Source organism: Apium graveolens, chromosome 3 (assembly GCF_009905375.1).
Source record: "Apium graveolens cultivar Ventura chromosome 3, ASM990537v1, whole genome shotgun sequence".
Lineage (NCBI taxonomy): Eukaryota > Viridiplantae > Streptophyta > Magnoliopsida > Apiales > Apiaceae > Apium > Apium graveolens.
Window position 1 is genome coordinate 2,353,965 of NC_133649.1, and position 72,089 is coordinate 2,426,053.

A 72,089-nucleotide genomic window follows, 5' to 3' on the forward strand; every position below is an offset into this window, starting at 1 on the left:
TACTAAATATTATATGATATTAACAAATCTTAGATTGCAATCGCCATACCATTTAAACACGTGCAATATAATGTGTTTTATTACAATTATTTATTAAATTAAAATTTTATGTATTATATAAATGTAATCATTCGTGTTTGCATGTATCATTGGTATTAAATTTAATCATATTATTAGTAATTTCGGATATTCAAAAAAATATTCAATATAATCCAAAATCCAATAGATTTAAATTTGGATAACTCAAAAACGTTTGAATTTAAATTTAAATATTATAATACCTGGTATGAACCCATCCCTTCCTAACCCTGAGAAAGGGCTTAATATAATAGATATTTAAGTAATTGAGGTTAAAATGAAAGGGTAATATAGTCAAAAAATTAAAAACGATCTTGGCGGCAAAGTTTGTTATGAAGGTACCAGCGCAGAATCACAATCAATTATTTAGCAAAAAAAAAAAGAATTATACAGTAGTGGCTTATTTCATATATCTCTCTCTCCTCTCTTCACAATCAATCAATCAACACCTGTTTCATCTTTGTTTCTTGAAGGTATTGAAGATATTATCAATTTATCATCGTTGCAAATTCTTGTTTACATCTCTCTCTCCATCTCTCTCCCTCCCTCCCTCTCTGTCTGTCTGTCTGTCTGTCTCTCTCTCTCTCTCCATCTCTCTCCCTCCCTCCCTCGCTCTCTCTCTCTCTCTCCCCCTCTCTCTCCCCCCTCTCTCTCCCTCTCTGATATACACACACTGTATGTGAACACACACTTCTTTAGTACACACACATCTCTGCACTCCCCTCTCTCCTCTTTCTTACACATATGTGCACACTTATTTTAGGGTTTTTTCAATTGATTCAATCTTTCTCTCTTTCTCAGGGCTGATTTCGAAATTAGGGCCTGTTTCAAGTTTGGGGCTTCATTCGAGTTCAATTTGCGCCTTTAGGGTTTGAATCGAGTTTAAGGTAATTCTATCTCTTGTGTTACATATGTTAATTTCTATATGTTATTGAATGTGCAATTTGATATTTGTGTTGAATTGTCTTTTTTGCCTCATATGTATGGATGTTTGTGTTATCTATATTATTGATCTGAAGTTCTTCGTATTATTCCGATTGATTGATTTTTCGTCTAAACGTTGTTGATTTAGTTGAAAACTTCAAGTTTATCGAACTATTGTTGATCTGAAAGCGTAGATCTTGAGATACTTCTACTTAATTGATATTGCACAACAACTGTTTGTGAAAATTACTGAGAATTTTCTTATCAAAATGTCGTCTACTTCTGCTGATGTTAACGATCAAGCTGATGTTGTTAATAATCATGATCGTCTAGTGTGTACTATATACATCCGCCAGATGCTTCTTCAATTCATTTAGTTTCGGTTAAATTTGATAGTAGTGGATTCAATAACTGGAAGAGGTCATTGCTGTTGGTGTTATCGGCTAAGAATAAGGTCGGTTTTGTTGATGGAACAATAGTGGCTCCTGATAGTGACCTAAACTGTATTCGCTAAATAATTTTCTGACATTTTGCATTTATTTTGTGTGTACCTGCTTCTGGACTGCAATCCTACCTGTCGCGGTATTTCTTTTATTTTCTTTTTTTCCTGAAAGACATGTGTTACTTGTTACAACATGGTTGAACCATGTAATTTTAGTTAATATAAAGATTCAGCTTATCGAACAATAATTGGGATAATGGAAGTAGTGGCTTGTTCATTTATTCTGATATCATTCCCATGTCAAGTTGTGGACCTCTTTTTAGTTTTAAAGTACTTAGATAAATAGTCGAAAAATAAGCGAATATTGTGATGTCCTGAACTTATATTTGGTTAGACCATACTCATTTGTTCGGAAGCAGCATTTTACTTCAAGAAGCTTAAGTCTATGCGGTCTTGATTTGATTTAATGGCAGTATGGTAAAAAGTTGTTAATTGTATGTGATAGTTATTCGTATTATTTAGCAAAAAAAAAAGAATTACAGTAGTGGCTTGTTTCATATATCCCTCTCTCTCCCCTCTTCACAATAAAACAATCAACACTTGTTTCATCTTTGTTTCTTGAAGGTATTATCAATTTATCATCGGTGCAAATTCTTGTTTACATCTCTCTCTCTCTCCCCCCCCCCCTCTCTGCTACACACACATTGTATGTGAACACACACTTACTTCTTTATTACACACACATCTCTGCACTCCCTTCTCTCCTCTTTCTTACACATATGTACACACTTACTTTATTTTCAATTGATTCAATCTTTCTCAGGGCCGATTTCGAAATTAGGGCCTGTTTCAAGTTTGGGGCTTCATTCGAGTTCAATTGGGCCTTTAGGGTTTGAATCGAGTTTAAGGTAATTCAATCTCTTCTGTTACATATGTCAATTTCTCTATGTTACTGAATGTACAATTTGATATGTTGGCTGATTTGAATTGTCTTTTTTGCCTCATATGTATGGATGTTTGTGTTATATTTATTATTGATCAACCAAATTGATGATCCAGCTCAACTGAGTATTTTCTAGCTCATGGTAATAGTCCGTGTAAACCAAATCTAAGGTTAAACCTTGTATCATTATTAAATTTAGCAGACTGAGATTGTGGAACGGATCTTGATTTAATAGTGGAACTGCGTTGTTCTTTTCTTCTTCTATCTTTCCCATGTCAAGTTGCAAACCTCTTTTTTGATTTTAAATCACTTATGATAAAATACAAAAAAGAAAAGGTAAATTGTGATGTCCTAAACTGAAATTTGGTTAGAACTTAGACCATAAGACATACGTACTCATTTGTCAGGTAGCAGCTGTTTACTCTATCGGAATGAGCTGAGTCTATGTGGTCTTGATACTTTGGTCTATTACTAGATCTTATACATTTATAATTTTGTCTATTGTTTCCATTTGTTATAACAAGTCCCTAACATGTTATTTCATATCTGTATATCTTGTGTACATATTAGTGCAAATCCTTCTTTTTACTCAATCTTATTGATATTCTGAAGTTTTGTATCCTGCAATTTTCTGCAAAAACGATCTAAAGTTCTTCGTATCGTTCCGATTGATTGATTTTTCGTCTAAACGTTGTTGATTTAGTTGAATACTGCAAGTTTATCGAACTATGGTTGATCTGAAAGCGTCGATCTTGAGATACTTCTACTTAATTGATCTTGCACAACTGTTTGTGAAAATTACTAAGAATTTTCTTATCAAAATGTCGTCTACTTCTGCTGATGTTAACGATCAAGCTTATGTTGTTAATAATCATGATCCTCTAGTGTGTACTATATACATCCGTCAGATGCTTCTACATGTCTCCATGTACTTATTTCTGAGTGTATACATTTTTGAGATTGTGGAACGGATCTTGATTTAATAGTTGAACTACTGCGTTGTTCTTTTCTTCTTCCATCATTCCCATGTCAACTTGCAGACCTCTTTTTGGTTTTAAATCCTTATGGTGAAATACAAAACAGAAAAGGTAAATTGTGCTGTGTTTCTTTGCTGGAACTAATTTCAAACAAGTTATTTCACTTGTAGATCTTGTATATGCACTAGTGCAAATTTTTTTTACACAAACTACCCCCTGGTGTGAATTTGTGATCAAAGCTGTATTTGCCAAATACCAACTTTTTTGCTTATGGTTACATGTCGAAACTTTTTTTTTGCTAAATAATGTCCAACTTTATTGACATTTTGCATTTATATTGTGTGTACCTCCTTGTGGACTGCAAATCCTACTCCTACCTAATAAATTAGTGCTGTAAATGAGACTTTTAATTCCTGATCTGTACTTACAAAGTATATGAAGTTGGTAATTGCATTGTTTATTTGCATAGGCTAGAATCTGCAAGAGATGAGTTCTGGTATAGTGCCTATAAATCCAAATTCCCGTTTTTAATGCATATTAGTATTTACCATTATATAGGTTAGCATATCTTAATTTGGATATAGTTTTAATGTTTTTTGTTTTGACCTAGGTATGGCCTCGATCTTTGCGACCACTTTTGCTTCGGCTACTATTGGCACCGATCTAGAAGAAGCACGCCAATCACTGAAACAAGGAAAAGATGACCCCTTGGAATGATTTGAAATCGTTTGACAGAGAATTTGATCGTCTGGAGAGCTTTGTGAATGAAGCATTGGAGAGATGACGTGATGATTACCGAGTCCTATATCTTCATTTGGAATATCAAGAAATTGGAGGCATGTACACTGCCCTAGTCACGCGTCTTAACTCAGAAAAGACGGATGACTTTAAGAATCAGAGCTGGTTCAAGAAAAGATTTACCATGTTCAAGAATAAGAGGCTGAATGCGAAAGCATTGAAAGAATTGAAGATGAGAATTCACGAGATAATTAGATCAATCGCAACATTCGGCCCTAAGCTCGCTTTCTCTGTTTAGAATATAAATTTTATTTTAGTGGGCTCAAAACATCAAAATTACGTGTAAATTTTGACCAATTTATGACTGATATAATTAAAATTTATATATGATTTCAAGTTGAGTGCGGTCAACTGACCCCACTGCCAATAGGCTGGCTACGCCCCAGATTCTTTACTTTGGCTCCCTTTCCTTGTTTGGCCTTCTTTTGTGGAACTAGTATCCCACAAATGAGCTTCAAATCTACCGGTACATATTTGCCTAAGCATAACATAATTTGTACTAGATTAATCATCAGCTTATAAAAAATTCTAAATATAAAAATAAAATGTACACAAATGAACAATCTGAATTCTGAACTAACCTTGTGACACCTCTATACTGAGATATTCTTTGCCCAAAAGTATCGATAGATTATCGATGAGAAGGTTGTTTTGTGCTCAATTTAGCTGACCCTCTCTTCTTGGCTTGTATGGCTAAACAATGAGTCTCAGAGTCTCAGTGGGTGAGATTTGCCTAGAAGGTGTGATACTGCTGGACTGGGAGCCAAGCACAAGCTTAAGCACTGTAAATCTCCATAGCCCTTTGACTCAACAAAGCCCGAAACAGGTGCATTAGAACCTTGATTATGAATCATGGTGCTGTTGTCTAGTTCTTGGGCATTGCAATTCCCAGAAAAAGGATCATCAGTTTGGGAATCCGCATTCTCAGAGAAATATTGCAACTGAACTTCTTCTTAATTCTCGAGTTTCTTGATCATCAACATTTTGTTGGTAATAAGTATTGTCTCAGCTAAAAGCCATTTGCTTCACTTTCATAATTATCATAATGGACTACAAGAGAAGAAATATTTAAGCACATTCATTTTATACTAATATTACCTTGTGAATATTAGCATTAGCATTACAAGTAATTACCATCATTTCTATTCATATTCATAGTATCATCATTGTTTTTCATGTTTCTCTCTATTTGCTAAGCTTTTTTACTGTAAAATGTAGCTCAAGCTTCACTTGTGTCTGAAGTATAGTGTTGAAGGTAGAAGAGAACTTAAACATAACTGAAGAAGCCTAATATAGTACTAGTAGTTTAATATAAATAACCACATGCTTAGACTGAGATAACCCCCTCAAACAAACAATCAAAAACTATAAAGCATGGTCTTTTTAAACTATTCAAGAAAAACAAACATATTGGTTATTAAAAACAAGTCGTATTGCAGGATATGCTTGGTTATCGATAAAGAGGACACAGCTCCATGGTTGGATACTTGCATCTGGATCATCTAAACCAGCTAACTTTGTCTTCCTGGTGGGGGGGTTTTTGGTTTTAGTAGAAGCGTCGAGAGCAGTGAGCTAGATAGCCTACCTAAGGTCTGCGTTCAGCGCCTCTCTTCTATCAGGCAAGTACTGCAGCAATTGTTTTAGGCCTCTAAATGATGCTAAACTGAAAAAGATCTACTAGCAGAAGATAACAGATAATGTAACCTCATTGCAAACCTCCTTGCTTCAAGTTTATAACAAATATTACCAACATTCTTTTTCTTTATTCTGAAATCATACAAATGCAATATATATATTGCACACCAATAGGACAATGTTATGAAATAAAAACCAAGCTTTTATTCTGAAATCAAACTATGCATAATACATTCCACAATTATAAAAACTGAGGTAAAAAGCAAAGAACAACAATGATTCATTAATTTAGCCAACAGAATCAAACATTCAACTGTTGTGTTATTGTAGCATAAAGCAGAAAGTGATACTCAGATCATCGTCGTGGAAGCGACATTTTATCCAAGTAAGCCTGTGCTTTCATACTTGAAAAATGCAGCATTATACTCATGAGCGAACAAAACTTTGATCTTATAAGCTTTACATTCCTTTTAATAATCTTGAGTTGGCTTCGAAGATCACCTGGTATGCAACCACAAGAAAGTAGGTATAAAATCTTCCAGATATTAGACAGTTGGCGGAACGTAGATTGTTGGTTATCAACCATCTCTGCTGTATCATATGCAAGCTGTCTTATTTCAGACAACAATTGTTTTACGTCTGGATCATCACCATGTTCCTTCTCAGCTCTGATTAACCTATCATGAATCCAGGTCGTTTCAGATCTGGGCAATTCGTCTTTATACAATTTTGTTTCTAGAAAACGGAGAGCTTCTGATGTCTGCATTGATAAGCCACTAATTACCTTCTCATCTGCAGATTAGTGTTTGTTTGTTATGTAGGCTCTGGGACTGGGTCTCATAGAATTGGAATAACATAATCTAATAATCTCGATGAAATAATATTTTATTCCGGTGCTGACATAATGGACACAATGTATTTTTACTACCGATAAAGTAATATTTTTTCTCGGTCCTAACCGTATTACCTTAAAAAGGTTTAACGGTAAAAACACAAATATTAAATTAAATGAGATTTTTTTTAATGTTAAATAACACAATACATAAAAGTTTTGAATTTAATTTTAAATATTACTTAATACAATTTTTTTTTCAAATAAATCACAAAATACAAAACGTGAAATTACAATATATATATATGAATTTATGTAACAATATTTAGTGGACCGAAATAGTTACAAACAATTCACCAAATAAAAATTACTGGACACCCAATAAAAGTGAATGTAAATCATAAATATTAAAATTGGTAAAATATAAAAATATAGAACATAAATATTAAAATATTTAAAAGCAATACATTCAACAAAACTAATTGCTTAAAAAAATAACAAATATAAAAAGTAAATTATAAATAAATATATTTTGTTTATAAAATGGCAAGTAGAAAAACTAAATAAACTAGAACATATACATCACACATTTCAAAAAGAGTTTTCGTGTTCACGTGTTCTATACATATAAAGACCGATTAGCAATATATATTGCATTTGTATGATTTGTATGATTTAAAATATTTATATAAATATATAAAAAAATAGGATAACGTGTAATCATATTTTAGTAGAATAAATATACTACTGAACTATTGGAGAATGTGTAGAATGTGGAGTAAGAACAATGGAGGAGATACAGGTCTATTCTTCAATTAGTATGTTTTTCTTATATCAAGTCCTGTAAAGCTTGAAGATCGTACTTGTTACATCTTTGCCTGATTATTAGGCCTGCATTAGATAAAGAAAAGAAATTGTTCTTATAAACTTGATCTTGAAGCAAAGTAAGGTTTGCAATGAGGTTACATTATCTGTTATTCTCGAGTTTCTTATAACAAGGCATTTCAGAGAAATATTTCAACTGTACTTCCTCTTCTCGAGTTTCTTGATCATCAACATTTTGTTGGTAATAAGTACTGTCTAAGCTAAGAGCCATTGCTTCACTTTCATAATTATCATAATGGACTCCCATTGCTGCATTTCCTAACAAATTTTCGAGTTTCTGGGAAGAATCTATAAATAGCCCTTCAAACATTAAGGCTTTAAGAAATCTGTAAACATCCTCCTCCTTTTATAAAATAGAATAAAATTGTTGATTTCTATAACAAATAACTTGAAAAACAAAAATGCCACATGCAAGTACTAAACTGCAATCTCACCATACAAATATAGGAAACTGTTGCAAATTCATATGAGCATTTCTACTAGGTTATTTAACTCCTCATGTATAATTGATTGATCATATAACAAAATGCACATTCATATCTCATCAAAGAAGACCAAGAATAAAGAATCTTGTGATATGGATCCATGCCACAAGGTCATAAGTGGAAATTTATACATAAGAAGTCAATCAAACCATGGCCAAAACAAAAGGCTACTAAGACCTTTACTCAGTTTTCATCACTTGCTCTTATTATTTTGTGATCCCAAGTCGGCAACAACCAATACATTGGCTTATAAATCTTCACAACCATATTGCTTCCCTGTACCAAACAGCCCCTTGGTTTCAGAAATTTATTAATCAATATAGCTTGTTTAAGGAGACTTGCTAGGTGCTAGTAAGGTAGCTAGAAGCAAGCTGTCAAGAATGAAAAAAATTGAAAAAAGAAACATGACAAGTTTGCTCAGTTGGTTAAAGAAGGGATAACTATTATTTTGATTTGGTCACAGGTTCGAATCCCACGGAAAGAGAATTTATGGTTATGCCTCCTGAGCCAGAGCATGTCGCTTAAATGCGGTTTATTTTGTTTCACGTGATTTACAGTTACCCAGTGCGCACCCGTAAAAAATGACTCTGGCTATCAAATGGGGTTCCCTACGATAAAAAAAACTAAGAGCACATGACAGAAATCAATATTTTTGGAAAATTTGTCTATAAGAAGGAAGCTAGGAAGCCTTTGACAACCCTATAAAGTGGTTAAGTTAAGAAGGTCAAGAAATGTGTTGTTTTCTTTATACTAGAAATGTATGTGGTGTTTTATTTCTTTTGAATGCCAATGTTTGTTATGAGATAGGCAGGGTGCATGATGCCTCATTATTAGTATCAGTATTCTGTTGTAACCAGCATGTACAGGTAGAATTCGGGAGAGGATCAAGTAAGGGGCACGAGGGACCGTGTTTCCCCTAAAATAAAATTTTATATTATTAATTTTTGAAGATATATAAACTGTCCCCGAAAGTTCAAAAATATAAATTTGTATTCACAAGTTATAGTCAGTGTCCACCGGAGTTTAAATCCCGGATCCGCCCCTACCGGATATGGATGGATTTTCCAATTGTGAATACCATAACTAAATTGTTTTATCATGTAGTACCAAATTACAATTTCACCAACAATGAGGAGTTGAATTTTTTGGCAAAATATAAAGCCAAAATTCTTAAATATTATCTCCACATGGTCAATCTCGACAATTATCCATATTAAATAACCAGTTAATCTAAAATTAGGAACCAAGACCCTTCCTGTTTCGAGTCATGATAACATGTCAAGTAACTCGTTCATACAAAAATTAACCCCAACAAGTACGTTTGAGGACCAGACAGGCTACATGATTTGTTATCAAGTTGTCCCTAATCTTTGGACTTAAAACTTTATTTTATAAAAACAACAAGACAGTCTGTCCAGAGCAGAATCCTATTTTCAGAGTCAGCAATAGATGAAGAATTTACGGATAAGTGTTGATTGCTGAATCATCGTACTCTCTGTGGGTTTTTTTATTTGTCGCTTTGATTTTTACACGTATTTTAATGTGATTTGATCGGTTAGTTAAAAATATAATTTTAATTTTTTTCTTTTTTGTGAATTAAAATATAAGTTGTCTACTTTTATTTACAAAAAGAAAATTTTATAAATGATAATTTTAACTATGCGGTCAAAACACATTGAAATGTGTGCAAAAGTCAAAGCAACAAATAAAAAAAAACAGAGGGAGTACGAAGCAGCAGCAGCAGGATATTTGATAACCTAGTGTCACAGAATCTTGTTAGTTTAGATTTTAATTTTTAATTTTTTGTGGAGTACCATTATTACAAATATCTTCTTTTATTAGGTATCATCTTCAACAATAATGTTCCCCTTCATTGTTTGGCTTGGATTACATGTTCAGAATGATGGATATTTTGCACACAAGGGGTCCAACTGAATCAACTAGCACCTATAATGCTTGGGGTTGGGTTGCAAATCTACTATCCCATTGATAGATATCTCTAACCATATAATGCATTTTACCATACACATATTTCGTAGGGGATTGTTCACCGGTCATCGTTGGATGGGATACAGCTGGCGCAGCCGCAATGAAATATTGCGGCAGTCCACAATGAAACGGCTGGTATATCCCAGTCAAGTTGGCTGAAAGTAATTTGTTAGCCCGCAAGCGTTGACTCAATTTGTTAAAGAGTTGATAACTATACTCTTAGTCAAAGGTTCGAATCCTACGGGAGGAGAATTTATGATTGTGGCTCCTGAGTCAGAATTTGTCGCTTAAATACGGTTTATCTTGGTTCACGTAGTTTGCAGACTATTATGTGAGCCCGTGGGATTTACCCAGTGCAAATCTGAAGGGTAGCAGGGTAGCGTCTATACGATAATGATCAAATCAAACATTTTGAGTATATCCTTTAGACGGACCACAACCAAGAAAGTTGAGATGCACATGTTAAATGACGTCCTAGATTATTAGGTAACTAAACGCAGGTCGATTCAAAGTTATGAAGTGGGTTAGCACTTAGCATCAACACTCGTAGGGTCCAATTATACACACATTTGGAGCTCATAACACTTGGAGCTTTCCTCTTTCTCTTTTTGTGATTTACCTATCAGATGAAGTAGCTAACCTGGTAATATATGCAACTGTAGTGTTAAGTTACCGGATTAGGAATTGAACTTAACGGAATCATATTACGGTACTCCCTCCGTCCTGCTTGACACGTATTTTAAGGGTATTATAATATATAGCTCTATAATTTATTTTTAGAAATTTCTTTTTTTTTTGTATTAAAGTTTAAATATTATAATTTTATTTTTTAAAAATATATATATATATATATAGTGAATTATGTTTTACGGGAGTTTTAAAATGTGTGCCGATCTCCCGTACCTCAATATAAAAAATCCGGTAGGATGGAGGGAGTATATCCTAACCGGTGAGCGATCATAACTAATAGTATAAGGGGTCATTTGTTAAATCTGAACCATCTTTTCTGAATAAATAAAATTGATGGATGATTGATTATCTGAATACTGGATGAGTAATGTCGTTTAATAAAAAAAATAAAATTCTAAATAATGTATTTTTTTAAGTTATTAATAAAATGTCATGTCAAATTTTTTCATATTTTCTAGAAGAAGCATAAAATATTTTTATCAACTTTATACGTAATCATAACATTTTAAAGAAAGGTACAATCTTATAAAATCAATAGTTTTCTTTACCCCCTCCGTCTCTATTTACATGTCCATTTTATTTTTCTATAAGTCTAATTGACCAATTTTTGAATTAATATAAAAAATTATTGATTAATTATTTTTCAAATATGCAAGTTACATTTTAAAATAGACTAAATGTACTTTTCAATGATATTATTTTAATTATTTTTGTCAGTTATATAATATATGTAAATTCAGTCAAAAATTGATCAAGTTGACCAGTCAAAAATCAAAATGGACATATATTTAGGGACGGATGGAGTATTTATTTAATTACAATAAATTATTTTTCATATGATATTTATAAAATATGATTATGTCAAATGAATATAAAAGGATAATGATAATAAAATATAAAATTAATATAAAAGACATATTAGTCATTTTTTTTCCCAACAAACATGGACACAGTAAACCACAATACAGGTGTAATGTAATTCAGAATAAAATTTAAGTCTCTGTCATCCAGAGGAAAATTTGCCTCGTCCAGAAAAATAAATAAATATACAAACAATCTTAATCAGTCAATAATCACTCGTCCGGTACTTTTAGTTTGGTTCAGGAATTAACAAATGACCCCTAAGTTAATCAACATAGCTCATAACATTGCGTAAATTCAAATAATCATGCATAAAACTTTACTCAAATTTATAATTTTTACCGAACATATCTAACCAAAGTGACAAGCGATATCGAACAATTTAACCCGATAAAATGATATTTACGCATCGTTATTGTCGTTATTATTCTATTGTTGGAATATCGCATCAATACACATCGTTGCAAGTTACACAATTTATCAACAGTACATTTGTAAGATAAACGAGTACGCTAATCCATAATATGCAATGATTGACAAATCATGTGCCGGTAGAAATATTTCTCGAATAGATGAAATACTCGAAAAAAATCGCAAATAGTGTGACAACCATTTTATTCAGGTTAATTTTCAGAATTACACCTATTTGCAAAAAATTATAACGGTTAGACGGTAACGATCATCGGAACCGTACACAATAAAATTTACAACAATAATGATGAGGAGGTTGGAGAAGTAATAACCTAAATTTATGATTATGCCTCCTGAGTCAGAACCTGTAACTTAAATGTGTATTGGCTTGGTTCACGTGGTTTGCGTGAGCCCGTAGGGTTTACCCAGTACGCATCCGAATGGTAGCTGCTGCGGGTTATCTACTGTTAAAAAAAATCGCAGAAAATGTACTTAGTTACTTAATATGGATCTACAGTGAGATTCAAAATTAGAATGATATATTCACGGGACTCTTATCAAGAAACGGCATTGGGTGTATGAAGATAACAGTAGGACCGTTACGCCGTACCCCATTAAAGCTGTGTAAGTTGTCATTGAGCTGGCTTCTGTACAAATGTAAATGATTTTTAAATAAAATAAAAACTATTTTTACAATTTACACTCCTGCACTCTGATTTGTCAATGGCCAATTATTCAGAGTCTGCCAACTGGCAATTCTTAATTCCATTGACAAGAGAGTTAAAACAATGAAGAGAGTGATAGATTTTACTTAGGACAAGCTAACTAAAATCTCATTATTTTACTGCAGCTACTATAGGTCCCAATCCCAAAACATGTACATGTAACATGGCCACTGTTAAGTAGAAGTAGTACTAGTATTCGATACATCATTTGTAAATGTTTCGGGACCTCCTAGAATTTTTCGGTTTCAATCATACCGCATACGTGAAAATATGAGCCCTATACATTCACAACATGTACATGTACCATGACCACTGTCAAGTAGTACTAGTATTCGATACATCATTTGATAAATGTTTCGGGACCTCCTAGAATTTTTCGGTTTGGTGGATAGTACTGTATTACAGCATATCATACCGCATACGTGAAAATATGAGCCCTATACATTCACAACATGTACATGTACCATGGCCACTGTCAAGTAGTACTAGTATTTGATACATCATTTGATAAATGTTTCGATATCTCTAGAATTTTTCGGTTTGGTGGATAGTCTAAGACAAACGAGTATTAAAGCATATCATACCGCATATGTGAAAATATGAGCCATATGCATTCACAACATGTACATGTACCATGGCCCCGGTCAAGTAGTACTATATTTTGATACTACATCATTTGATAAATGTTTAGGGACCTCTAGAATTTTTCGGTTTATGGGATAGTTTAGGACAAATGTGTATTACAGTATATCATACCGCATAGGTGAAAACATGAGTCTTATATATTAAGAGCAAAAATCATAGTTTACACTTACCGGGGTATGGTATGCTATAACAAACGCTTGCAACCAGCCTCCCTACTTATATGCTTGCATAAAACACAAACTTTATTCAGTATTCAGTTCATGTACCTACATTTCACTCTCTCAAACAATTGTTCTGTTTCCTCGTTCTGTAAAATTACACAAGAACATGTCGACTACTGAATGCAGTAGCGGATGCGAATCTGGATGGACAGCGTATCTGGATCAATCATCGAATTCTACATATGACAAGTACAAAAGCGAAAGGACCAAGAGGGTTACTTTGCAAGATGAAGATGAAGATTTGTCAATGGTTTCTGATGCATCTTCATGGCCTAGACATGATAAACAAGGAAAAATAAAGAAGCGCAATACAAAAATCACAGAAAACAAAGGGAAGTTCATCGAGGATTGTTGTCTTGATGACACTGCTAGCTCCCCTGTTCTTAGTTTTTCTAAGGCAAGTTTATTACATAGCTTCCTTGTTCTGTTCCGAAACAAGATCAGAAAATTTGTTAGTAGTTCATATAATGTGTGCACATATACTGATATTCATGTGCTTGTTTATATGTTTTTCAGAAGAAGATGGCTCTTTCTACCAACCAAGCTTCTTATGAGCAAGAAACACAAGGTTTCTCAACAACACACTATAAGGTGACTGTCTCGGATATTCTGTCGTGTGTTCATGGGCACACAATAATCACAAACTTTTATAATTTTGACTTGTTTTGATTAGTCTTAATAGTGGTGAACCCCCTGCATTCATAACAACTACACCAATCAAAACACTTCAAATTTATAGATTTCAGTGCTTAGCATGTGCTCATGGCCACAAACCCTTACAATATTGTCTTGCAATGACTGTATTCTTACATTGTGCACATCTTTCTGCAGGGGAAATCTTCACTGAATCAGCATCTCGGGTTCCGTAAATCCTCGTTCACAGACCTAAATAAATCAGGTTGTTATTTGTTGAAACTACATTGCATCTAATTTATTTAGTTTTCTGATCTTGTCTTTGACAAAATCCGAACCCTCAACATCTTGTAAAGGGAGCGAGGGTGGTACCGGTACCACTAGACCAAGAGGTCACCGGTCTGTACTGCATTTTTGCATATGCAAGAGAAGAGTTGATTTATATTATGGTCCTTTCAGGTGATTTTCAGGCAAGAAATTACAAATGGCAATGATATTCTATGTTTTTTTGTCTCTGCTGCTGCTGCAGCTCAATCCCAAGAGAAAGAAAAAGAGAAGTGCATTATGTTTTAAGGATCCTTTTCAGTTAACATTGTTGTATATTTAATTGTTCCTGTCAATACATTGGGGAACAACCTGAGCTCATGAAATTTAATAAAATAATTAAAAAAAAACAAATCTTTTTCTATTGTCATTTACTAGAATTCCTTATTTTGTTTCTACAATAATGCTTCAACTGAAACAGTAGTTTGAAAACTCCCTACCGGGTACTTCACAAAACCAAATAACTCACTCCTGGGTGTGAAAAGTGTGGAATAAAGTCCATCTACAAGACGAAAACCTTAAGGTGTCGGAGGAAGACAGGTAACACAAATCGAGCAGACAAGAGCTAGCGGCGCACGTTGCTATTAACTTGACTTCCATCTCCATGTAAAAAACAAAAGGGCTGCAATTACCAACTTATTGCAGCTACCAAGAAGGAAGAATGTGACCCATGTGTAGGATGTACTATAAACATATATGATTGAAGTTTTGGTGGCTCTAGGATAATTAAATTCTTATTTATTATTTAATTAATGGGGATAATTATGAAAATATGCATTCAAGTTCTTATCCTCTCCTTAGAATCTGAACCCATGCTCTGGAAAGTGACAGAGAGCTAAGCTACAAGACAAGGCATCCGTGCTACCACCTTCTTTCGAATTATCATCAAATTTCCGCCAAGACATATAATATCTAAATGTGCACATGTGCACGATTCTGTACACCTAGCATTATAATTGACTCATTTAGTCGTTGAACTCGTAACTAACGATTTATACTTACAGTGAGTCTTATAGTTTATACAACGGGAAAAAAACGTAGCGAACATAAACATGTAGGAGTATGTAACTAGTAACATTTAAAAGATACTACCTCCGTCCCACAATAAACGTCCTGACGAAGAGTATGGGTAAGAATGAAAGTACAGACACCTCTACTAGTTCCCATAATGCAAACACGAAGATAATACATTTCTACTGAAAGATTTCTCAAATATTCAAATAGAACAAATATATGTTATAGTTTTGTGTTGGAATTTCAAAAACTTATAATCATATTGTTATAGTTTTGTGTTGGAATTGCTCCAAGTCAACATATATGTGAAAGAATAGGAGAGAATTAGTCAATTCCGAAGTATTCCAACGAAAATACTTTAGAAAGTAAATGAAGAATATTTAGAAAAATACTTTCACAAATAAATAAAATCATGGATTACATGGCACAAGCACAACATATGGGATAGCCTCTGAATGCACATTGACTTCTACATCTGAACTCTCTCTCGCCTGCTCTATCAAAATTTCTCCTTCAAAACATGGAGTTATGTACCATAGATATGTCTGTGCACAGGCGGGGCATCGAATGTTGCAACCACTTGACTCCATGGTTTTTCCATGACAAAGAGAGAATCTTTCGAAAGATGTCCGACAAACAATACAGGATTTTTAAAAAGGTGAAACTTAAAATTCTTCTTACCAGTTTGTTTAATTTTCAAGTCATAGTCCTTTAACTTTCTTTTCAATTCGTTATTCAAAGGTGAACCAGGTAATTTCTCCATTGCAGTATCTAGATCTATTACGATATCATGATCATCAACTTGAGACACCGGTGATCCAAAGTTTATCTCACACATCGCCCTGTAACACAGACAATACAAACATCAAAATCTATTTCAACGATAATATTCATTTCGTAGAACTTCAATCATAAAATATCTACTTGATAGCTATTGTCGAAGTGTGGCATACAAATCGTAATTAAGCTACTTTCTGGAAAGTACAAATTCATTTAATACTCCAGTTAGCTACATTTTTTACAGCACTGACATGCAAATATTGTCTCCTAATTCATTCAGGCCAAAGATTTAACATGATTCAATCAGCCTCATTCAAGTCTAACCACGTTTATGTGAAAACAAAAACACCTTGAAACAACCTAGACATTTTCACCTTTGGGAAGTCTAGGGTTACTCTTTTTTTTTTTTTTGCTAAATAAAATATTGTTGGAATGGAGAATTGAACCCATGACATAATTATATAACTAGGGTTACTCTTTAAGTCTTAAGAGATACTACTGGTACTTATAATGAATGCTGTAGATAAACCACCCGCATATGGTATCAGAAGAAAGGTAAAAGAACATGATTTTATACTTGATACACCCCACAAGTTCCCACAAGAACCAACAAATGTTTATATATACAAGGAGGGTTGGGTTCTTGTCTTGCATTCACACATTTTGAATAGAGAATCTGGTTATTTTATAGCAGAGCATAGTTTTTTCCCCACAAATCAATGCCACAATAAGAAAATTACAAACCTGTATCTACCCTTTTACCTTGATTTGACTGCAACAATTGTTCCAATCAAACAATACTACACCACTCAAATATGCAAGTCATACTACAAAATATGACAGATAAAGCCGGCGGAAAATAAAAAGCAAAAAACATATAACCACTCAAATTTCACCTCACTCTCTCTATCTCCACATACACAATAAAAAGAAACATGAGTCAACAGCATCAATAAAGTAGGGAGTAAAATGACAAACCAGGCACTGTAGACAATTACAGAAGAAGCCTTTGGGGACGTTGGAAATGTAAGTCCTATAACCTCTCCAGGAAATTCTATGTAACTCTTGGGAAGAGTAAATGTGTGCCGAATAGACCATTCACCCAACTGTTTAGCATCCACATCAAATACATATACCTGATTTGAGGAGGTGGATATTACAAGGATGTTACTATTTCGAGGCGTAAAACCACCAGCGGCAACAGAAGCGCCATCTAATCTGGAAATGAACCAGTGTTGTCTGTTCCAAGATATAGATGATGAACATCAGATACTACCTCATATATATGATAACTTAAACTGAAGATGATATTTCAAATACATCCAGATTCCTAGGCTCAAAACAATTTTAAAAATGTATATAAAAAATTTCATTTTTTTAATCAAATTTAAGTTGTAATGTAATGGAAGCTCAGCAATTTCTAAAGAGTTCATCAAGGATACTATATCAATCGGCCTAGGTAATTCTTCAAAGGCTAATGAAATACTTGTCTGGCATATTTACAAAGCAACTTATTGCACTCTTTGGATCAACAATTGCTAGTTGCTACAACAGTATCAGTACCTTTGTATTTCCAGATTAAAAATGTATATATCTCCAAAACAGTTGACAGCTGCCAACCACTGTCCATCAGGACTAGTGAACATCCTTGTTATAGGAGGCTCGCTGAGAATTTCATCATCGATGTCCTTGCAACGAGGGGTGTATGTGCAAATCAGTTTAAGGCTTTCCACATCTACAACCTGCATCGCAAAAAAATACACAGTATATGTGCTTGTGAGTATTCATCAAGGTACATTAGAAATCTACGGGCTTTTAAAGAGCATTAACTTGAATCTTTATTAAGGCAATCATACAAAAAATGCAAAAACATTTATGGCAGTAAAATTAGAAGTATGACTGGAAAGGGCAATATGCAAATGCAACACTACAGAAGGGCATAGTCAAGGACTTAAAGACACCGGTAATATGATCAGAGCAATATATATTGCAGTCTTTTGAATAACTTGACCAATATTTAACAGTGGGTCATATCGATGTTGAGATGTCAGGAAGACTCCGACTGTTATTTTGATTTTTGTATACTAGTATTCAAATGTAAAGATAATAAGTTCTTCAACCCTAAACATATACTTGATCTGAATCACTGGAGTTGCGTATGAAAGAGTAATACCATGGCTCAATTAGTAGAAGAAAAGGAATAACAATAACCCAAAAAACACTGTGAAAAGAGAATTACAGTGAAATGCATACTGAAAATTCAAAGAGAATTCTTACATATATCTTTCTGTCATTCCCTGCTATCATCAGCCGAGAAGAATCATGAGTGAAACACATGGAATGTGCAAATGGCAAATTCGGAAGTTTCCTTTTCTCGATAATCCATGCACTTTTTCGAGCTTCAGTTTTACTTAACTTTAAAAGACTTGGTTTCATTTGATCGGAGTATGAAAAGAACACTCCTGAATTAGACATGGAGCTACAAATGATCTTCTGAGAAGCCTTACTCTTGACTCTGACAACCAAGTCCGTCGTCGCAGTGCTGATAGGAGGGCCAAAAATTTTACCAGGATGACCACTAGTTTTTGCTCGGATGCAAAAAACATCTAACCACTTGGAGGCCTGAATCAGAAGCAAAGAAGTTTGACTGAAAACTGTATTGAGTACCAGTTGCATTGGTGGTTTCTGTGGCACTGGACATATGTCATGAGGAGACAATTTGGTAAACTCATTTGCAGCATACGCAAAAAGCTTTGTGTCATCACCAGCTGAAATAAGCATGGGAACACCTACATGAGCCCACTTGTGCAAAGTAAAATCATGGGGCCTCTTCTGACCACAGCCCTTTTTTAACTTTACCTTTACATCAGGGAACGTATCTGCAGAAGTCACTGATACATTTGAGACAAGTATTCAAAAGGATGACCAAAGGTCCAAAACCCAAAACAATTAATACAAACACTGGATTTTGGAACCAAAAGTCACCTTCTCTACTTATAGGTACTGCAACAGTCAAGGCCCTCACATCATGTGTATGTGCTCTCGAATAACCGACATAGACCCACTTCTTTATTAATCTGACAGAAGACTTTTCATCAGTTGATCGTGATACATCTCTTGAGAGCTTATAGAGTATCACCTACAAAGACACGGACAAAACCAACTTGATATATAATTGTTCATCCGTGATAAAAAGGAACAAAAATAGGCAAAGAATAGAATCATATATTCACAAATTCATACATCTTTTTAGCATATTAAAGAAGACAACTACGTTAGATCGATACTTAAAACCACATATAAGCTAAAAATCACTCTCTCTATAAAGACCATTTTAAGATTGCCCTATCAAAATCAACTCCTGTTGCACTACATGTAAAGCATGTTCTTTGTTAATCATAAGAATCAATTAATTGTATTACAGCAATATAGTACCTTTGAAGCGCAACCGAGAAAAGGTAAAAAAATCCACATTGTTGTCTCATTTAATAGTAACAAATTTAGCTATCTAGTGTTTTTTCTTTAGCTCAATATAATCATGGAGTTTAATGACTCAAATGTAGTAAAGCTTAATCCATCTTGGATGAATGGAGATTTAAAGTAAAAAGATTTGAAGGAGGGTAATTCTACTAACTGGATCCATTCTAGGCTTTTTCACTATACATTATATTCTAACTGCTGGGTTTTGTAACTATCTTAATTGTCCTTTGCTGGGTGTTGTAACTATCTTAATTGTCATTTTCCAAGCCTAAAGCACAGAAAAGATATATAATCCCTTTAAAATTAACCTCTAGAATTTATCACTCAAGTTTCCGCTCTCTGAAAGATGTCCACAATTATTACTGTGTGCTTGAAATAAAATGCACACTCGTAGAATCTACTATGGGTCTTGAACAAATATAGCAAGTCCAATAAAAGCAGAAAAGGCTCACACGCTCAATAGATGGACTTCATACTACATATTAGATGGATGAGGTGAAACTCTAATTAGGATAAGGTAATAAATAAAGATCCAGTACAAGTGTTAATCAATATTATTAGATGAAAGGGCTGCAATAGGTCAACTTGCCAAAGTAAATAATGTTATATAAAATTTAATCGCATAAAGTTTGTGTGCAGAAACCTAAATTCCACACCTGACCATCCGAGCCAGCAGAAAAGACCATATTATGACTAGGCGATGCAGAGAGCGCATTCACATCACCCTTGTGACGGGTATGAGCCTGCAAAAGAGTTCCCATTTGACTGTCCCAGAACTGAACGCTACCGCTACTATCAGCACTGACAAGGGTACCAGTCCTGAAACCAGATAATAATCATTTACGTCAAAAAACCAAGCAAAAAACCACATTATAAACCAATGCCACAAAGAGAGATCACTAAGACTCATATCTAACAATTGGCTAAAATAAAGAATGTCAAAGGTTACCTGAGGGAAAGCAATGACCATATGCAGAGTTCAGGTCCACTACCTGATCCTCCTAGTCCAACTGTTATCCTGTAAATCTCACGCGCTGTTTCGGGATCCCAGCATCTTATTAACCTGAAATTTCCATATTATTGTCAAGGACTGAAGATATACAACTTGGTGTCATCCAAAAAATCTAGAACTAGAAATTAGCAAAACTACTTCAGTTCAAATTTTAATATTTAACTGTTGCTCGAAAAATGACAGATTTCAGTATGTAAACTCTACAGCAACATTAGTAACAGGGCAGGTACATATGCCCTTTTTTTCAAATATTACATACCCATCACTACTTCCTGAGAAAATTTTATTTGCATCAGTACTCCAAGTCACACTCAAAGTGCGTCCTGAAAACCAGATACATACATAAGAGCTCTTAATATGGAAAATCAACAATTATTGACATAAGTCTTCAAATGACGGGTTTTACCGTTGTAGTGAACAAGTTATCTTACCACTAACTCTTGGCAATGACTTTCTATAAATTAACTCGTCAGAAACAGTGTAAATTCGCACACAACCATCATCACAGGCCATTGCGATATTTGCATCTTCAATAACAGATCCATCCGTTGTCACAACCGAATCATCGTCATTCTCACTCTCACTACAATCATCATCACTACTATCATTAATCGCTTTAATATGCTGAGAATACTTCTTTTCATGACTATATGAGCTTTTTTTGTATGGAGCTGCCGCCATTTGCCAAATTGACACACCAATAGATACCACACTCTGCGCATAACAAAACCAAAACTAATTAATTAAAATTTACATCGTCTAAAGCAAATATCGTGACATTACAAAGTAACTTGACATTCCTTTAGCCTAGAACCGACCATTTCCGAAACACAATTATCAAATAAAAAACACGAAAACATTTCAAACTACAAAAATGAATAATGTGCATTTAACACATACACCGCAATCCTAGAATTCTATGCACATTTAACACATACACCGCAGTCAAAACAAATTACTGAATCAGAAATACCTTCTGTCTCAACTCGAAAAGGTCCCACTCGGAAATCGAACCATCAATACTAGAAGAAAACAACCGTCCAAACGACTCGAAACCGCTCGAATTACACCAAACCAACGACGAAACTCTCGAATTAGGATCTCCGTGAATCGTCTACAAAAACACACATAATTAACCTAAAAACACAAAAAACCCCAAAATTAACCAAAAAATGAGGAAATTACCAGCTGGCAGTGCCAAGCGGCGGCGCCAGGAGCCACGAGCCAAATCTCGACGGCGCCGTCTTCGCGAGCGGCGGCGATTCTAGAATCATCAGGACTCGTAGCTAACGCTACAATAGGAGATGGCTTATACTCAACGCTACTGCTTTTAAACACTTGATATTGCATCTCTGTATGTAATTATAAGTATTTTTTAATTGAGGTGAGTTTTGAGTGACGAGTTGTGAATCAAGTGAGTTGAGGACAACGATTCACCGCCGCAGACGGCGTCGCGGCGACGGAGAGATCAGAGTGAGGAAAATGAGGGCTTTGATTTAACGATACGGAGGTTTGGTTGTGTTACGGCTATCGTCTACATACAAAACCCTAGTGCTTGGGCATCAAGTACATCAAAGTATTTAAATGTTTATTTTATTATATTGAAAATATTAAATAGAATTTATTTTTATTTGTTTAAGTCAATAAGAATAATTAACTAAATTATTAAAAAAAAATCTGGTTTTTGTTTCAATTAATTTTTCAAATTCTAATTAATTTTTCATAATAATTGATTAATCTCTGATCAATACTAATTTTTCCGATTCATAATTTTGAAAATCAATTTACACCGGCAATATCTGGATTTTAGATTGATTTATTATTTATATGATGAATAAAAAAATGTGATTTAATAATTAAAATAATTTCCCTCGTAAAAATAGTTGTCATAGTGAAAATTCAATCACTTTAAATAATAGAGAAAGTTTATATAAATGTAGTAAACTAGCGCTTGTCGTAATATCTTGTTGAATAACAAATTTTTTCATGAACAAATATATTTTGCCGAATTTACGATTATAATAATTTTTTATAAAGATTTTATGCACTACTCTAGAACTGAACAACCGAAATGTAACGGCTGCGGATTATTTTTATAAAAAAATAAAAAAAAACCAATTGTTTGTTTTCGTCTGTATGGGTTTGTCAATCACTCAACCATTCAGGAATCACGAGTGTTTGCTTGCGTTGATTTTTGAATGTTGGGCCGGTTTGGCAATTGCCCGGTTGGGTAAGTCTATCTATGGGCCTAACTCTGAAAGAGCATAAGGGCCCAACTCTGAAATAGCATATTAACTAGTGTGAACTCTGCTTTTGGGCCTAATCTTAAACAATCAGGGGCCTTAGCTTTTTTTTTATGGCAAATGCAGAAAGTTCTAGTTAAATTGAATATATTAAAGTCGGGACAAACCCCCAACCGTCGATACAACCAGGTGATAAAACAAATAACATACTAAAAACAATTAGATGATTTGTTTCATGATCGTTTAACACATATAATTTAAAAATTCTTGAAATCAAAAACGAAACCAAAGACATCCCAAGCGATCCAAATTGTAGCAGCATCTCTGAAAATAGCAACATCGCAATTGACCGTATCACATAAAAATTATGGTTAGCCCAGTGTTCAGAAACACCAATCACATAAAATGAGATTGGAGAAACGGCATCCCAACTATTAAGGGTGAGCAGAAAACCGCAAAAACCGCCCGCACCGCACCAATCCGCACCGCAAAACGCGGTTTTTAATTTTCGTGGTGCGGTTGCGGTTTGAATTTTTAATAAACCGCGCGGTACGGTGTGGATTGTGATTTTAAATTTTTGAAATGCGGTTCAAACCGCACCGCACAGCAATATTTAATATACATATATATATATATATTACTTATATTTCATGATTCCATTTATTAAGTCTGATTCCACTTAACATACTAGGAGTACTTGCTTAGTGATCATCTTATTTCTCTGCAAGACCAATTGTTGCGTGGTGATCATTATATTTGTGTTTTTTCAAAAATAATGAGACACATGGTACAAAACCACTTATTTAATAGTGAACTCATTTAATTGTTGAGCCAAGTTTCTACGTTAAACTTAGAGTGTGGAATTTCTAATTTGTATTATTGAAGAATATTGGTGACTTTGTTATATTATTCGGAAATTTAACTAATCTAAGTTTTTTATTTATTTAAAATTTTTGAACTTGTAATGTATAAACCGCAGTGAACCGCACCACACCGCACCGCATTTTTGTAGTGTGGTTTATGCGGTTTTTGAGAGTACGCGGTTGCGGTTTGAAAATTTGATCAAACCGCATGTGCGGTTTGGTTTGCGATTTGAGAAAAAACCGCATCGCGCTCACCCCTACCAACTATCTACATATCGGACACCAGATATAGATATGCCGAAGGCACCCCAACTATCTACATGCCGGATACCAGCTATAGACATGCCGGAAGTGTAAACCCGTGAAATATGAGCAATCTTTAGTTGTGAAAGTTGAGCTCTTGCAATAATCACCGCCATCCAGATCCGATGCAGGCTTTGTAGATCACCAAAAATATTAATAAATCTGTTCTCAACAGATCCATCACCAGATAAACCCAAGCATGACTAAATAAAAACATAACAAACACTCCAAAAGAAGAGACAAAACACACACTTCAAGAGAAGAGACACACAAACACCCAAAAAATTGAATTTTATTAAAAGAAAATAAACGAGAATAACAATGAATGAAGGGGTTGGGACTTTCCACCGGAAAAAACCCGTGGAAGCCCCTCGATTTACTTGAAAATAGACAAATCCTAATAGAAAGGATGAAAGAAAGAAGGCGGCTGAGAGACAAACCCTAACTTCATGGGCCTTAGCTTTAAAAAACAAGAAAAAAAATTGTCTCCGTAAAAGATACACATATAAGAGTACAGAACTGCCTCTTGTGATTAAAGAATGTCATTAGGACTGTTTATTTTTGAATGATTTTGGGATGCTTTGGTTTTTTTTCAGGAAAGAATCGAATTTATTGATCATTCAAATCACTGGACAAAATATCATGAGAATTGGAACGAACATCTCACACTTTCCAAACACGATCAGCTATGAAATAACTATATCGCGCTAAGTAATCCGCGATTTTGTTCGTAAACCGTTTTACAAACTTAAACTTAGACCTTTTTGTTATTCGAATCTGCTAAAAGGGCTACACACTCCTGCGTAACTCTTGCCAACTCTCCCAAGTACATTTACATTGTTATTTGTTACTGCTCCATTCATCCCAAATTAGTGGTCATATTTAATTTTTAAGTGTATATTAAGATAACTTGATCGCATATTTTCGTTAATTATTTTTTTAAAAAAATTATGAATAAAAATTTAAATCTTAAACTTTTATTCATAAAAAAATTGAAAAATTATTAACAAAATTAGAAAGTCAAAATGCCTTAAATTACGTGTAAAATTCAAACATGACCACTAATTTGGGACGTAGACAGAGACAAAATAAGAGACTTTTGAAAAGAAGCATGCACCCGGTCACCAACTTTCTTAATATTTCAGAGTAGTAGGTTGGTTTTGGACTTTTAGCGGAGCGCATTAATGATATAAAAATCAAAAAAAAGGCAAAGATATTAATTGTGCTCACAAATTTATTTGGATATATTTGATATTCAATGGGACCAGCAAAAGAAAGTAGCACTGACAAGCAGCGATGCAGTGGACCAGAGCCGTGAGGGACAAAGTTGTAGGCATGTTGTGGCCCAGGTGGCCCAGGTAGCCCAGGCCCACAATAATGTCTTCCCTGCCCATCTACTTGAAATCGATTATGCTCATTTCACACACAATTCCATAAACTTTGAGCTATTATCTCGGGGAGCTTTGCTGGTTGAGATCGAAATTGGTGAACTGTTAGCCAATGAATTTTATGTCCGGTTTGTGATCCTCAATTTCATATGAAATTCTAGATTTAATCAATAACATATTTAAAATTTTGAATTTAAATCCAAAACATTCAAATATTAATATAAATATGAGAATATTTAAAATCAATTATTTAAAATAAAATACAATTTTCCAAATACCCCGTTAAACGATTTTGAATACAAAGTTGTGGGCGCATCAACTAGCTCCATATAGATCTGATATAACAAGTGGAGCTCAAAACACAATAGGTGTGGTCCTGATTCGATGGATAGGACGAGAGTTCAAATCTTGAGAGTTCAAATCTTGTCAAACACGTAGTAACCGTCTGTTTAAGGGTTTAACTTTAGAAAAAGCACAAACATACACCTTTTCTTTACTAAAGCCAAAACACACTTGCACTTTTATACTGGCTCGATACCTGTGCGCATCAAGATATATGAAGCAAAGGGAATCCAAGTCAAAAATTTAATAATTAAAAAATAAATTTAACGTGCATAACATTGTGACAATGAGATATGTTAATCATTTATATTGGTTAACGTGATAGTACACTACTACTGTAATGCCATCCATCCTCATTCTTAATCTTATCCACAACCTACATTATTTCATTCTGCTAAACAATGTAGTACTGTACAAGTTTCTGCATTGTCATGATATGTGGGTACGAGTGTACTAACAGTTCTTCGAATTAATTGAGATGTGTGAAAGCTGTTCCGGATACCGAATTAATAAAAAAGAAGTTTCTGCAATTCGATACCAACCTTAAAATGACAAGAACAAGCTTCATAACAGTTGAATTTAACATATGTACTTGCAACATTATCAAACGTATACATTACCAGATCAACATGTGTGTGATTTGTGAATGATGTTATAAATAGCAAAGACTAGCTAATAGAGTGTTTAATAATTAACAAGAATCTGTCCGTTAAGTAACCGGTTCTTACAACATGTTATATATGAGCTGATTACTTGACGGAAAGAACATAATCAAAACATACTAGTACTTGTTTGTGTAACTGACCAACTGTCACTTCTACTTCGTGAAAATTTCAGGGTTCTAGATGAGTTGATTACTTGACCAGAAACGGATAGAACATAAATCAAAACACACTACTTGATTGTGCAACAGCATGACTTCTACTTCTTGGAAACTTCACTTCATTCTTCTTCACATCAACACTACCCTCTTCTTCTTCTTCTTCAAAGGGTGTTTCTTCATCAATCTTCCCCATCCCAATACTACAACTTCTAGGAACCACTTCATTCGACGACGAAATCTTACTATTCTTACTCACTAACGACTCCTTAAGCTTCTGCAGTTGTTGCTCTTTAATGAGTTGTTGTATGTACAACTCCATGTCCATTCTCATCTTATTAGTTGGATCATTATTGTAAGCTGTTGAGTTGGCTCTAATGAGCTCTCTTAAGTCATCACCTTCGAGATTTGATGCCCAAGTAGGTGTGAAACTTGTACTGAAACTTTTCGGCAAGGCTGAGCTAGCTTTGGAGGTGTTGTTATAACTTGACTTTGTGGTGTGTCTAGTTCCGTATGCTATATCCATCATGCTTTTTACGTACAAGTCTCTTCCTTTTTTCAAGAATCTTATTGGGAGTGTTATGATCCGAATGAACTTGTTTTTGTTCCCTTTGCCTTTCCCCATCTGTCTTTGCACCTTTTGTTTATTTTGAAGAAACTTCTGCGTGTGTTAATCAGGTGTTCTGACCAGTTTACGCGCACTGCTTCCCTACTTATGCTTGGAAGCAACTCTGATGAGTGTGACTTATGCTTCGAAGCAACTCTGATGAGTGTGTGTATGTGCGAGAGAGAGGGATGGAGAGAGAGGGGGGGAAAGAGCGAGAGAGAGTGTGTTTGTGCGAGAGAGAGGGAGGGAGAGAGAGGAGGAGAGAGAGAGAGAGGGAGAGAGAGAGAGAGAGAGAGGAGAGAGGAGAGGAGAGGAGGAGAGAGAGAGAGAGAGAGAGAGAGAGAGAGAGAGAGAGAGAGAGAGAGAGAGAGAGAGAGAGAGAGAGAGAGAGAATTTGAATCTAGCTCAACTTACAAAAACTAGTAACGGATGAAGCTATGAATTCAAATAAGCTTCTGAGAGAGAGAGAGAGATGGAGACGTAGTTTTTGAATGCGTATGAAAGAAGGTTGAGAACTTAATGCAGGGAGGTGAACATGGACCTATTCATTGCCGGCCAGATAAGAAACGATCAATTCTAAGATTGTGAAGATATATATAAGCAACAAAAATAAATAAATTGTGAATAAATTATATTCTATATATAATTGAAACAGAGGAGTTAATTTGATTTTTCACTACTACGAATATTAATTTATTATATATTATAATATTCTATATATAATTGATATAAATAAGGTAACTTGATCAGTAATTTAATTATTTGACTAAAACAGTTTTTCAAATTTATAAAATATAAGGTGCATGCGATAAACACGAAATGTAGGATAAATAAAAAAGTACATATAACATATTATTTAATGTAGTAAAAAACAAAAATATTATTTAAATAAATATAAAACTAAATATTGAGAAAAATATAATTTTAAATCATCCTTTATAGTGGCATCAAGCTAATGAAACCTAATGATGTGTCGACTGGGACTGGTAAAAATAGGTAGGTGGTAAATAAATCAAGTTATTTTTTAACATTGAGTGTAAGCATTGGTGGAAATTAGGTTAATGTAATCTAAAGTTATCTTTAAAAAGAAATAAATAAATCTAAAAGTTGTTGACCTGACAAAAATGAAAAAGATAATCTCAAGTTGTTGTAATCAATGGTATTGATCTACTTGACAAGGAAATAGTTTGAAGAATCGTGCAATTGTAGTAAAAATGGTTAACTTGTTAACTTTTGTTTAGAACATTTTTCATCTTTAGAAAATAAATGAATAATTTCTAGTTTACGACAATATTGTAAACTTGAACATCATGGTCTAATTTTGTTAACGTGATTAGGCTTTTAATAATCATATTTTAAATTAACATTTATATAAGTTTCATCTTCATTCTGAATTATACTCAGAATACAAAATTTTAGATTTTTTTCAAATTTTACATATGTGTTTGTGAGACCGACTAGAAATTGTTTCCATTAAAGGGTGTTTTTGTAACATCTCAGATTAATAGTAATAAAATAGTAATAAGAATGTTTGAGTTTTTTATAGATACAAGCCAATAATTAATATGTACCACATCGCTAATTTTTCTTGAACTGATACGAGTTATTCATTATTGGGTTTAGGTAAGTATTCGATCAGGGACTCGGATGTTATAACTAAACTCTCATAGAAATTTATTTAAATAAAATAATATCGAAAAGTAATAATAAATTTGCGTGTAAAAGAGGAAACAATGCCTAAAATATACCATTTTTCACTTTTAACTGTCCAAAATGCCCAGAAGAATGCGAACAACCCAAAATATCCACGAAATATGCATTTTAAGGATGCTTATTCAACCATCTAAGCGTATTCACTTTTGGTTTTACAAGTTAACATGCGTATTCACAAAAAAAAAAAAAATGAATACGCATGTACATACGTATTCTTTGTTAAAATTTTAAAATCTGAATCTGCATCCCCCACATGCGTATTCAGCAGATAAAAATGGCGGAAAATCCCGTCAATAAGCATTTTGGTCAAATCTTCTCAAATTGTGGGTATTTTGGTTTTTCAACCAAAAGGAAAGAATTTTTTTAATTTATTGGGTAGTTAATAAATGAGCATAATTATTTTGATTTATTATAGCACCTTACATTTCCAAAAGTTAAATAAGATGAGCGAATATGTTTTACTATGGTTTTTTTAAACTAAAAAAATATGTTTTTATTAGATTTAAAATTGGAATTTTTGAAAATGCGAATTTTAATGTAATTTTTATAAAATATTTAATTTAAATTTTATTTATAAAAATACAATTTTTAAAAATTTGTGCAAAATTACGATTTTGTAACTTGACATAAATAATATAACCTCGAATCTCAAATGTTTACATAGGCAATATTGAATGTAATACAAAAAATCAAATAATTTTTAGAAAACATAAAAGAAATTGCATATGTGATTATTTTTTATTGTTGACTATATATTTGTAAATATTTTTAAAAAATGTTAAAATCGCAAACAAACTTAAACCAAAAAATATTGGTAATTTATCTTTTAAAATATATAAAATTATTTTTGTTTTTCACATAAACATTTTCACTAGATCTGACCCACACAAAGTGACTTATAAGCCAATAAGTTCCAATTCGGTAATAAGTTTGTATGACCATCTAGGGACTTTTTTACTGATTTCTTTTATTACAAATTTTTGTTTTGTTTTTTGACCATTAGGGCTAGTTAGAATTGTATTCAATAAAAATTTGTAAAATTTGGCTCTTTTTTCTGAACCAATCCTTCCTTGTTCTTTTTCTGAAAATAAAGAGAGGCCCTTCCAATTTAAACTCGATCCCGATTCTCTATCAAATTTACTGATTAAAGTAGACTTATCAGAATTACCCCCAAAATACGCTTAAAAAATAAAGGAACTTCAATTTTGGGGACGAAGAGAGTATTCGATAATATAACTATGAAAACAAGAAAATAAGAAAATATGTCTCTTTTAATCTTTTGACTCAGAATAGAAGAGAGAAGAGAGGGTGTTTGATGAAAGTCCTTAAAGAAAGAAAAAATGTTCCTTTAAATCTGTATTTATCCTCGCGCTTTATAGATTTGATGTGTCGTCAATAACATTACAAAATCTTGCTCAAAAGGGTCTTGGGTGTTGTTCATTTATTGGTTTTCTTGGGTTGTTTTTTCTGTGAACACATGGTGTTTGATAAAATGCCTGTACATCAAATGGGTGGTGGTGGGCAGGTGTTAGAACTTGTAAAGACTGTAAAAGATGGGATCTTGAGTGGTGGGAGTGTTATTACTGTGGGAGTTTTAGGAGAAATATTGGATCTTGGGAAGATGATTGCAGAATTAGATATAATTGAAGTATCAAGTGTGTTTATTTGTCCTATATCTTTGGAGCTAATGCAAGATCATGTGACCCTTTGCACAGGACAGACTTATGAAAGGTGTAATATTTGAAAATGGTTGTCTTTAGGGCATTTTACTTGTCCTACTACAATGCAAGAACTTTGGGATGATACTGTTACTCCAAAGTCCAAATGCTACTTTGTATCAGTTGATTTATAGTTGGTTTTCGCAAAAGTATGTGGCGATAAAGAAGAGATCAGAGGATGTGGAAGGAAGAGTTTTGGAGAGATTGATGAGAGTTAAAGGGCAAGCTAGAGTTCAATCTTTGAAGGAGCTTTAGCAAGTTGTGAATACTCATGAGATTGCTAAGAAAACTGTTATGGATAATGGTGGGATTAGTTTTTTTATCTGGTTTACTGGGAAATTATACTACTTATGCTACTGGGTCTGATGTTATTGGAATATTGGTTAATTTGGAACTTAGTTCGGTTGCAATTAGTAATTTAATGCAACCCGGTAAGATATCTTTGATTGTGGATATTCGAATATTAGTTGCACTAAATTGATTGAAATGTTATTGGAAGGGAAGGATTCTGGGGCCGAAATTTTTTAAAGTTTGAGTCTATTGGTGGAGTTACTGAGAATAGTGAAAGGTAAGAGATACCCTAATGGTGTAATGGCTGGACGCCGATTTTAAAAGAGGATATGTTTGTATGAAGCATTAAGAAGCTTGGTGGTGAGTATTGACGCTGTTCCTCAATTCATTGAGATGTTGCCTGATTTGAATGCGGAAACTTTAGAATTAGCTTTATACATTCTTGAAGTTTTGTTAACTGTTCCTAAGGGTAGTTTGGCTTTAAAGGAGTGTCCTAGCACTATTCTGACAATTGTCAAGTTATCGATGAAAATTTCAGGGAATTGCACTCAGTTAGCATTATCAATCTTATGGGCGATCTTTGAGCTTGCTCCAGAAGAATGTGCAGCACTTGCTGTTGATGCAGGCTTATCAGCGAAGCTACTCCTTGTTATCCAAAGCGGGTGCAATCCGTTGCTAAAACAACAGTCAGCAGAGTTGTTAAAGTTATGTAGATTGCACAGATACAATGTTCAGTTCCAATTGTAAGCTTACCATAGCAATAAGATGAATGGAACTGGTGAAATGACAATACATATTTAGTTTATGCCTTGGGAGGAGAATGAAGCCATGACAATTACAACTGCCATATCAATCTAGCAACATGAAGAGTTATGACAGGTATACATTCCTTCACCATGTACATTCTATTTTATGATTTGATCTCATGAACGATAACAAGGTAACGTGAATTAGCATACTATATGCATTTTGTAATGCACTGGCCTTGCAATACATGTTTGTTCAGCAACGTTGTGTTAGGAGGGAATTTAGGACAGGCGAATTTTGTAATCTTGTTTATAGTTCTGTCTTTCCTTTTAAGTTCTAACCATTTCTCCAGGAGAGTATTATATCATTAGCGAATCATCTGTACCATGTACAAATTATACGAACACATCAAAATATGTGAAGAACCTGACATTAGGCAATAGATATAACATAATCAGCTAGAAAAAGCTGTTATCAATGTTATACATTTGATGTCATAGAGAGATCATAAGAAACTTTAAGGTTGTGGCTTCTGATCCTGTGTGTAGATATAATCAATATGTGCATCCAGTGTACTCCTCATCATGCCCTCTTCTTCTGCAACTCCATCTTCACTCCTTGCTTCTCCTATCTTGCTCTCTTCTCCCTTTCCACCCTGTTGAATATGTGTCAGGCCGGAAAATAAAATTAATTAAACGAACGGATTTTCTGTGGTGTGGGCACACAATAAGAAGTGATGTGTCAAATTTTGATTGGTCTTTCCATCAAAACGTTGATGGACCCCCTGCATTTACATCAATTACACCACAATGTGTGCTCACACTAGACAAACCCTTAAATGAATACGAAGTTACTAGCATATATATTTTCTGAAAAAATGTATGTTTATGAAATGAAAACTAGAGAGACCATTTCCCTCAGGCTACCTTTAGGAGTTCGATTGCTTGAAAAGGGAAATGTTATTTCCAGAGCATTTTTTTGTTTCCAGAGCAATGAAATGCGAAATTACCAAATTATCCTTGTATTAATCTTTTCAGGGGATGTTTATTGTAAATACACGGGGGCAGTTTAGTATTTTTCACTCAGTTTTTGCTCTGGAAACACAAAACTTGCTCTGGAAATAACATTTCCCCTTGAAAAATGTCAAAGACGTGGTGGGTACGTGAGTGTGTTTAATAATCAAACGAAAAAACCGAAACTTACCATTTGTGCATCTTGTTTCACAAGAGAAGGGTGATGACGAGCGGTGCATGTTAGCGTGAACAGCAGGATGAGAGATAACATGAACAGGGTGCTTACTTTAGTAGTCATTGCTGATCGGTAATTTCTTAAAAAGAATTGTTTGATCTGTTCCAAGAAAATTGTTGCTTGGAAGAATTTATAGGGGATGGAGAGGAGCCTGGAGGGGCTGTTTGGTAATTTACTTATTTTATTTTTTAGAAAGAAAAGGATTCAAACAGGTTGACTTTTCTAATAAAATTCCATTTTTGATGCACTTTCTGTTGAGAAAAGCTCAAATATACTACCCCTGTCCCTCCTATTTGTTTACACTTTCCTTTTTGGGATGTCCCTTCCAATTGTTTACATTTCAAAATTTTCCAAAAATAGTAAAGTTTTTATAATTTTTAAATTAACTACATCCACTATTTTCCTCCACTATACCCACTTTATACATATAATATTAATCGGTTCCACTACTTTACTCACTTTTTCAACTTTTCTCCACTATTTTATCATTTTTCTTAAACTCCGGAGCCCAGCCAAATATAAACATTTGGGAGGGACGGAGAGAGTAATCATTTCTTGTACATTTGGGTGGGACGGAGGGAGTAATCATTTCTTGTACTCAATTATAGTAAAGCTTTTGTTAGGAAGTTGAGCTTTTTGACCAATTGATTTGGATTATGTGATTCCAAAAATGGCTAGTGAGGAGAATGTGAGCAGGATAATTATTATTATGATGGAATGATTAATACTTTCTTAAAATGATTTATATTTTGTACTTAAACGGAAGATAATTACAATCAATTTCTGATCTTTATTTGAAAGAATCTATTTCTGTTACGATTTATTAGATGAAAAAGGTGATTTGCATCCAAAAATTACATACAAATTAAAAAAAAAAATATTCTTCCTACGAACAACTTCGAAAATACAATTTTTCAAAAACATTTTCGAACATACGACGATCACAACAACCACCAATTAGTATTAAGATGATTATGAATACTTGAAAAGTTATTAAATGATAAATGATTGTGCTAAAGACTTTATGTATAGTAAAAATATTTTACATATATAAAAGTATGTATCTAATCAAACATTTTACTTTATACGAAAGTTGCGATTAGGGCTGAGCAGTCGGTCAGTTACTCGGTTCGGTCCGGACTGAAAAATCGAATTACTATTTTTTATTGGACCGGACCGGACCGGACCGAAATTGTAATATGGTTCGGACCGAATTTCTGAAAAATCAGGACCAAACCATGCTAAACCAAATTAGCACGGTTCGGTTCGGTTTTTCAGTTTCGATTCGCTTTTGCTCAGCCCTAGTTGCGACCCACAAAGTTTCTCAAAAAATATTAAATATAAAGATATTATCACTTTGCGTACTCCCTCATTTTAAAATATTAGTTTAAGGGCTTTTAAAAAATATATCTAAATTCGAATTTTTGTAAAAATACTGTCACTTTTTATAAAAAATGTAAAAACCACATTTTTATTATACCTTTTTAATTTTTTTTGCAAAATTAAAAATTTTCACAACTCAAATCTCAACAAATTTTTGCAACTAAAAAGTTTCGATGCAAATGGTTGTATTTCTAGTTAATTTTGGTTGTAGCATATTTTACAAATATTTTCATAATAGTTTAAAATCGTAAAAAAACTTACAAAAATTAATATTTTTTTGTAATTTCTCATTTTTTGAAAAAAATTCAACCCCCCAAAAGTTGTAATTTATGATTTATGATAAGTATTAAAAAATCAAATAAAAAACACACAATAAACCTATATAATCTATACTAAACTATAATAAACGGAATGAGTTATAATTTGGTTCAACGGTTATTCCTTAATTTTGGTTATTAAAAAAAGAAAAAATATTGTTATATATAATCTAAACTACTAAATTATTGAATTATTACGAACATAGTCTACTTATCAACTAAACTACAATCACAGCTTATCATATTATTAAATAAATAAATAGTATTATATATCTACTTAACTACTAAATTGTTAAATTACTAGATATAGTATACTTATCCTACTAAACTACGATCACAGATTAACCTATAATTTTTATTATAAATTTATAATAAATATATATTTATATAATTTTTTTAAAATTATAATATAACTTAATATATAAATTTTTTGAATAGAAACAGGAATTCGTGCATCGCACAAGATTTAAACTAATATTGATAACGCATGCATAGACTCTAGAGTCTGCATGAAGAAGTTACAAAACCGGGGTATCCCATCTACAAAACTCTATACACGTACCCAAAATATAAATTACACGTGTCATCCTCTCCTCTTTCTTCCCATCAACATGCCTCTTTCTCATTGGCTCTCCTCTTTCATATAGCCTAATTAGCTTCATCCTTCATACTTCATAGTCCATCTTTCTCAGCTTGCCAAAAAGTGATGCAAACCCTCAACTCTTCAAAAACAGCAGAGATTCTAGCTAGATATAGGCCCATAGCTCCTAAACCACCACCTGATCATGAGGTTAAAGAGAACATCACTAACCCAAACTCTAATCCTCCGGAGAAGATTAGAGATTGTGGTTATGTGCGAGGTGTGTGGTTGCACATGGAAGCCCAAGCCCAAGCCCAAGCCCGGCCCATGACTCGAATGACTCGAAAGTGGGGTCGGGCTTTACTTGCCCCGAAGGGATCTTTTGGTTTCTCTCCTTATCTTTCGCCAAAGGATTTGTTATCTTTTTTGGCTTCTCCGGATGTTTTGCTTCCGAATTACACTATGGCTGTTAAGGATCTTGACTTAAACATGCATGTTCCGGTAGAGAAGGATCTTCTCCGGCAACTACAAGCCAAAGAAGAGCAAGTTCAATCTGAAACTAGAGATGTTATTGCACCAAGACCAATTAAGCTAGTGTCTTCTGCTATCAAGATTCATCCACGGACAATCTCGAATCAAGAGGTGGCAGTGCAAAGTCGATCCAAAGCAAAGGAGATCGAGGTGGAAATGGAGTCTGAGCCCTTGCCTACAGTAATATCAGATTCTAAAAACCAAGTGAGGCTAGCTAATTCTGCTTACAATAGGCTTGTTGGCCAGCCAGAGTGTTCTTGGCTCGATTCGATTGATGCTGGCTGTGGAGGTGATGCTGTGAAATGCAATAAGATCTGTGGGGAGGTGATGCTGCAGATTCCGGATACTGCAGTTGAGGAGTTTGTATCAACATCAAATGGGTTTTTTTGCTTGGTTGTAATAGAGTGGGGAAACAGTGAGTACAAAAGCTCAATTACAACTCTTGGTGAGGCTGTGAGATTGTTTTGTGAATCTAGAGATTACATGTTTGCATGGAGGTTTCATACACAAGGGGCTGTCACTTGTGCTCCTAATTTTTGAGTTTTCATGTATGCAAATGTAGGAGCTAGTAGCTCTAGCTAGCTAGGCTCAGTTGTACATCAGGCCAAAGGCAGCTACAATGTATACATATATTGCATATCCAACTTCTATGAATCATGTCTATTGTGCCAATCATTTCCTAAGGGTCTGGCAGCCAACTTATAAGTCACTTATGGCTAGTAAGTCCGTAACAGCTCGATGAGTGTTTGTCGATCCAAACTTATAGGTTGAATTTATAACTTATAAGATAAGTTAAATATTAACGTCTCTTTTCTCTAATTTATTTTGATTTTTCGCTGATTTATTAACCTTAATTTTAAAATATATATTTTTAAATGTTAATCTAACTTAAAATTAGATAATTATATTTAATAATTATTTATTTAAGTTCATTTAAGAGAAAAAAATTCTGACTTATAAGTAAAATTATCCAGACACTTATTTCCTCGGATGAACTATACAATCATTGGGTTTATACTAACCAACACAAAAATAACAACTTAAACAACGAGTTTTTATCACTCATAATTCACTTATTCATTTTAAGTTGCAAGTTACTTATTATTTTCAGAACTAAAAATGTTTTGATTGTTTTGTGTTCTTGATTTGACTTAAAAGGATAGGGAAAATCATTGAATCAATCAAGGGGTTCACAATTCTACAGGAAAGTTCACTGTATATAAGTACTTAACAAACTTTGATCTGCCAATACAGAGACATAATTATCACAAGCACAAAAGCCTTTTGTAATTTATTAGCATCCTACACCAGATCATGATACTGCATTATATGAAAAACACGAATTACTACTGTTTTTTCTCACTTTCTGCGCAGTTTGCTTCACTTCCTGCAGGACCCTTCCACTTGAAGTTGTCTGCGTATGTTTTAACCTGCAAGAGGAATAACTAAATTTTTTTACGAGACGCGGAACAGGACTAACAAAGATAACATCAAGACAATAATACTTTCAACTTTGCTGGAATTTTTGATTGAAACCAGATTGAACTAACTACAAATTCATAGGCACTCGTAGGTAAGAGATTATATATTGATTCGGGAAAAAGTTTCTTGGTTCTCTTCACATGTCCGGAATCAAAATCATTGGTTTTATATCAAAAGGAGATAACGGGAAGCTCGTGTTTATAACAGGTTTGCATACAAAAGGGACTCGTGTTTATAACAGGTTTGCATACAAAAGGGAAAAAATCCGTTTTTTTCCAAGAAAGAACTGCCTTGAGATGTGAATAAGGTAAAGCTCATCACATTACCGCTCATGCATAATGAAAGGATTACTGACCTTCAACAGAGGTGTGTGATGTTTCTTGACCTACAAAATTTTAAAGAATAATGTATCAGACAAACGGTGGAAATTGTTTCCCAGTGATAACTAATACAATATTTCAGATCAATCACAAGAATGTTATGGACGATAAGATAAAATGCATCCATATTAGGTTGCTTATCGTCCATTTTCACATTTCCAAATACATATTAAGCATCTTTAAAAGGATTTCAAAACCACAACAAAGATAAAACATCCAACATTGTCCAAGTTCTGGTGTTCACTGTTTTTTCTAAGCAGAAAAATTCCCTGTTATTATTTTTTGTTGGGATAAATAATACATAAATCTTCAAATAGATACAGTAAACTGATCCAGAACTTTTGATACTAGTTATAAGAGTTGTGGGATGAATTTTTATCATCCTACCAACAGCTTTATCAGTAACTTGTATGAAGGGAAAATTTAGCAAAAAATAGTGAAAAGAACAGCTTTCAAATTTTATTTTATTTTATTACCTAAATACTTGCAAGAGATCACAGAATATCATTTTAACATGTACACATACTCTTCAGCCAACAAAATGAAGACATACCACATAGTCCCAGCCATGTTTCTCAGCAAATGCCATAGCTGCTTCTTTACTGTCAAAGCTTAGTCCTGCATCACCAACATTCGCGTATGGGTCCCCTGTGGATGTCCAGCCCATCAAAGGGTTTTCCCACCTATAAAAAATTTAGTCAATTGAAAATTGCTGATAAACAAGTGATGTAATAATGGTCAAGACAATATATTGGAACAAGCAGTTGAACTCCGGACAACGAATGAGAACAAGGCATTTAGAATAAGTTAATTTCATTTGACCTTAAACTTTCAAACTCGTAGTACCTTGGTCGTAAGAAATATTGCAGAAGTAAACTCTTAGTGGACATCATGGTTTGAAAAGTTTTGAGCAGGATGAAAATTACATGCTTGGCATACCTCTAAATTGAGGAAAAATTTATATACATTCGAAGCTATTTTGGAAGTTAAAAACTACCAGTAATATATAAAGCAACACATTTAAGCCAACAGACAGCTTTTTCAAGTTGTTCGGTAAGTTATATTCATGATTAAATGTGACTATTTGTTGCCTCTCTACGTGCAAGCTATATTAAGACTTGAATTAAAAGTCATACTCTCTGATCAGCACTTGTCTTGAGAAAACTAATAAACTGGCTAGCAAAAAACAATACACTCTGCATCAGCAACTAAATCAGTATAAAAAGAGCATGAAAATGATTATAGCGTATGCTAAGAAATGTTCCAACAGATGTTTGATGGTCATGTTAGATCATTAGCCTACGGATGTAACTTTGTCAGGGTGTTAGACTTCCAAGTTTTTGCAGCTGGGATGGCATACTATATAAAACCAATATGATGTGGACGATTAACAGTTACAAAGAACAGATCGTACTTCTGTGTAGATAAAAAGTTAATTTTCCATCTCCCAACTTTGCCAGAGCCTTGTTGTGATGCAGTGCGAGCAGGCGAGTAAATGACAACCTGAAACAAAATGTTAGTGCTCTAAATAGAATGATGATTTACAAAAACAATCAATACAATGGAAAGACACAACAGGCTAAGAAAAACATGACCAAAATGGTAGGAAACCAGAGGACTACTGAATCATATTTAACCATTGGAATTTGCTTGTCTATAGAAGGATAAGGTACGGCTACACTAGATTGAAAATTACAATAATATAGAGGGTAGGGAGAGACAAGAGTTAATAATCCAATTCATAAATTGACATGGTGAGAATCCGCAATAAGACAGCCAAAATAAATTTCAGCATCAATTTCATCTCTAAATGATTTTAAATTTAGTTGGCTCAACGTCACTTGATCTGCTATAATTTGGGGAAGCGACTAACCACATATTGCAAGTTCTGTTAGGGGTTGAAAAAAGGATATATTATTTGATTTGACCCTGGGCATGGCTATGATGAATCAAATGTGCAAATCGATGGGAGGCAGGGCGACGAGCAATCACGGTCGAGGCTTGGCTTATCTATCTATTGTAGGTAAAAGAAAGGTATTGGAGCTCAACACCCGAGTTGTTCTTTTCTTTATCATAATCTAAAGTGCACTTACCAGCATATAAACCCTTAAGTTCTCCCTTCTGAGACTTCATTCACGAAAGAAATGTACAAGACTGAACAACCAAATAATGATCAAAAACTTAATTCCACAGACCGGAACTAGAGTAATGCTGTTGTTACGAAAACATATTTGATAAATAACCTTTTGTGATTTTACATAGCAAAAACTTATTTTACTTCTTACAATATTATGTTATGAACTATTAGCACATTCCTTTCCATAATGCGGCACCCCTCCCTTCACCAAAGGAATTGTGACTTGTGATGGGTTTAAATCCCATCCGCAGTTTCTTTTGTTGCAGGTACTTAATGGGTTTGGGTTGCTTGTCACACTATGGGCTATGGGGCTGAGTATGGATAACTAAAGACACTTACAAATTTGACATTCCTATGTGCATTATCTTAAACTTTTCCAGTTTGCCACAACTCAAGGTATTCACAGAATATTTTCATGTGGAACTGGGCTGCCACTGGTCATTGCGAAAGTGAAATTTACTTGTAGGCTTGCATCCAGTGGAGAGCCATTAATAAATTAATATAATTATAGAAGTCCACTTGCCCTTTCCTATTTGTTCTGTCCCCTTCCTGCTTCCTCTACTCTCCCTTCCTAGTTCCTACTACAATTAAATTTATATTTTTAGCCACATTAGCTAAACTCTTTAAACCAGTTCTACCTTTATAATGTCCCGTCCAATTGTTAATAGTAGCATTTTATAACGGGTTTCCCATCGAATTTTTAACATTTTCTAACGATTTTTCATGGGCACACATTAGCAACGTAGTTGACAAATTTTGATTGGTTTCTCTCTCATTAACAATAATTGCCCTTTATCCACGAAAATCTCCCACGATTAATATTAGTCGACTCATAGAAAAATAGTTGTTAAAGTGTGCCCATAGTTCTCACTAGCGCAACCAAATTTTATCTTCTTTTAAATTTCTTAATCTCCGTAAATGTTAACAATTGGGTGGGAAATCATCCTAGTACTATTTTATAAACTGATCACAGATACAAATGCCTCCACTAATTTCAATCACAAATGACAACAATCTCGATCACATAAACAGATCATCAACTCACTTATCCAAAGCTTCATATTCTTAAAGCACACTCGATCCAAGATCAAGTGCGCTCACACTCTGTAATTTAACCAATAACAAGTAGACACTTAATCATTGCCTAACGTCAAATAATAATCCGTACCTCTTAATCCAAAATCAAACACAACATATCTCAAACACTTTGAGATATGACGTGTTTAGATATGATTAGTGTTTTGTAAATGAATCATTTCATTTATGGAACACTAATCATAAAAACTAATAATTAAAAAAAACAAAAAGTGTACGTAAATAAGATAACTAAAAAATACACATATATACCCGCCGAGAAAGCTGGTTTTCAGGTATACCGGAGACCAAACCGACGTCAGGTGGAGGAGCCGGTTTGTTTTTAACCAACGCGTCAGTCGAATATGCGTTTCTTAATTTACATAAGCGATCAGCACTTCGCCGGAAAATGTTCGCCATCTTTTTGTACAACTAATAAAAATATAAAAATTATCGTGTGTATAATTCTGGTGGTTTTGAAATGTGAAGAACAGAAATGTCACCAAACATTTTATTTTTTTGCGTTTGCGAGAGTTCCGGAAGGTTCTGGAGTTTGTTTGTACTGGGCTTGTATTATTGGGCCTTGTTATGAAGCCTGGGATTGTTTTAAGTCTTATTTTGGGCTAGGCTCCTCAGTTTGTTTAGGGAAGTTGTTGTTTAATATTTTGGACAAGGGATCGAAATATTTTGGGCTATGGTCCAGTTGGATGTCTCTGATGCCTCAATTGATTATTACAATTTAAAAATTAAAATGCATTAAACTAAAGGAATACAAGGTGAGCGAGATGAGATGAGTATAGTGATGATGAGAGCTTATTTTCTGTCTGTCCCAAATTTTAGATTCGATAGTTGATTCCGATATTTATTGTTATATATTTTCATATAGAGAATATTATTTTTGGAAATATAAAAATACAATTACTTTTTATATATAAAAACCACCTAAATCTCATGTAAGCTTCTTGAAGTAATCTCAAAAATATTGTTCTCTTTTATTCGAAATTATATAAGTCTAAATAATCTTTTTAACCCTATTTCTTCATTATTCAACCTTTATTCATTAATCGATTAAGCCCCCTTTCGCTCTCCTATCTCATCTTTTATTTATCTATCATTTTTTTAATAAAACCAAGATTTAATCCTCTTCGGGTGAGATCTTATCGAGTACATTATTATCAAGATTGTTAGTCGTGCCCATATTTTTGAGATGCTAGTATTTTATGTTGTGATGTTTTTGCTATTTTTTGTTACTGGTTTCAGTAGTCGTTTTGAGAATGATTTATATGATATTTTTGGAGATTTATAAAGCTTGTATCAAATTTGAGATAGTGGTGTATATCGCAAAAACTCACATTTCACAACAAAAAAATGTTCGTATTTTAGGGGTATTTGTTTCTCTAATATCAGTTGATATAATTGATAGTTCCGAAAATTGGGTTACAGATGGTGCTTATGTGAACGCCAATTGTGTCACTGCTAGTTTCATAATTGATATAGGTTGAATTATTCGAGATGTCATTCTAATACTTTTTAAATTAAAAAAATGTGAATATTCTATGTGTTAAACAATCTAGAAACAAAACAACTATTTGCTTAGCTCGATTTTTGTTTCACAATCAGGTTATAGTTGACAGTTCGGAGATTTGTCACGGTTCAGGTTCAATATTTTAATGAATTTTTCAGTTTGTTTATCAAAAAATTATTTAAATCTAATTATTCGAAAATAAAAATTAATTTATTCCGACCTTTTTTATTTATAAGCTACAATTAAAGGTAAGTAGACACACCACACCTGCCCAAAAGGTGCAACTCCAATCATATATTTTTGGGCAGTAGAGTAAAAAGTTTTTTTTTTCTTACGAAAAGTACAAGTAATGTACACATTAATTCATATAGATTTTAGTTAAATATTGATGAATAATGCACTAGCGTCTTATTTTCAAAATAAGACAACTAGAGGAGATAAGGAATAAGTGATTGCAATTTGTAGAAATAATATATTATTTTAAATTTAGTCAACAGAAATAAGCTAAAAAATAAGTGGCGTTAATGTCAAGATGTCAAGAATGTAAAAAAATGTCTAAACCTAAAATGATTATCTTGAAACCAAAACCAACTCGGTTAGTTGTGCATATGTATCTTGTTATATACGTGTTAAACACAATTTCCGTTCAATTTGCTTTTAAGCTTAGAAATACAGCTTATGGCTATGGGCTTATGGCTGCCACTTATTTTTCTCGAGTCTTGACTGACACCTTAAAGACTCCGTTCCCCGTCCCATGCGTAATACTCTCTCCGTCTCTTTATTTCTTTACATTTTTTTACTATTCGGTACGTATTTTAATTCACATATATATATGTATTTTAATATATATATAAAGTATAATTTTATAATTTATTTAAAAATAAATTAATAAAAATTTAAATGTTGAATTCTTATTCAAAATAATTTTTAAAAGAAAATAATTTATGAAGTCTTTTTTTGAAACAATACTGATGGCATCAAATTTATAATCTCCCTACTGTTATGATCAGAAGGACCTTAATGGCCACGTAACTCTCCAACCTCCCCCTACCCCTATCCCTACTTTCATAAAACACATTACATAATTAAATGTTTGCGTCTACCGTAGGCATGGTGTACCTTCGGAGCCCGTAAGTCCAAGTATCTGCAAACTACAAACGATAAAAAGTTATAATCGAAAGATCTGACTCCGTAGGCGTTTGTCCCCATATCTCAATTTTATCATCTAAACATTACACGTGTCATTCACCAGGATACCCTGTTATACCCTTCCCTTCTTTCTACCTTCCACATGTCAAATAGCCTATAACAATTACTCCCTACTAACCTAGGGACAACTGACTAATCCTAACAAGACAACTAAAAAAGAGACATTCCCTACGAATAATACCAAAAACCATAAACAAACTATCAAATACTATATAAGAGTCTTAGAAATGTATGTCGAACCATCTCTCAAGTGTAAAGAATTGAGAGAAACGAAAAGAGTATAATTTACGTACATTTGTAGATGGGTATAAATGCGGAACAAAAATTACCAAATAGTTGAGGTTAAAAATAAATTATTGTTAATTTTTCTCATGTTCTAAAAATATATTTTAGCGAGTATTTAGGTGTTTAAAACGACTATTAGGAAAATAAGCGTACCTGCCATAACAATTTATACAAGCATTTACTACGAGTCTATCAGTTTTTGTTCTTGAATGTAAATGAAGCCCATGACCAACAAAGTCAATTTATATAAATCCATACATAAGAAGCTTCTACATAACTTAAATGTTTTCTAATATTTTGACCATTCCAATTGGCTGTATCTTGTCTCAGCCATTACAAATTGGTTGTCGTATCGTATCCACTTTTCTAGTGTTCCATTTTTCTCCCTGAAACATCTTCTAAACCATCTGTCATAAAATCTCAGTTTCATTCCATCATTACGATGCCAAGTCTTCTAGTTTGTGGCAGTTTTCAGAACCAACAGGACGAAGATTTCGAGTTTCTAGGCTCGTTCACGGCTCCGAGACCACGAAAACCAGCCAAATGGCATAGCTTCGGTGGCAGCAAATGCTACAAAAATCCTTATGCAGATCGCGGGCTCGATAAATTTTCTGCACTCGTAGCTGAGCTCGATTTAAAACGGAAGAAGATTTACACTCAGAAAGGCTCAGAAGACATTTCGCTTATCGGATTCGTCTACTCGAACACGGATGATTATAAGCCTATTGTTGTTAAATTGAAGAACAAAAAACAGCAGAATATTAAAGATAAACTGAAGCCTGATCATAACATTTCACCACCAGCATGTTCTGAAATCGAACCAGCTAAGCCTGATCAAGTCAAGGTACTATCACGAATCGCGACATTCATCAAGACAACTCCGAAGAAAGTCAGCTTTGATGTGGTAAACAACGTCAAGACGGATGATTTTAGGCGGCCTTGGTACTATATTTCGTTGATTACAATTTTCATATTGGTTGCTATGACGGTCTTTGGAAGATCTTTCGCGGTATTGTGTACTACACTTGGCTGGTACTTCGTTCCAACGATCCAGAACATGGACGTTAAGAAGAAGATCAAGGCCAAGAAGAAAACTTACGCGAAAGGTTTGAGTTGGAACGAGAAGATACTGAGAAGTAAAGACAATGAAATGTCGAATAAGAAGACAAAAATAATGAAGAAAGCTATGAGCTATAATAACAAGAACGTCAAGATCAGCAGTAGTAGTTTTGATCATAGATCCAAGTCAGCTCCACTGCCAAGTTCGCCATTAGATCGTCGGATGAGTTTTCCAACATGAGCCAATTGATTAAGCAGACAGCACGCTCGTTTGCGGTTTCTTGAAATTTTTGTTTTAACTTCTGTTTTCGAGTTTTTGTTGATTGATGTGATCTTGGTCATTTGTAAACATGACCAATGTTTCCTCTTGAATCTCAACTGTAAATATGAATGTTTGAGTATATTATTGTTCATTAATTTTCTTTCAAAGATCACCGCTCTTTCATTTTGCCAGGGTGATCTTGCATCGGTTTGGATCTTGAAATTTCAACCCGGTTAACATTAACGGGAATGAGATTTCAATACCAAATTAAGGATATGGGCAAGTTCATTTCTGTCACGCACATGGTTATTACTTGTCTATTCCTATGAAATGTTCATCGACACTGCAATCACCAAAAGAAACAGGGGTATTTACAAGGGATATGCCTGGATTTGTTACTTGCTAGAACAGAGACTCCTGCCTAATACCAAGGTAAGTTCGGAGAAAAAGTTGTAGTTTTATTAACAGTAACTTGTTATCAATATCACTGCAGTTGTACGATAAGCGATAATCGAATTCAGAACCAGGACCGACAAGAAATAAGTTTTTAAGTACTTAAGATATCTCATCTCCTTCAGTCGAAGAGTATCATATGTGCTTACAGTTATTTTATTCATGTTAATCGTTGATCAATCGCAGCGGCGGAAGAAATACAGATGAGTTGCACATCTTACACACGAGAGCACTAATTACAGAAATTATAAATAGCTGATAATAAGTAGGGCGGTCAAAAAAATTTGAAAAATCTGATATTCGTCCGAAAAATCTGTATCCGATAAAAAACGGATATTATCCGTATCCGAGAAAAAGAGGATATTATCCGTATCCGAATTCGGGATATTTGAATCCGAAACTAAATACATATATGATATTAAAATTATATAAATATATAATTGTATATAATTTAAAATTTATTTTTTTAGGTTATAGTGTGTAAATGTATTAAATAATGTGTTTATACAAATTTTATATAATTGTACACATACTTTATACATATATAAATATATTATTTGTATTCAATTGTAGAAAATGTTCTATAATCTTCGTCAAAACGGTAGGGGCAACAAAAAATTAAAAAAATCCGATATTCATCCGAAATATCCGCATTCGTATCCGAAAAAAGCGGATATAATCCGTATCCGAAATAAAGAAGATATTATTTGTATTCAAATCTGATGATTGCGGATGCGGATACGGATATCCGTATCTGAATTATCCGTTTAACGGCCCTGATACTCCTCTGGCATACCATCCCTTGAAGGCACCAAGTAAAGTAAAATTTTGTAAGTAATAATAAATTAAGTGTTTATTATTTAACTTTTTGAACTTGTAAAACTATGGTATTATGTGGATATTATCATCCTTTACCTAATTACTTCATTTAAAATTTGTAGTCTAATTTGACTTTTTATGGTCAAAACTTACATATGTTAAAATATTGTATATCATGGACTCCCTTTGTCCCACCGAATTTTTTATATTAGGGAGTAAGGGATCGGCATGCACTTTAAATTTTCCGTAAAGTATGATTCCCTAAATAATTTTGAATATTTTTTTTAAATTAAAATATATTGTTTAACTTTTATACAAAAAAATAAAATTCTAAAAATAAATTATAGAACTATGATTTATGATAGCCTTAAAATGCGTATCATGACAAAAGAGTATGTAAAAAATCCGGTAGGACGGAGGGAGTATGAATTCAAATAATTTAATCAATATTAAATAGCATATGATATAATTCAATAAATGAATTATATTTAATTTATATGAATATATTTACTTTATTATTTGGGAGGACGAGAAATTAGTGCTAATCACATAATCTTTTTTTTCGAAAAAAATTGTTAATTTAATAATAAAAAATTATATAACATCTACATCAATAATAAAGTCGAACAAACAGTAAATTGTAATCGTCCGTTTTCATGAATAGACGGTTAAATAATATTTTAAAGAGAATGTATATACAAATACAAATATCAATTTCATATATATTTCTTTAATTACTCGTACCCTACTCATACTCATCATGTACGAATGGAGCTATCATTTGAACTATGGACCAAAACTACGATTTCATACTGAATTCCATTATTAAATCAAGATTCCCGCTTACAATCAAGAAGTGAAAAACAAATATATCATTGAGAAAAGAAAACAACGTGAAAAATAAATGCTGAAAACTGAAATAAAAATACATAACAAATAAAAATTCAAAAAAAATTAAATTTGACAGTCGGAACCTGGGCTGCACATGGGTTGAGTTGGATCGATTTGACCCTTTTAACGACACAATTCATTTAGTACGGATTACAAAAAATTCAACCCATTAATCTCAAAAAAAATTAAAAAACCGACCTTACTAATCGTGTGACGGGTTGGGTTGGTTAAAATTGTGTTTGTAGAAAAAAATATTTTGGTACAATCATATTATTAGAAGTGTCATTGTTTGTCATGTAGGCAGTAAGGTAACCAAATGATTTGTCTTATAATTTATAATATACCGTGAATACTTGTCTAACAAAATTTATATTTTAGAAGGACAACGATGACCAAATAATTCAATGCATGAATTATTGGACCATGTAATTATTTAGACTATGATCATATATATATATATATATATATATATATATAACTAGGTTGGGGTGGATTAAAATTTTAAATATCTAAATTTTGACCCAACCCATTACAAATGAACCAATAAAAATTCAACCCAATTGACCCACGGTTTTGAATGGTTCGATTTAGTCGACCGAATTTGAGATTGAGTTAGGTCAATTATAACAGGTTGGACAACCGATGAGCAACCATAGTCGGAAGCACAAGATAGGCGGTTAATTCTCAAATCCAATAAGTCCCGTTTGAAATGAAGAAAAATGTCAGTAAAAAGCCCCGATGATGTAGATATATATAAAAAATCAAATATAATTAGAATGATAGAAAATTCTTCCCTAAAAAGAAGGTTATTGAAAAAAATAAATCAAACAACACAAATAAAATAATTTGGGGCTTTCCTAGTGGGAGGCAAGTTCCTATCCAATAAATATTCGGTTCAAACAATAAACTTAAATTTTATTTGTTTTGTATTTCTTTTTATTATTTAATGGTGTGTTTCTTTTTATTATTTATGCTTTTTATTAAATAGATTTTATGGTGTGTTTCTTTTTATTATTTATGCTTTTACATGTGGGATTTATATTTTTTGGGTAGTTCGATTTCGTCGTAGAAGCTTTTATGTGGTGCTTTGGTGTCAAATATAAATATAAAGCATTTTATATGTTTCACCGATAATGAGTGTAACTAATATTTGTGTGAGGGTTTTAGAGGCAGCTAACTGATTTTGTATGAGCTGGTATAGCTATGGCATACAGTTATCTCTTCGACTTGAATAGCTATGTGAAGAACTAGGTGATTAGAGTGCACGTTTGCAGACTATGGGAGTCTCTTGGTACAAAGGAGAAAAATTTATTAAGCATGGATATGGTACTTGCGTACTATATCTAAATCTCAATTTATGTTTAGCCCCTCCCATTTTTTTTAATTCCAGGCAAATGAACATTATAACTAAGACAAGTAGTTTAGATAATAGTGACATTTTACTCTTTAGAAGATCATCCGCTCAACTTCATTACTTGAGTTTCAAGCTAATGGACAAAGATAACATTTGTATAAATGCTGGGGGATCTTCGTAGTTTGTGTCTCTGCGGACATTTTTTTTATATGTGTTATATGGTAGATCCAACTTATAATACCGCTTGTAAGTTACCAAATATCCGCTATTATTTTTAGCTCTTCCCCTTAATTTCTTTCTTTAACTAATAAGTAATGTTTTTTTTCTTATGAACCAAATCGCTTAACAATTACCGAAATATTATATTTTGTGATAAATAATCAGAATGATTAAGATAATGTTATTTAGACTTCATTGATCCGATCATAAATTTTTAAGCCCTGATGTTTTAACTTTGTGGTACTACTTTTAGTTTATGTACATGTTTTAAGTACTCACATAGCTGCAGCGAATAATGCTCGCATTGAAAGGAGGATACCACAATTTCAAAAGCAACTGGATAAGTCATGGAGAAGACGAGCTCTGGAACTGTGAAAAAGACGAAGCTTGCTGATGGAGGAACCGTTGTCTTGAGGCTATTGGGAGATGATAATTGTAAGGATGGAATTTCATGCTTGCCGGTGATCAAGCAGTTGGCCCGAGCTCGACATGAGAATTTGATTCCGGTAAGAGCTTTCTATCAGGAAAAGAGAAGGTACAGGTTTCTTAAATATGATTATTTGCCTAATTGAAAGCTCTTTGATCTCTTACATGGTTAGCACATTCCTTTTGATTTGATGAAGTTTGATTTTCTTTCAAGTATAAGGCTGCATGATTATTTTTTTATATAAATTGAACTTGTGGTTACTTATTTCTACTTATTCTAGAAAAGTACTTGGTTCTACTTATTCTACAGTTATTCAACCAAAATTTAGCGCTATAAAATTTTAACTTTACTAAGCATACATTATATGTTGATGTGATTCACAAATACCAAATCTTAATATCACTCTATTTGTCATGTTGACTCAACGAGGGTTAGAAAGCCACATAGAGGAATAAACCCTCTTTTGGATGAGACCTACATTGAAAAAAATGAAAAATTAAATTTGTCTAAAAAGAAAGAAAAAAAAAAGATATCAGCTATAGGTACATCTTTGATTTTGGCACCTGCCTGCATCCATTTTTCTTTAAATATGACTCTAAATTTAAAAGAAGAGAATGGAATTTGGAACTCTAACTTGAGATTTTCTTAATCCTTTATATTGGATCAAAGTTATTTTATTGTCTAATATCAGGTTAATATTTGTTCTCTATATTAAAAAGGTAATTGGTATAATGAGTTGTGTTTATTCATTGATATTGTTATGTATTTATAGTACACGAGATTACAAGGGTAAGGATATCTAAATACATAATACTTATCAAGATGTACATTTGACAGGATCTGTGAACTGATAATGTAAATCATAATTGATCGTTTGTTGTAGAATCAGTTCTTCATTATCTATTGTTGACTGAGTACATCGCTTTATCGTGCATTTGTGTCACGTGCCTGGATATTATCACTGTCTACACATAATGTTCTAACATGCCCCCGCAAGATGGGGGTTCCATTAGAAACTCCAATCTTGGTACGAAATGACTGAAAAGGAAGACGTGGAAGAGGTTTGGTCAATATGTCAGCAATCTGATCTTTTGTGCTGATATGATGAACTCGAAGAAAATTTTGTTGCACTTGTTCTCGGACAAAGTGATAGTCAAGAGCTATATGCTTCATCCGGGAATGAAATACTGGATTTGCAGAGAGGTAAGTAGCACATGTATTGTCACAGAATAGCTTAGGAACACTGGATAGCTTTATACCAAGTTCACTTAATAACTGAGATATCCATATGATTTCAGCAGAAGCATTTGTAATAGCCTTGTATTCAACTTCTATAAAAGGTCTGGACACAGATTTTTGACGAACTGATCGCCAAGATATGATATTTGAACCAAGGTAAATTGCATACCCAGTACTTGAACGACCAACTTCTTTGCAGCCCCCCAAATCAGAATCGCTAAAAGCCGTGATGTTTAACGACTGGCCATGTTTTAAGAACAGACCGTAATGAATTATTTGTTTGATGTATCTGAGGACTCTTTTAAGTGCTTGAAAATGTTGACAGGTCGGCTTATGCATAAATTGTGATAAGCGATTAACAACAAACGCGATGTCCGGTCTTGTTATAGTGAAATATTGCAAGGCACCAATAATTTGCTTATAGGTTGTGGCGTCAGTTGAAGGTGATCCATCATCAAGTTTTAATTGGTCGGACGTATTGAGCGGAGTATGCACTGGTTTTGCAACAGCCATATGATGCTTTACAAGGATATCAGTAATATGTTTATGCTGGCTCAAGAACAGTCCTTCAGGAGTATGTATCACATCAACTCCCATAAAATTATTCAGGGTACCTATGTCTTTGAGAGAAAATTTTTTGTTCAGACTTTGGACAAAAGTAGATATACAACTTGTATTATTTCCGGTAACAATTATATCATCTACATATACTAGGAAGTAAATGATATGGTTACCTTGAGAATATATTAAAAGTGATGAGTCAGAGATTGAGTTGATAAAACCATACTCAAGCAGATATTGTTTCAGTTCTTGATGCCAAACACGAGAAGCCTGTCGTAACCCATAGATAGATTTCCTTAATTTGCATATTGTTGTACAAGACATGCCTGTATCATAACAAGACTAAGTCATATTGACAACCCTAAGATTAGTTGTATTGTAACCTTAATCTGTAATTTATACTTGTAACACTTAATGTCTGTAAAATGTAAATGGAGCAGACTGGAGCATTTTTCCCTAAACAGTGTCAAGCCTAAGAATTCTATCTGGAAGAAGATCAAGAAGGTCATGCCTCAGAAGAATTATGAAGAAGCTTGGAGTTGAATAATTTTGTTTGGTGAAAAACATTCTAAGTCAAGATCTCTACAAGTCACATAATTAGTGTTATAGAGAAGTCATTCGAGAACTCAGAAAGACCTATCGAGAACTCAAGAATTGTCTATCGAGAACTCAGGAAATGCTATTGGAGATATCGATAAGTCAGATACCCATTCGAGAACTCAGAGATATCGACAAGTATACATTTATTAGAGAACTCTCAGTTATCGATAGGCCAAAGTCCATTAGAGAACTCTGAGTTATCGATAAACCAAAATTCACTAGAGAACTCAGAGTTGTCGATAAGTCAAGTCAACAATGAAGTATCAGAGATATCGACAAGCCAACATGCCTATCGAGATGTCGAGTTCTCTACAGCTTAATTGGAGATCTCGAAGTGAAGAAATTTCTCTAAATACAGAATTGCAGAACAGTTAAATATCCAAGGTTGCAAATCAACAAACAATTCACACAGCTGAATTGACAAGTCTACAAAAAGCAGCTTGAGAGATGTGCAAGATTAATGGTAAAGATTAACTGACAGAGGAAGATTAAAGTAAACACGGGATGCTAAAGATATGCTAAGCCGGAAATGGAAGATTTGCTTTTCTATAAATAGAAATGACAAGTGACAGTTTAGAAAAGCTAATAGCATGTTTATTATCCACTGTGTAAACCAGCAGTTAACTGAGTTATAAAGTTAACACTGGTTCTCTAGTTAGGAGTAACAATTGAGATCAAATTTCTTGTATTCTCTCTCAAGAAAGAAGCTAAGTTCTAAACCAAGAACTTAGAGATTTTGTAGCAAAACACTGCTTGATTTTTAATATAAAATTAAATGAGTTTTGAAGATATTTATTTTACATATTTGCATTGTTATTTATGTTTAACATCTATTCTACAAATTCATTGATAACAACCAACTGCTGAACCCAAAGTCGATCAAAAAGTAAATATTTAAGCCAAAACACATTCCCCCCCTCTGTGTTGTATTCATATCTAACAAGTGGTATCAGAGCAAAATCTGAAAGTAAACAGATTAGATCTTGGAAAAATGAATACACAGAAAATCAGTAGTATCAAGATTCCTCCCTTTGATAAGGCCAACTACACTTTATGAAAAAAGAAAATGTTGTTGTTTATAAAAATGGCCAATCACCTTTACATTCAGATCCTCAAGAATGGGCCATTCACTCCTATGGTTAGAGTTGAGGAAACCACAAATGGAGACATGGTTATTCTAGCTCATTTTGCTCTCAAAGGTGCCTCTGAGTATACTGATATTGAAAGAGAGAAAGTTTCCCTAGACAGTGCTTTGCAACTGATACTAATTGAGTCACTTGACAATGTAATGTATAATAACATTGTCAATTGTGATACTGCTAAACAGATCTGGGAAAAGATTGAGATACTCTGTGAAGGAACTGAGGAGGTTAGGTCAAATCAAAGAAGGATATTGATTTCTCAGTATGAGGGTTTTATGGCTAAACCAAAGGAAGGTATTACTGATGTGTTTGAAAGGATTAATAAGCTGATAAATGACTTGCAGCTTCATGATAAATTTTATGATGTTGAAGAAGTGAATTTAAAGTTCTTGCTTACTCTCCCTGATCATTTGGAACAAAAGATCTCTGCAATCAGAGAAGGAAGGGATTTGAGTAGAATCACACTGGAAGTGCTCTATGGGGTTCTGAAAACTTATGAACTTGAAATGATTCAAAAGAAATCATTAAGGGCTGGTCAAAGATATGTAATAGATGGCTCAAGTGCACTGATTGTGAATGATGGCCAGACCTCTAATGATGAGCAAAGATCCCAAACTCCGGAAATTTCTACAAGTGAGAAAAGAGTCAATGACACTAAAGAGCAAGTCATACTGGAATTGGATGAAGAAGATGAGTTCTACACTCTTGATGAGCTTGATGAGCTAGACAAATCAATGGCTTACTTGGATAGAAAATTCTCTAACATTAGAGTGAAGAAACCAAGATTTTTCAAGAGCAAAGGACAGTCCTTCAACAAAGACAACAGCTGGAAAGGACAAGGGAAGTACACTCCTGATAGCAAAACTGGCTACAAAACTGGATCTGTTGACAAATCAAACATAAGGTGCTTTAACTGTGATGAGTTGGGCCCTTTTGCTACAGAATGTAGGAAACCCAATAAGGCAAAAAAAGACAAAACCTATCTTGAATTGGAAGCAAAGTATGATGCTCTTCTAAAGAAGCAACAAGGGAAAGCTTATATTGCTGAGGGCAAAAGCTGGGATGATTCAGATAATGATGAAGATGAAGAAGTTGGAAACTATGCACTCATGGCCTTGGAGCAAGGAGATTCTTCATCATCTAAATCACAAGTACCAACTCTTACCACAATTGATTTAAATGTGAGTCAATATAAGTAAACTGTTGAAAAGATGAGCACAGAAATGTTCCACATTCATACAAGCATGGTTGCTGCAAATGAGGAAGTTAGCAGATTGAAAAAGATCAATGAAAAACTTGAGAGTGAAAAATAAGAGACTGATTTGTTGTTGGTTGAGCTTGATGCTGCTAAGCAAGAAAATGCATACTTAAAGAACAAATTAAAGTGTGCGAGTGAAATTGAAGCAGTATTGAGAAAAAGGCTGGAGAAGAATGAAGTGAAGCTGAAATCTTTCAAAAATGCTTCTGAGTTGATTGGCCAATATCATGAAAAGAACAAGCCATGTGCAAACATTGCCACTGGTCTTGATTATGAGGGTTTGAACAACAAAAAGAAGTCTGTCAGTGACAAAGGAAAATCAACTGAAACTTAGAATGTTTCAATTATTTTGAAGAAAGTTGAGTCACCTTTGTTCAAGGCATGTGAGGTGAACTTCAGTGAAAAAGAGTTGATCATCAAACATGAGATAGCTGATGAGGACAAGGAAAAGAAAAATGATGAGATAACTCAGTCTTCCATCTCTGTTGAAACACTAAAAGCTAATCAAGAAACTAAGGAGCCTGTGAAGGAGATTAAAGCTGAAGAAGTCAAAAAGAAAAAGAAGAATAGAAATGGAAAGATTGGGATAAACAAAAGCAATAATTTTGCTTATGTTGCAGATGCTCCTAGAAAGAGGTGTGAGAATTGTGGATCAATGAATCACCTAACTCATGTTGGATTTTTAACGCGGCGGGGGCATGACAAAACACTTTTACACATACAAAATCCAAATAAAAACATACAGATCATGAATAAAAATTCGAGGGATCGAATCTAACCTTTTAAAATAATTCGGAGATAACGATCAGAGATCCTTAATAGTTGCTCCTCAAGTGTGAAGCACTCCACTGATATCCACCAAGAAAACGATGTTAAGGAGGAGGAAGGAGGTGGAGAGAATTGGGTTTTCCAAACTTTTTGGGTTTTCGGGTTCGAATAAAATTAGGGTCCATGATAGTGTATTTATAGGCAAAATTTTCAGCTGAAATTTTCCCATAAATATTATTATTATTATCCCATTTATTATTCTCATTAATAATTAAAACACCTTTTAATTATTAATCCTTTTTCTAAACACTTTAGAACTAATTCTCTCTCTTGATTTAATTTCCAAAAATTAAATCCTTAATTAATAATATTAAGAACTTTTCTTAATTAATTTATAATCAATTAAATCTCATTTAATAAATTATTAAATTTGTCAATTAATTATTTATTTCACAAATAAATAATTATTAGCCATTATTAATTAATTCCTCCACCATTAAATCATTCTCCTTTTATGGTGTGACCCTGTAGGTTCAATATTAAGCCGGTAGTAGAAATAAATAATAATAAAACTATATTATCATTATTTATATAAATTCTCTAATTTATTAAATATGATTAATTAATTAATCACATTTATTCTACATCGTGAGGGATACTTCTCAGCATATCGCGACTATCCGGATAATATGAATTCACTGCTTAGAATATGAAGAACATATTCAGTGAATAGTTACCGTACAATAAACTCCTTCTACCCTACAATGTCGCGATTAAATACAAGGCATGGATCTCGTGTCAAGCCTATCTAATTTAATCACTTGCTTTCCATCTACTATGCTTACTTCTATGTAAATTAGAAACTCCTTTCTAATTTCATTTACTCTGGCCAGAGATTCCTGAACTAGCATAAGTGGATCAGCCTTGAACATTCGCTTCCTTCACTGGAAGGGGTAGATCCTTTATTGATCATACACTATCTTCGTGTACAATTCCTATACCCAGAAGAGCCCTAATAATTGTCCCTGGAGACTAAGAACTAAACCAAAGCATAGTTCAGTGTACACAAGATGACTATGATGACCTCAAGTCTAAGGATACTTGTACAACTATTACTATGTGAACAACTGCTGACACGTGAGTGAACTCCATCAGTTGTTCAGCTGTGCGAGTCATGTTCAGTGAACTTATTCCATAATAAGCACCTACATACTAGCTATAGTGTCGCCACACAAATGTCTATGAGAACAGACATCCTTCATAATGAAGCAAGCATAGTATGTACCGATCTCTGCGGATTATTAATTACCAGTTAGTAATCCTACGACCAGGAACTATTTAAGTTTAGAGTTATCATCTTTTTAGGTATCACTATTATGATCTCATCATAATCCATAAAAAGCTTTACTCTAAATTATGGTATATCTTATTTAAACACTTAAATAGATAGAGCCCGTAATAAAAATAAAACAAGTCTTTTATTAAAATCAATGAAATCAAAACAGGTTATATAAAAAGTTATTCCTAAATTCTAATACATGATTGGACTTAGGACATATTCCTTTCAACTCACCTTTGTAAAAAGATTGTTAGCAATCCACCTGAAGGAGTCTGCAAGTATAATGAAGCTAAGGCTAATGATCCCTATTCATTATGTAACAAGTTTGACTGCATTCCCTGCAACATGAAAGTGATGAAGAGTTGCCACAAATTGAGAATTGATCTCATAGAATCAAAAGTTGGTTCTATATCTGAAAGGGAAAATGCTCAACAGTCTATGAATTCCATTTTATCTGAAAATTCTCATTCTACTTCTGCAAAATCAGTTAACAAGAAGAAAATACCCAACACAGCTTGGGTAGCTAAACACACTTAATCCTCATTGTGTGCAGGGAAAAGGGAAGAAGGTCATATGGATCATTGATAGTGGATGTTCCAGGCATATGACAGGTGATAAGGCCCTGCTATCACAATTTGAGGAGATGGTTGGCCCTTTGGTGACCTTTGGAGAGAACAACAAAGGATTCACAATGGGATATGTCAAGATTGTTTCTGGAAATGTTGTCATTGAAGATGAAGCACTAGTTGCTGGATTAGAAGTAAATCTTCTAAGTGTTAGTCAATTTGCAGACAGGGGTTTTCAAGTTGTTTTCAATAAAGAAGATTGTGCTTTTATTAGCAAAAAGACTGGTGAAATTGCTTTTAAAGGAGTAAGAAAGGGAAGCTTGTTTGCTGCAGACTTAGACTCAACAAATAAGGATGGAGTGTGTTGTTTCTACACCAAGGCATCAGAAGAGCAAAGCAAATTGTGGCATAAAAAGCTATCTCACTTGAATTTCAAAGCAATCAACACCTTAGTCAAGAAGGAGCTTGTGAGAGACATTCCTAGTCTGGAATTTGCTCAACTGGAAGTTTGTGAAGCTTGTCAGAAGGGAAAAATGAAAAGATCAAGTCACAAGTCAAAATCTGTGAATTCTATAAGTGCACCTCTGCAACTTATTCACATGGACTTGTTTGGGCCAGTAAATGTTTTGTCCATTTCAAGGAACAAATATGCCCTTGTCATGGTTGATGATTTTTCAAGATACACTTGGGTTGAGTTCATGTACTCCAAAGATGAAACTCCAAACATTATAATTGAGCACATCAAGAAAATTGAGAAGCAAGCTGAAGGAAAAGTTAGTGTGAAAAGATTGAGGAGTGATAATGGAACATAATTCAGAAATTCAACATTAAGTGAATTCTGCAAAAGCAAAGGCATTGTTCAAGAATTTTCAGCAGCTAGAACACCTCAACAGAATGGAGTAGTTGAGAGGAAAAATAGAACATTGGTTGAAGGTGCTAGAACCTTGCTACAAGATGCTCAGTTGCCAACTAATTTTTGGGAAGAGGCTGTTAATACTGCATGCTACACTCAAAATAGATATCTCATCAACAAAGCTCATGGCAAATCACCTTACTCAATTATGTCTAACAGGAAGCCTACAGTGAAGCATCTACATGTGTTTGGAAGCAAGTGTTATATTCTAAAAGACAACTCTGAATATGTGGGAAAATTTGACTCTAAAGTTTTTGAAGCAATCTTTCTGGGATATTCATTGGAAAGAACAGCCTACAAAGTTTATGTGATTGATCGAAAGAAAATTATGGAAAGCACGGATGTGACTTTTGATGATGACAAGTGTCCAGGCTTGGAATGCCTTGATGTAAATGATGCTGAAGCCCTTGTATTTGAGAATCTAACCATTGATAGTGATTCTGATGAGGAAGATGAAGTTGTGGCACAACAAATGACAAATGAAGAGACTTCTGAACAAAATCATGGGAATGAAAGCTCTCTTCAGACACCTGAATTTGGTGGCACAAACTCAGGGGGAGAAGGAGAGAATGGAAATGACAGTCATGGTAATACTGAAGAAAATGATGAAGGCACTAGTCAACAGACACACACTAGAAAGTGGGATAGGAGTCATACAGTAGAAGCTATTATTGGTGATCCCTCAGCTGGTGTGAGAACTAGAAGTGCAACTGCTAATGAATGCCTACATGCATGTTTTCTATCTCAAGTAGAGCCCAAGAAAACTGAAAAAGCCCTATTGGATCCTGATTGGATATGTGTTATGCAGGAGGAGCTGAATCAGTTTGAGAGAAACAAAGTTTGGAAATTAGTCCCTGCACCAAAGAACAGAAGCATAATTGGAACTAAGTGGGTGTACAGGAATAAATGGATGAAAATGGAATTGTTACTAGAAACAAAGCAAGGCTGGTTGCTAAAGGCTACTCACAAGAAGAGGGAATTGACTATGATGAGACTTTTGCTCCTGTTGCAAGACTAGAAGCAATAAGAATTTTTCTGACATTTGCTGCACACTCAAATTTCAAGGTGTATCAAATGGATGTCAAGAGTGTTTTTCTTAATGGTGAACTAGAAGAAGAAATTTATGTGCAACAGCCACCTGGCTTTGAAGATCCAGAATTTCCTAACTTTGTTTACAAATTACTCAAGGCTCTATATGGATTGAAACGGGCACCTAGAGCTTGGTATGACACACTGTCAGAATTTCTACTCAAACATGGTTTTACCAGAGGTACTATTGATAAGACTCTCTTCTACAATAAGCATGGTGAAGATATGATCCTAGTTCAAATCTATGTGGATGATATCATCTTTGGATCTACAAATGAAAAGCTTTGTCGAAGATTCTCTAGGCTAATGCAGAGTGAGTATGAAATGAGCATGATGGGAGAATTGAGTTATTTTCTTGGACTTCAAGTTAGTCAAAGAAGTGATGGTATTTTCATCAGCCAAACCAAATATGTGAATGACTTATTGAAGAAATTTGGTATGGTGGATAGCTCACCTGCATCTACACCAATGTCTACTGCAACCAAGTTGGATGAAGACAAGAAAGGCAAAAGTGTGGATATTTCAAGCTACAGAGGGATGATTGGATCATTGCTTTATTTGACTGCTAGTAGACCAGACATCATGTTTGCTACTTGTCTATGTGCTAGATTTCAAGCCAATCAAAAGGAATCACATCTGATGGTTGTGAAAAGGATTTTCAGATACTTAAAGGGAACTCCAAACTTGGGATTATGGTATCCTAAGGGAACTGGTTTTGAAGCTGTTAGATACACAGATGCAGATTTTGCTGGATGCAGGGTTGATAGGAAAAGTACTAGTGAAAGATGTTAATTTCTTGGTCAAAGACTTGTATCCTGGTATAGTAAGATACAACAATCTGTGTCAACTTCCACATCTGAGGCTGAATATATAGCTGCTGGAAGTTGTTGTGCTCAGGTGCTTTGGATTAGAAATCAGCTAATAGACTATGGTCTAGTGTTACACAAAATTCCTATTATGTGTGACAATACTAGTGCCATATCTATAGTAGCTAATCCAGTTAATCATTCTAGAACAAAGCACATTGATGTTAGGTACCATTTTATCAGGGAACATGCTGCAAATGGTAGCATTGAGCTCATTTTTGTTCCAACAAAAAAACAATTAGCTGACATTTTTACTAAACCTTTGGATGAAGCAACCTTCACTAGACTTGTGAGTGAAATTGGAATGCTCAATTCTTCATCCTAAGGAAAAAACTCAGCTAATGTGTTGCAGCAGATTAATTTCTAATAAATCAACCTAGTTTGATTTAATTGGAAATTAACTGAAATATGAATTATAAATATTTCAGAATCTCTGTATATTTTTTTAAAAAAACTCAAAAATTAACTTAGAATATTTCAAATTCTAAGTAAACTGCTTAGTTGTTAATTTACATTTTAAATGTGTAAAAATAACACAAGGCAGAATAACAGTGTGACGCCCTCAATCTCGGGGTTAGGAAATGAGGACTCACACACCTCTATTCTAATAATAAAATATGCATAAACCCCGATTAACTACTAACAGGATCAACAGGATAAAGTATGAGACAAGATTACAACTACCAATCAAACCAAATAACTTACAAACCCAAAATATTATTAAATAATCCATATCGATTCCGGCTGGGAACCGACAGATAACCCATTGTATCTTTAAACACATCTTTCTAGGCGCGAGCTCACTCATAACCTGTACTACCTGCTCTGGCAACTGGAAGCCCTCAACACGGTAGGGACCACCAGGTACGCTCTTACGAGCAGTGCGCCTAAGCCTGGCCATCTTCTTGCTTAACTGCCATGGTTAGATTAAGACAAAACAAATGAGTATAAAACTCAGCAAGTAACTATATAGCAGTTCAACAATATCAGATCTCAATATACTTTGAATAAACTAGGGCATTCTACTTTGGCTAATCTAGGTGGCAGATTTCCATATATTTTTTTTTTGTTTTCTTTGGGATAAGGAAAGGGTATCCGAAGAATAGTTGGGCTTTCAAGGAACAAAGCTCGAAACAGGACGAAAGCCGACATTCATCACAATTCATTATAGGATCAAAATAGATCTTTCGATAGAGGAAAGCAACAGTATTTCAAGATATAGAATCATTCATATGATCAATAATTTCATGAATCAGGGTTCTGAGCTTTAAGCTCCACAATAACATAATCAACTCTTTTCAAAACAGTATAAACCATTTTCATTTCCAAAAATCAATTTACTGAACAAAAGTTTCAGTACCCTTTTAAATAATCATTTAGAACCCTTGATTGGATCACTTATCTTTCCATTTCATTATATACGGGTGATCAGCCCGTATCGACCTCCATTCTGGTCTTTAAGGTACCATTCGGCATAATTTCAGCCTTAAATTGGACTAGTCCCACTAGCCTCTTACCATGACTGGACTAGTCCCACAAGCCTCTTACGTCTCAATCCAATCCATCAGGAATTCATTCGAAAAACCTTGAGTTGGAAAAACAAATAGGTTTTCTAAAATATATTTTATCATTACCAAGCATTTGAAATCATTCGGACTCTTTCAAGTCGAAACTCATTCTTAATTCAGATTTTAAAGAAACAAAGTTCAGGGAGTGAATCAAAGATACGCAAGGAACAATTCTCAAGAATTCTGTATCAAGGTTAATAAGGTACTAAATTTGAAGGATCAGAAATAACTTAGGGATCATTAGGGCGATCAAGAGAAACAGGGTATCATTAACAGGGTTATCCAAGATAATTTAAAGGTTCAATATGACCATGGCATTATGGGAAACTTGAACAGAAAGGCAGATTATCAAAGGGTGAAATCAATAAGATTATCAATAACAGGTTATCAAGAACAAAGGGTACTTTAAATCAATATCAGGGTGTTATAAAGCAAGGGTTTCATACTTTAACAGTTCCATACTCTACACGGTATGAACAACATTTCCTTTACAATCATTTACACAAGTAATCAGAGTTACTTGCCTGAAATTGCTTTCCTGAGGGTTGAACTACTGCCAACTAGTATACTTTTCCCTTTCATAGCCCGAATGCCCTCACGCTCCGATTCTACAATAAAAACCAAAACCTTAATTAGATTCCCAACTCTCGTTCCCGGAACGATCTCTCTATACGATAACTCGATTATATTCTTGACTCGAACTATACGAGTATAGCTTATACAAATAAGCACACAGCACATAGCACATAGCACAATCTTTTCTCATAGTTTTTATATCCTTATATACCTAGCAATCAAAGCGTACTCGCTTGACCTAGGCTATTTCTCAAATCACACTAACACGACTTTTTTACGAGTACTAGACACATTCACAACCAAACATTTACGTGCATACTATCACTTATATCAATTGACTTAATTCCCTTTTCTTTTATTCCTTAATTCGAACCAAAACAACTATCCAATCAAGCAAAATCAAAGATTTTCACATAGAACACTAAATCATTCTTTCAATTACCAAAATCAAGTTTTGACCTTTATTTCTTATGGCCTATTCGGCCTTAACACTTATCACAATCAAGAATCAATCATGCAAAAATAGATTTTGACATGCAAGGTTATATACCACATTTCTTTCTTGTTTTAATCCCCTATCAAATCATTCCATCCATTAAGTCACCAAACCATGCACTACTTAGTGATTTCAACTTAATTAATCCATCAAATCATCATGTATATACTTAATCACCAAGTTATCCTTTTTTTTATCTTGTTTCCATTCGGCAAGAACATAATTTTCAACTCAAAGACTAATTACTAGCATGCTCTCATTAATCTCCTTTAAAACTATCATGCAATTGCTTTTAAATCATACAAACTTAGTGTTCACCAAGATTATCTCACCAAATTCAATTTCCTTTCTTATTAACTCAAAAATTCGAACCTAATTTAGCATGCAACATTAACTCATTCCTTATTAATCTAATCACCATCCATCATTACTTTAATCAAGTCTACTCACAACAAACCACTTTAAGGATTCAACCCATTCGGGTTTTTCAAGAAAACATGCATACAAAGATCAATCTTGACATGCAAAGTCCTATATCACATTTTCAACTTGTTTTAAGCCTTAACTAAGTCATTTAACTTATTTTCATCAAGATTTCCGAAGCACAAAGCCAATCATCACTTAATGACTCAACCTTAATCAAATTATTCAATGCATGCATTCACTTAATCACAAATCAATCCCTTCTAAACTCATTTTCCATTCGGCAAACATTCAAAATTCACAATCCAAGAACCAAACATTGACATGCATCACTAACTCCTCTTTTAAATCAACATGCAACTCTATTTCCTACTAATTAAGCTTAGTTCATACCAAGATCAAGTCACAAAATTCAATTTCCCTTTTTATTAGCATAAAGCCGAAGCAAAACTCACATGCAAATCATAAAATTTGATTTTCTAAGCAACAATCACTTGCACACATTCATTTTACAATCAAGGAAATCATTTTACCAATCACATACTCAATTTTCAACAAAAGAAGCAAAACCCTTTTTCAAGTTTTCAAGAAATCATAACATGCAACATTAAAATCCAACAATCACATCATGGAAAACCCACCGGCTCTTCTTTGGATCATGGCCGGTGGTGGTCGAACTTGAGAGAGTCCATGACGGATCTCCTCTCGAGTTTATGACCTCCAAAACCTCTTAAAATCACTCTTATAGTTATGCTTCAAGAAATTGTTTTTCCTAAACACAACCATAGTGATCAATCATCAAAACACTTGCAAATACTTACATGCAAATAGGAATCAAGAAGTATACCGAAAATAAAGGCTAATGGTAGCAATATCTTTGAGTTTGAGTAAGATTTGGGGGTTGCATGCAAGTGAGAGAGATGAGAGATGAGAGGGCCGAGAGGGAGTGAAAGAGAGAGAGAGTGTTCGGGAGAGAGACGAGAGAAAAGAAAGAGAGAAAAGAGAAAAGAGAGAATGAGTGCACAAAAGAAAGAAAAGAAAAGAAAGTGGGTTATATATAGCACTTAGAAACAAGGGCAATCTAGTAATTTACCAACTTCCTTTTACTCACTCATTCCTTTTCTTTTTACTTAATTGCGATAAAATTCAAATACAAAATATATCTCTCTCGGAAAGTCGAGAATTATTGAAAATGACATTTTTAACGCGTAGGCCTCGAAATTAGCTTTTTATCCATTACTCATAATAAGAATTTGAGCAAACGGTTGATTTTATATGAATTTTGCAAACTTGTTTTAATAAATATATTTTCCACTTAAAATCAACTTAAAAATGCAAAGATCCACAATTAAATTCACTTATCATTTTTAAAAAGTCTCTAAGACCTCTACGAAGATAACAGAACAAATCTCATGTTTTTATTCATCTCAGATGATTTTATAAAAATGCACGAAGGTTAATTAAACCTTTACGTAAATCACATAATTCCTTTAAATCCATAAAAATATCACAGAGCACACAGTCATGCACACAGGCAAGCAATCACACATATACGATCATATAACGACTCAGGTCTGATCACAAATTTGTTCTTCTTTCAATCTTTATTCCCTTTTACGCGTACCGGGTCACGTTCATCCTGACGGCCCGACGCTCAGCGTTTCAATTACGCTTCTCATTATCTTTGCCAATCAACACGTCTCTTAAGACGAAATACTTTATTCATTCACTTCTCATATAATTCACATTTTATATTATTTAATTTTCATACTAGGACGGGTTCCGTTCTACCTGACGGCCCGACACCACAGCTCGACTTCTAAGCTGACCCTTTAAAGTGGAACGTTTTTATCCACGCTCCTTAACTCTAGTATACAGATAAGACAAATAATCACCGCTTAATCACATAATTCTCATCACATAACACATACTTTACTTTCTTAATTACGACGCAAAATTCTCGGTCGTTACAATCTACCCTCCTTAAAAGGATTCTGTCCCCAGAATCTAATCTAAGCAAATAGATGGGGATACTTTTCTTTAATTTCGCTTTCTAATTCCCAAGTCGATTCCTTGACTAGTGGATTTCTCCACAACACTCTAACTAGAGGTACAACTTTATTTCTAAGCGTCCTTTCTTTTCGATCCAAAATTCGCACTGGTTGTTCCACATAGGACAAATCTGGTTGGATTTCCACTGGTTCCAACTCGATAACATGGTTTGCATCAGCATTATACTTTTTCAGGAGAGATACATGAAACACATTGTGTAGATGTTGCATTTGCGGCGGCGGCGCCAATTCATACGCCACTTTCCCAACTTGTACTTCAAATGGTCCAATGTACCTTGGACTTAGCTTTCCTTTCTTTCCAAATCGAGTTAAACCTTTCCAAGGAGATATCTTTAACAAGACCTTGTCTCCAGTTTCGAATTGCACATCTTTCCGCTTTTGATTCGCGTACTTTGCCTGTCGGTCTTGAGCTGTAATTAATCTCTTTCGTATCATTTCAACTTTTTCCTTCGTTTGCTGCACTAGCTCGGGGCCAATTAACTTGCGCTCACCAACTTCGTCCCAATAAGTAGGGGATCTACACTTTCTTCCATACAACGCTTCATAAGGCGGCATGCCAATACTTGCGTGATAACTGTTGTTGTAGGAAAACTCAATTAAGGGCAAATGATCGTCCCAATTTCCTTTGAAATCTATTGCGCAGGTTCGCAACATATCCTCAATTGTCTGAATTGTCCTTTCACTTTGTTCGTCTGTCTGCGGATGATATGTTGTACTCATTTTCAATTTCGTTCCCAAATGATCGTGGAATTGTCGCCAAAATCTCGAATTAAACCTTGGATCTCGATCAGACACGATAGATACAGGAACTCCATGACGCATCACGATTTCATCCATATACAATTTGACCAGCTTCTCTAATAAAAACCTTTCGTTTATCGGCAAGAAATGTGCTGACTTTGTCAACCGATCAATTACCACCCAAATCGCATCATGATTAGACTTGGTTTTAGGTAATCCTACCACGAAATCCATCGCGATATTTTCCCATTTCCATTCAGGTATGTCCAGTGGCTGAAGCAATCCACTTGGCCTTTGATGTTCCGCTTTAACTCTTTGGCACGTGTAACATTTGCTTATCCATTCCGCAATTTCCTTTTTCATGCTTGGCCACCAAAAATTTGCTTTCAAATCCTGGTACATCTTCGTACTCCCAGGGTGAATTGAAAATCTCGAGTTATGCGCTTCTTATAAAATCTCACATTTTAGTTCCACAACATCAGGTATCCAAATACGTGAGTTAACACGGTATATCCCTTTTCCATCCTTTTGAGCTTTAATTTCTTCTCCCGACAACTTATTCCTTTCGCGATCCATCACTTGCTCTTGACAGCATCTAATCTTTTCCAAAATTTCAGGTTGAAACCGTATTGCATAAATGGCTTCACCTCCACATTCTGGAGTCTGCACCACTATTTCCATCTTTTCAAAGTCCTTGATTAATTCTTCTGATGACGTTAACATATTCAACTTTTCCTTTCGACTTAAAGCATCAGCTACCACATTTGCCTTTCCAGGATGATAGTTTATCGCACAATCATAATCTTTGATCAATTCCAACCACCTTCTTTGTCGCATATTCAGTTCTTTCTGAGTAAAGATATACTTTAAACTCTTATGATCCGTATAAATCTCGCACTTTTCCCCGTACAAATAATGCCTCCAAATCTTAAGGGCAAATACAATTGCTGCCAATTCCAAATCGTGTGTTGGATACTTTTGCTCATGCGGTTTGAGTTGCCTTGACGCGTAGGCTATTACTTTCCCGTGTTGCATTAACACGCATCCAAGTCCTTTATATGAAGCATCACTGAATATCACAAATTCACCTTTATCATCTGGTAATACCAACACAGGGGCGGTTACCAACCTCTTCTTTATCTCTTGGAAACTTTCCTCACATTTTTCTGTCCAAACGAACTTCTCATTCTTTCTCGTCAATTTTGTCAATGGAACGACAATCTTTGAGAAATCTTGCATAAATCTTCTATAGTATCCGGCTAATCCCAGAAAACTTCTGACTTTCGTCGGAGTCTTGGGTCTTTCCCAATTCATTACAGCTTCTATCTTGGCTAGATCCACTTTAATTCCTCCTTTATTAACTACATGACCAAGAAATTGCACTTCTTTTAGCCAAAATTCACAGTTTAAAAATTTTGCATACAGCTTCTCTTTTCGCAGAATTTCCAAGGAAATCCTCAAATGCTCCTTATGATCTTCCTTCGTTTTGGAATAAATAAATATATCGTCAATAGACACAATCACGAACTTGTCCAAATACTGCTTGAATACTCTGTTCATAAGATTCATAAATGCAGCTGGTACATTCGTCAAGCCAAATGCCATCACCAAAAACTCATAATGCCCGTATCTTGTTCGGAACGCTGTCTTGGGTATATCTTCCGCTTTGATCTTTAATTGATGATACCCAGATCTTAAATCAATCTTTGAAAAGCACGAAGCTCCTTTTAATTGATCAAACAAGTCATCGATCCGCGGTAGAGGGTACTTATTCTTAATCGTCAACTTATTCAGTTCACGGTAATCGATACACAATCGCATACTTCCATCCTTCTTCTTTATAAACAACACCGGTGCGCCCCACGGGGATACACTCGGTCGGATTACTTCTTTGTCCAATAACTCTTGCAACTGAGCTGCCAATTCCTTCATTTCAACCGGCGCCATGCGATAGGGAGCTTTCGACACTGGTTCCGTACCAGGAGCCAATTCAATCGTAAACTCGATCTCTCTGTCTGGAGGTAGTCCCGGCAATTCATCAGGAAACACGTCCAGAAAATCTCTTACTACCGGAATATCGTCGATCCTTACAGATTCTTTCTCCACGTCCACGACATGAGCCAAATAAACCTCGCATCCTTGACGCATTAATCTTCTCGCCTCAATAACCGTTAGAAACTTCTTATCTTGCCTTTTTCCTTTAAATATCACTTCCTCACCATCCTTGGTTCTTATCTTCACTTTCTTACTCTTACACTCTATTTGCGCCTCATGATTTGACAACCAATCCATTCCTAGAATAACCTCAAATTCTCCTAACTTAAAAGGAATTAAGTCAGCAGAAAAGTGCCGACCTTCTATAGACACATCACAATCGGGACAAAACTTATTAACAAGAACTTTTTCTTGATTGGCTACCTCTATAATCAAATTAGGCTCTAGAGGGTACGCAACACAATTTAACTTATCAAGAATGCTTTCAGAAATAAAAGATCTGGTTGCTCCAGAATCCATCAAAACTTTTACTTCTACTGAGTTTATAACAAGCATACCTGCTACCACGTCGACATCTTGCACCGTATCTTTCATTGACATGTTAAAGGTCCTAGCTCTGGGTTGAGCTGATGGTGCTGGGAGAGACGACGGTCCAGCAATTCTGAGAACATTAGCCTTCTGCACCGGCTCCTTGCAATTTCTAGCCATATGGCCTACCTTGCCACACTTGAAACAAGCCAAATCAGGCTTCCTTACTTCATTTGAACATTCTGAAGAATAATGCCCCTTCTGGTTGCACTTGAAACATGTTATATCCAGCTTATTGCACCTCCCCGGGTGTCTCCTTCCACAGTTCCTGCATTCTTGCATCTGGAGTCTGCTATCCTTTCCCGGTTGTCCAGCTTTCTGGAAACGGTTCTTCTGAGCTCCATTCCCGGGTCTAAACTTCTGAAACTTTTTGTTCTGACCTCCACCATTCTTTCCAAACTTCCCTCTGAACTTTGAACTTCCTTGCTCTTGCTCAGAGCTTTCAAACTTTCTCTTTCTTCCTTCATTTTCTCTTCGAGCAGCTTCCCGCTCACCTTCCACTATCATTGCTTTTTGAACCAAAGCAGCATAGTTCTTGATTTCCAACATTGCTATTTGACTCCTAATCCACGGCTTAAGTCCCTGCTGGAACCTCTTAGCCTTCTTCGCTTCAGTATTCACGTACTCTGGTACGAACCTTGACAATTCCGAAAACTTCACCTCATATTCTGCTACCGACATTTCCTCCTGTCTAAGATCCAAAAATTTCATCTCCAACTGATCTTGCATATAACTTGGCAAATATTTTTCCAGAAACATCTCAGTGAACTTCTCCCAAGATAAGTCTTTGCCTTCCAACAACGTCTTAGAAGACTCCCACCAGAAACTTGCTTCATCCCTCAAATAATAACTTGCGTACTGAGCTTTCTTATCATTCTTAACTTCGGCTAGCTCAAAGGCTTTTTCCATCTCTCTCAACCACGATTGTGCTTTAATCAGATCTGGCAAACCTAAGAACTCTGGAGGATGAACGGATTGAAAGTACTTGAAATTTCCAACTTTTGGGGCCACAGGTTGTTGCAAAAGCTGAGCAAGTCTGCTCATCAAAGTGGTTTCTGGGTTTATTTTTGGGTCTTGGGTGGGAATTTCTTCTTCTTGGTGATCTGGTGAGTTGGCCATTTCTTACAAACCTGATTGAGCAATTATTTAGCAATACGATAGCATGGCATATATAACAATAATTTTTATGAAATCTCTTTTGTGGGTTTTAAGTTTTACCCAATTTGCACATGCAATCCTATTACTACATAATTCTCATGTCAGTGTTGTTTTATCATGGCACGGAATAGGGTTTTACGGTCTTTAGACATGGTTGTACGAAAACATAGCTGTATTTAAAACATGGCATTGAGAACAGTTTATAAGATAAACAGGGTGCACAAAGGAAAGCAAGATAATAGATTTATTTAAATCAAGGGTTATATAGGAAATATTCTGGATTTTAAGGTTCTGAAATAAGGTACAATAAATAGAGGTTTAAACAGAGGAAAAACTGGAAAACATTCCTCTATCTACCCCTAACTTCCAACTACTACTACTACTACACTGGTCTGAAATACAACAAGATAAATGAAAAAGGGATCCCGACATCTGACCAAGTATCCCAAAGCCTACCGGCGCTGAAAATAACAACAACAATCTACGGGCTCAACCAACAGTCCCGTTTAATCATCTAGGATCTCTCTCAACACAACCAACATCCAGCGAATGATCTTATGCAGCCTCCGGGCCTCAGCATCAGCATCACTAGTGGATGGTCCATCATCCAATCTCTTCCTGGCAACCTGCTCCACCATCTTCACTCGAACTCGCCACTCATCATCCATAACATAAGCACTCTGCCTAGACTCTCTGGCTAGTCTATCCACCAAAGCTCCTAACTCAGGAATGCGGGAGTACACAAAGTCTCGATCCTGGGCTAACTTGCCACCAATACTGACAGGAATAGTCTTAGGCATGTCCGACTCTGGCTCAGGGGCAGGGGTCTCTGAATCAGGCCTCAAGGGTGAAATCTGCATGGGGATCTCACTACTCTCAGAAGGGTCCTCCTCTGGGTCTGAACTAACATATACAGGCTCCTCTGGAGAGGGTGAAATAGGGTCCACGGGGGTACCAGTCAAGCTAATCTCAGAGTCTGAATCACTACCACTACTAGGATCCTGAGAGAAAACATAAAACAGCAACCAAGAAACAACGTTAGGGTCAAATAAAGCTTTCAGCTAACTCACACCCTAACTCTAGTTTCTGCTTTACCAATCAAACACTTTCCTTAGACTATACCTAATAGTCTAACTCAACTCTACATGAGTCGAACTTTCTCGCGATATAGATATATTCCCAAAATACCCATTTTTAAAACCTAACTTGTCTCAGGGACTAGATCCTGTAGCTCTGATACCAACTTGTGACTCCCCGAGGGGTTAGGAAATGAGGACTCACACACCTCTATTCTAATAATAAAATATGCATAACCCCGATTAACTACTAACAGGATCAACAGGATAAAGTATGAGACAAGATTACAACTACCAATCAAACCAAATAATTTACAAACCCAAAATATTATTAAATAATCCATATCGATTCCGGCTGGGAACCGACAGATAACCCATTGTATCTTTAAACACATCTTTCTAGGCGCGAGCTCACTCATAACCTGTACTACCTGCTCTGGCAACTGGAAGCCCTCAACACGGTAGGGACCACCAGGTACGCTCTTACGAGCTGTGCGCCTAAGCCTGACCATCTTCTTACTTAACTGCCATGGTTAGATTAAGATAAAACAAATGAGTATAAAACTCAGCAAGTAACTATATAGCAGTTCTACAATATCAGATCTCAATATACTTTGAATAAACTAGGGCATTCTACTTTGGCTAATCTAGGTGGCAGATTTCCATATATTTATTTTTTTTTGTTTTCTTTGGGATAAGGAAAGGGTATCCGAAGAATAGTTGGGCTTTCAAGGAATAAAGCTCGAAACAGGATGAAAGCCGACATTCATCACAATTCATTATAGGATCAAAATAGATCTTTCGATAGAGTAAAGCAACAGTATTTCAAGATATAGAATCATTCATATGATCAATAATTTCAGGAATCAGGGTTCTGAGCTTTAAGCTCCACAATAACATAATCAACTCTTTTCAAAATAGTATAAACCATTTTCATTTCCAAAAATCAATTTACTGAACAAAAGTTTCAGTTCCCTTTTAAATAATCATTTAGAACCCTTGATTGGATCACTTATCTTTCCATTTCATTATATACGGGTGATCAGCTCGTATCGACCTCCATTCCGGTCTTTAAGGTACCATTCGGCATAAATTGGACTAGTCCCACTAGCCTCTTACCATGACTGGACTAGTCCCACTAGCCTCTTACGTCTCAATCCAATCCATCAGGAATTCATTCGGAAAACCTTGAGTTGGAAAAACAAATAGGTTTTCTAAAATCCATTTTATCATTACCAAGCATTTGAAATCATTCGGACTCTTTCAAGTCGAAACTCATTCTTAATTCAGATTTTAAAGAAACAAAGTTCAGGGAGTGAATCAAAGATACGCAAGGAACAATTCTCAAGAATTCTGTATCAAGGTTAATAAGGTACTAAATTTAAAGGATCAGAAATAACTTAGGGATCATTAGGGCGATCAAGAGAAACAGGGTATCATTAACAGGGTTATCCAAGATAATTTAAAGGTTCAATATGACCATGGCATTATGGGAAACTTGAACAGAAAGGCAGATTATCAAAGGGTGAAATCAATAAGATTATCAATAACAGGTTATCAAGAACAAAGGGTACTTTAAATCAATATCAGGGTGTTATAAA

General features: G+C 34.4%; 5 protein-coding genes, 1 long non-coding RNA gene and 1 pseudogene across 7 annotated transcripts; 4 read left to right on the forward strand and 3 right to left on the reverse strand.

Moving 5' to 3' along the window:
• The first annotated feature begins 417 nt into the window (after positions 1 to 417).
• Positions 418 to 4,498, forward strand: LOC141710511 (uncharacterized). Its single transcript, XR_012570954.1, has 3 exons — positions 418 to 551; positions 880 to 965; positions 3,975 to 4,498. It is a non-coding gene; the product is annotated as an uncharacterized LOC141710511 (long non-coding RNA).
• An 8,894-nt stretch (positions 4,499 to 13,392) lies between these two features.
• LOC141710512 (protein SOB FIVE-LIKE 5-like) lies at positions 13,393 to 15,238 on the forward strand. The gene is made up of 4 exons (XM_074513079.1): positions 13,393 to 13,938; positions 14,058 to 14,132; positions 14,373 to 14,439; positions 14,634 to 15,238. Exons 1-4 carry the CDS (start codon positions 13,648 to 13,650, stop codon positions 14,666 to 14,668), a joined length of 468 nt encoding a protein of 155 aa, XP_074369180.1. The 5' UTR covers positions 13,393 to 13,647; the 3' UTR covers positions 14,669 to 15,238.
• Positions 15,239 to 15,852: 614 nt separating this feature from the next.
• On the reverse strand, positions 15,853 to 22,344 carry LOC141711399 (WD repeat-containing protein PCN-like). 2 transcript variants are annotated; one of them, XM_074513825.1, is made up of 11 exons: positions 21,970 to 22,344; positions 21,758 to 21,898; positions 21,216 to 21,498; positions 21,044 to 21,107; positions 20,722 to 20,835; positions 20,429 to 20,591; positions 19,278 to 19,431; positions 18,570 to 19,171; positions 17,856 to 18,034; positions 17,271 to 17,531; positions 15,853 to 16,354 (listed from the first exon to the last, which is right to left on the reverse strand). In XM_074513825.1, exons 1-11 carry the CDS (start codon positions 22,132 to 22,134, stop codon positions 16,039 to 16,041), a joined length of 2,442 nt encoding a protein of 813 aa, XP_074369926.1. In that variant the 5' UTR covers positions 22,135 to 22,344; the 3' UTR covers positions 15,853 to 16,038. The 2 variants fall into 2 exon arrangements, with proteins under 2 accessions (XP_074369926.1, XP_074369925.1); XM_074513824.1 differs by having other exon boundaries at positions 18,570 to 19,183.
• Positions 22,345 to 26,592: 4,248 nt separating this feature from the next.
• LOC141711400 (uncharacterized) lies at positions 26,593 to 27,641 on the reverse strand. The gene has a single exon (XM_074513826.1). The coding sequence runs from the start codon at positions 27,366 to 27,368 to the stop codon at positions 26,808 to 26,810; it is 561 nt and encodes a 186-aa protein (XP_074369927.1). The 5' UTR covers positions 27,369 to 27,641; the 3' UTR covers positions 26,593 to 26,807.
• Positions 27,642 to 29,980: 2,339 nt separating this feature from the next.
• LOC141711401 (U-box domain-containing protein 30-like) lies at positions 29,981 to 32,317 on the forward strand (annotated as a pseudogene).
• A 3,156-nt stretch (positions 32,318 to 35,473) lies between these two features.
• On the forward strand, positions 35,474 to 36,418 carry LOC141711255 (uncharacterized). Its single transcript, XM_074513657.1, has one exon. The coding sequence runs from the start codon at positions 35,474 to 35,476 to the stop codon at positions 36,416 to 36,418; it is 945 nt and encodes a 314-aa protein (XP_074369758.1).
• A 605-nt stretch (positions 36,419 to 37,023) lies between these two features.
• LOC141711402 (NADH dehydrogenase [ubiquinone] iron-sulfur protein 4, mitochondrial-like) lies at positions 37,024 to 41,441 on the reverse strand. The gene is made up of 5 exons (XM_074513827.1): positions 41,225 to 41,441; positions 39,155 to 39,243; positions 38,294 to 38,423; positions 37,716 to 37,745; positions 37,024 to 37,308 (listed from the first exon to the last, which is right to left on the reverse strand). Exons 1-5 carry the CDS (start codon positions 41,369 to 41,371, stop codon positions 37,225 to 37,227), a joined length of 480 nt encoding a protein of 159 aa, XP_074369928.1. The 5' UTR covers positions 41,372 to 41,441; the 3' UTR covers positions 37,024 to 37,224.
• Between the last annotated feature and the right edge of the window lie 30,648 nt (positions 41,442 to 72,089).

Bases quoted from the DNA above. Each gene is read 5' to 3' on its own strand.
- LOC141710512 (XM_074513079.1), top strand. From the start codon at position 13,648: ATGTCGACTACTGAATGCAGTAGCGGATGCGAATCTGGATGGACAGCG. The intron at 14,133-14,372 runs GTGACTGTCTCG...ATCTTTCTGCAG, and splicing joins TCTCAACAACACACTATAAG to GGGAAATCTTCACTGAATCA. The intron at 14,440-14,633 runs GTTGTTATTTGT...TGGTCCTTTCAG, and splicing joins CACAGACCTAAATAAATCAG to GTGATTTTCAGGCAAGAAAT.
- LOC141711399 (XM_074513824.1), bottom strand. From the start codon at position 22,134: ATGCAATATCAAGTGTTTAAAAGCAGTAGCGTTGAGTATAAGCCATCT. The intron at 20,592-20,721 runs GTAACCTTTGAC...ATCTGGTTTCAG, and splicing joins TGGTCATTGCTTTCCCTCAG to GACTGGTACCCTTGTCAGTG. The intron at 17,532-17,855 runs GTACTGATACTG...ATCTTGGAACAG, and splicing joins TTTAATCTGGAAATACAAAG to ACAACACTGGTTCATTTCCA.
- LOC141711402 (XM_074513827.1), bottom strand. From the start codon at position 41,371: ATGGCGAACATTTTCCGGCGAAGTGCTGATCGCTTATGTAAATTAAGA. The intron at 38,424-39,154 runs GTACGATCTGTT...AATTTTTTATAG, and splicing joins AACTTTTTATCTACACAGAA to GTGGGAAAACCCTTTGATGG. The intron at 37,746-38,293 runs GTATGTCTTCAT...AAAATTTTGTAG, and splicing joins AACATGGCTGGGACTATGTG to GTCAAGAAACATCACACACC.
- LOC141711255 (XM_074513657.1), top strand. From the start codon at position 35,474: ATGCAAACCCTCAACTCTTCAAAAACAGCAGAGATTCTAGCTAGATAT.
- LOC141711400 (XM_074513826.1), bottom strand. From the start codon at position 27,368: ATGGGGAAAGGCAAAGGGAACAAAAACAAGTTCATTCGGATCATAACA.